Raw genomic sequence first — 72,089 nt, 5'->3', positions numbered from 1 at the left:
CACAGAATACAAACATTTCCATGCTGGCTTGTGCCGTGCAGATGTGCTTCTTCCTTATGTTGGGAACGGATGAGTGCTTTCTCCTGGCTGTGATGTCCTATGACCGCTATGTGGCCATCTGCAACCCTCTGCACTATCCTCTGGTCATGAACTCGAGAAAATGCACTCAGCTGGCCGCAGGCTCCTGGCTCAGTGGCATCCCAATCCAGATTGGCCAAACCTGTTGGATATTCTCTATGCATTTCTGCGATTCTAACCAAATAGACCATTTCTTCTGCGACATACCCCCCATTCTCAAGCTGGCCTGTGGGGACACTTCAGTGCACGAGCTGTCTGTCTATGTGGTTGTTATGGTGGTGGCTGCGCTCCCCTTCATACTGGTGCTTACATCATACAGCAAAATCATTGCCACCATCCTAAGGTTACCTACAGCCAAAGGGCGGGCAAAAGCTTTCTCCACATGCTCTTTCCATTTGCTGGTGGTGGTTCTGTTTTATGGATCTGGTACCATTACTTACTTGAGACCAAAATCCATGCATTCTCCAAAAACTGACAAACTGCTATCTCTGTTCTACACGATTGTGACTCCCATGTTCAATCCACTCATATACAGCCTTAGGAACAAGGAGGTGATTGCTGCACTGAGAAAGTTAAAACTGCAAAAGTAGGGCCATGTGTTAGCATCAGATTGTTGTATTTCCTTGAATTACTGGTAACTAACACATTTTGTAATGCTTCATCCTCATATTGAGAAGGAAAACACTTCCATTTTATAATGCAATTTTTAAACATATATTCTTATTCACTTTACTGTATTTAGATGTTCATTAGGCAAGTTTACCCATCCTCAGTAAACCATCTTAGAAAAAATATTTATTTTTAAAAGCAAAACTTTAATATTTCATATTTTTGTTTTAAGTATGCAGGTAGAATTCAAAATTTTACTTCCATACCTGAAAGTTAATAGATTCTTTAACATATTCATACGTATATTTTCCGACAGTCTTCTATGGTTCAGAAGCATATAGAAATAACTTCCAGTAGGAATAGAATAATGAATGCTTATTGAGTAAGTACGTAAGTGATGACTGAATTATCAGCAAGTCTTCCTGTTACTCTGAAAAGATCTGGAAAAAATTACAGTTGCTATTTGAGTTTATTTATTTAAGCGATTCTGCTCCAGTATGGAATAATTCCATCGCAATACCAAAAGAAAAGCTGAAACCCACATCCTTTCCCCTAATTAGTATGAGAACACTTTATGGTATAACAACACTGTGAACATACACAATATTTTTTCATTTATTTTCTCCTTTATTATAGTAACCCTAGATTACTTCACTTTGAAGTTCTGCTGTTGTTCTTGCTGCTGATGTTTTTCCTTTTTTTAAACTACAATTCACAGATCTACACCTTGGCCTCTCCATGTTTACCAAAATGGATTCCTTAAATTTAAATGTGAATGCAAGTACTTGAGTTATTTCAGGCTTTGCTGAAGTCTGAACAGTTATATGGTATCTGCAGATATGTGCTTTCATTCTTTTATCCCTGATTAGGGGGGTTGCTAAAATTATTCAGCCATTGAACAGCTTTGAATGGGAAAATTGAACATAGAGCAACATAACCATCCATTTTCATTTATCTCATCCCAGATTTGCAAATATGTACCTCGTTTTGAATCAGAGAAACTGTTTCAAAAATTATACATACATACATACATGCATACTTATGTGTGTGTCTATGCATGTATGTACACAAAATCATGAGTTTTGCATATGCCGAGGAGTCCATGTAAGTTCAAAATTGAGCAAACAAAATTAGTGTTACTGCTAAACTAAATTTACTCTCTAGGTCACAGTGAGTAAATACTAATGTATCTATGATAAATGATTAGAAACAAGAAATAAAAACCATCTAGAAAGCATGAAAACACCATTTTAATTCGGTTAATTAGCATCTTAAAGTCTAGTTTCTTGAGTTCTTTATATATTTTGGAGATCAGACATTTGTCTGATGCGGGGTTGGTGAAGATCTTCTCCCAATCCATAGGTTGTCTTAATGACAGTGTCCTTTCCTTTACAGAAGCTTCTCTGTTTCAGGAGGTCCCATTTATTCAATGTTGCCCTTATTGTCTGTGCTACTGGGGTTATATGTAGGAAGTGGTCTCCTGTGCCCATGTGTTGTAGACTACTTCCCACTTTCTCTTCTATCAGGTTCAGTGTGTTCAGATTAATATTGAAGTCTTTAATACATTTGTATTTGAGTTTTGTGCATGGTGATAGAAATGGATCTATATTCATTCTTCTTCAGGTTGACATCCAGTTATGCCAGCACCATTTGTTGAAGATGCTTTCTTTCTTCCATTGTATACTTTTAGCTCCTTTGTCGAAAATCAGGTGTTCATAGGTTTGTGGGTTAATATCTGGGTCTTCTATCGGACATTGAGCCTATAATTCGGGATCCTAGAGAAACTAAATAAGAAGGTGAACCCAAAGAAAAAATATATAGTTATCCTCCTGGAAATTGGAAGTAGACAAGATTGCCAGGCAAAATTTGGGAACTTGGAGGTGGGGTGGGGTGGAGGTAAGGGGATAGGGGGAGAGAGAAGGGAGAAGGGGAGGATGGGGAGAGCTTGGGGGAATGGAGGGGGGGGGGTGGGATGGAGGAAGGGAGAATATGAGAGCAGGGAAGTAGATATCTTAATTAAGAGCCATTTTAGAGTTGGCAAGAGACTTGACTCTAGAGGGGTTCCCAGGTGTCCAAGGAGATGTCCTCAACTTGTTCCTTGGGCAACTGAGGAAAGGGCTCCTGAACTGGCCCTATCCTATAGCCACACTGATGAATATCTTGCATATTACCATAGAACCTTCATCTGGCGATGGATGGAGATAGAGACAGAGACCCACACTGGAGCACTGGACTGAGCTCCCAAGGTCCAAATGTGGAGCAGAAGGAGGGAGAACATGAGCAAGGCAGTCAGGACCGCAAGGGGTGCCCCCACCCACTGAGAGGGTGGGGCTGATCTAATCTCTAATCCGAGCTCACCAAGGCCAGTTGGACTGGGACTGAAAATACAGGTGATCAAACCGGACTCTCTGAACGTGGCTGACAATGAGGGCTGCTGAGAAACCAAGGACAGTGGCACTGGGTTTTGATCCTACTGCATGTACTGGCTTTGTGGGAACCTAGTCTGTTTGGATGCTCACCTTCCTAGACCTGGATGGAGGAGCGGTGCGGGGTGGGGGTGGGGTGGGGTGGGGGAACCTTGGATTTCCCACAGGGCAGGGAACCCTGACTGCTTTTTGGACTGGAGAGGGAAGGGGAGGGATAGTGTTGGGAGGGGGAGGGAAATGGGAGGAAGGGAGGAGGTGGAAATTTTTAATAAAAAGAAAAAAAAGAATTCATGAAAACACCATTTGTCTAAAGGCTGATGCTGTGTTGTCTGAGCGAAAGATAATAACTACAATACTTCAGTATTACTAATTATGTCTTTATGTTTTGAAACTTTAAAAATGTTTAAATTATTTCAGTGCATTGTGTGTGTATATGTGTATCTGTGTCTCTTTGTCTGTATATGTGCTGTTTGTGTTTCCCTGTCTCTGTGTCCATGTCTGTATATGTATGGTGTGTGTGTCTCTGTCTGTGTGGTTTGTGTGTTTGTAAGGTAATTGTCTGTTTCAGAAACATTGAATTTTGCTTGGTTATAGCCCATGAAGCAGCTCCTAACCAGAAAAGAGCTTTTATGCTACCCATCAGTAAAAACTTAGCTTTAAGCTGGAACTTGTGAAATATAGCCAGATCATCATTTTCACTACTCTTCCGTCCATGCTAAAGGTCAGCCAGTCTCTTAACATTATATTAAATCCATAAAAACCCTAAATTCTACTAGGTTTCAAAATTTTATTGTTTTTCTAAACTTTTTTTATTTTAAAGACATTGTTTTCTACATATATAAATTTCTGTGAAAGGTATTTATACATTATTTTAAAGAACTGTACATAGTATTCAAATACGCAGGAGCTGTGGTGTCTTTTCCCAATAGCAAACAACACATTTTTGGAAATTACTTTTACAAAATGATGATAATGAACTACACAAAAATTAAAAATTGTGTTAATTATTTTAAAAAGATATAATATGTTGATGTTATCAAAGATCCCATTACTTGATAACAAAATTGTAGAAGCTGAAAATGAAATAGATTAGTTCATTTTTTACCATCATCACAGGAACTCTTTTTTGTAATAGATGCTAATTAATAAAGACTTCCGAAGATGGCAACATGCATAAAATAAGGGGATGTGGAATACTCAGCTAAGTGAGATACCTACATCACACCTACTCCTCTGAAGATTGTGCAGAAAATTGTAAACTAAAAAGTTGACCTCAGAAGCAAATCAGTCTCTTTTGAACATAACAGGTCTGTAGCATACATGAACTCCTGGCAAATGGGACTGGGTGCACAAGATTTGGAAAAGGTCAAGACAACTTAACTTTCACTATGGAACAGGAAAAGCTTCATGAAGCCGGAACCCTATCTGAGACATTGGTGCCAATTAAAGGCTGCTGGGGAATGAGACATGCATTTATGTTTCAGGGATATACCCAGTCAGACATCTCATAGACATATACAGAAATACCAACTTGACTCAGGGAAATAAGGGGGTTTGGATTTTGAGAACAAAAAGTGGTGGTTGGGCTGGGGAGGTTGGAGAAGAAGGATCTGATCAAAACACATAAGCATGCACATCATTCTTAAAAATAACCTCCCTGGATATTATTTTTGTTCTTGTACTCTTCTCTGTGAGTGACAAGGAGAATTAATATCTCAGTTAGAAGGTTGCATGGGAAAAGAGTTGATCCCCAGGGTAGCGAATTTTATTACTTAAATGATATAGTTAGTTTATACTGAGACATTTGAAAAGGCAGTGAGAAACTGTTTTAAATAAGTTTAATGAGCTGAAAACTATCTTTGCAAACAATAATGGTATGTATTATATTGTGTGTAGAATGAGATAGGTGAGTGTGAAATGAAATGGAATAAATACAAGGTTATGTGTACAGTGTAGAAACACCAGAAAACAATATTTAATTACAGAGAATAAGATAAAAATTTAATGCTTATATTTGAAACACTGGTTGAGTCAGACTTTGTACATTTCTAGATATAAATGCTAAGTAATCACATGAAAAAAATGGAAAGCACTCTATTGCAAATTAAACTTGTATAATAAATACTACGTCTTCACCAATATCTTCATTTAACTCTCAATATTTATTAATGAAATAATCTGCTTAAGAAATAATCAAATATTTTATGTATTTTAAATATAGAAATAAGATCTCCAAAAGGCGCAATTTTACATAACCATTAAGTAATTTAGGTAATGGGTATTATAAAATTGAATTATATCCTATCATGCTTATGTTAAAATGTTTCCTTTGTTTTCCATGTTAGTCTTTTCCTTAAATTGGAATGCGTCTCTGAGTGAAGAATGATTATAGTGGTGACAGGCAGATAGAGAAAGCAGAGTCTGAACTTGAAACCTTTGCTTAGCAACATCACCACTTACTTAAATTATAGATGCTCTACCAACTCAGTTACCATATCTCCTATGAAGTGATCTATTTATCACTTTCTTCATTCTTCTTTTTATTTTATCTGATTAGATAATCATATGAGTTCAAAGGAAGGAAATTCTGATATCATCATTTATATATTACTGTGATAAAATCAGGGTAAACTGTCAAACAAATATGCATATTTTCTTTATGATGACTATGTTTAAAAACAGATTTTGTCTCATGCATTATACAGCAGCACAATATAAAGTTTTAACTCTCTGTTGTGCAATAGAGGTTTAGATTTTTACTTTTTTTAAATATTTACTTATTTATTATGGATACAATATTCTGTTTGCATATATGCCTGCTAGAAGAGGACACCAGACCTCACAACAGATGGTTGTGAGCCACCATGTGGTTGCTGGGAATCGAACTCTGGTCCTTTGGAAGAGCACGCAATGCTCTTAACCGCTGAGCCATATCTCCAGCCCCTAGATTTTTATTTTTTATACACTAATGAAAGATTCACGTCCATTGTCATCTCCTTCCATCTTCCCATGTCTCCCCGTATCCTGGCTCCTGGCACTCTCTACTGCCACTATGGTGAGAATATATCTTAGGTTTTTCTCAATTTCTATCACCATATTCTAATAAAATTATAATAAAATTACAGGACACTGAAAATATTTTAACCAATTTATTATATTCTAAATTACTATAAAATAGAATTTATACCTAATATGTTTTTGAAGCTTGTTCCCTTTTCACTGACCACACTAACATTTTGGACAAATAGTGATGAGGATTCTCCTTATTGTGAGCTACTTAGTTTTATTTTCCTATATTTCACAAGATTATATGATAATAAAATAGCTCACAGTAAAGAAAAATTACATGATATACTAATTATACATGATTAAAGAGGAAGAAAATAATTCATCATATTCTTACTCCTATTATTTGATAATGAACAGAGATACATATGTAAGATTCCTTAATGTGCAACTGGCAGGGGTCAAAACTTTCACCATTAACAGTAGCTTGTTTTGTCGGACTCTTGATGTGAAATAAGTGCTTTATTGTGTTAATATTTTATCCAGTTGGTTAATAAATTAGCTTTGCAAAACAGTAAGCTATTTGTTACACATAATGTGTTGATAAAGCATAGTGAAAATTAACATTTTTAATCCATATTTATGCATAAAAATCAGAAAAATAGAAATAACATAAACACAAACACACATTAATGTGCACAAATACACACACAGACAAACACACACAAACAAATACACACATTGTGGCAATATTGAATGGAAAAAACATAAATATGATGATAGTGGAATTAGTGAAAATAATATTGCTAAAAAATTTAGATAAACACTAATGAACTTAAAAGTCTAAACAATATTTATGCCTGCTGATCCTATATAACTTGCACTTAAAGGATAACAACATTGAAAAGGTATTTAATGGCTTAATTCCATTTTGTTTTGTATTGAAATTCTACAGAACACAAGCCTAGAAAATATCTTGAAGAAACCACAGCAACATCATAGGGCTTTCAGATATTGCATTTACAAACGAATTATACAATTTAAATCATGTATCCTATCAATGCAAAAACATAATAAAATATATATCAGAAGATGAAAATACAAGTTCTGAATCATCATTTATAAATTATGAAAATATATTTGATTATACTTTTTAGAACAATGGAATCTTAACATTTTTTAATTATTAAAAAGAGACTTGTGCCTTCAGAAAAGTATACATGAAGCTAATTAGGCTGAAATCAGAAGTGATGTCTATTTGTGATTTAACATTTTCCATAGGTGAAATATGAGGGACTCAATGACATCGAAAATGTTTCAACAGTGATGCAATTTGTTCTGATAGGATTTTCAGACCTTCCCAATCTCCAAGGTTTTATATTAGCAGTGTTCTCTGCTGTTTATGTAATTATCCTGACTGGAAATTTCCTCATAATAGTAATAACCAGTATGGACCCTGCATTACAGAAACCCATGTATTTTTTCCTGGCAAATTTTTCCTCTCTGGAAATCTGTTACGTATCAGTTATTGTCCCAAGGATTCTGTTCAACATTGAGATGCAGGACAGAAGCATTTCAGTGATGTCCTGTGCCACTCAGTTGTGCTTCTTCCTTATATTTGGAACGACTGAAAGTTTCCTGCTGGCTGTAATGTCCTATGACCGCTATGTGGCCATCTGCAACCCTCTGCACTACATTCTGATCATGAGCCCAACGAAGTGCACTCAGCTGGCAGTGGGATCCTGGCTCGCTAGCATTCCAATCCAGATAGGACAGACATGTCAGATTTTCTCCCTGCATTTCTGCAATTCTAACAAAATAGAACACTTCTTCTGTGATATACCCCCGATTCTCAAGCTAGCGTGTGGGGATACTTCAGTGCACGAGCTGTCTGTCTATGTGGTTGTTATGGTGTTGGCTGCACTCCACGTCATACTGGTGCTTACATCATACAGCAAAATCATTGCCACCATTCTGAGGTTGCCAAAAGCCAAAGGGAGGGCCAAAGCCTTCTCCACGTGCTCTTCCCATTTGCTGGTGGTGGTTTTGTTTTATGGATCAGCTACAGTTACCTACTTGAGACCAAAGTCCATGCATTCTCCAGGAACTGACAAACTGCTGTCTGTATTCTACACAATTGTGACTCCCATGCTCAATCCACTGATATACAGCCTCAGGAACAAGGAGGTGATTGCAGCTCTGAAAAGGTTATTTCTTAAACCATAGTGTTATCCATGTACTCTAAATGATTTTGCCTTTTGTGTTTCAGGATTTAGAGAAACTTCTTAACGGTATTCAATCTTTGTTTGAAAAGGTAATCACTTAGGATTTATGTATATTTTGCACTTAAATATTAAAAAGTTTTACGTTTGTGTATGTACTATGCATATCATTATCTTCAATGTTCTATGTTTGAGAAAGTATTTTGTCAATAAAAAAGTTTAGTGTGCTTGCCATTTCTATGTACAGATAGAAACAAAATAGGGACAAATTTTGTTCATGGAATGAATTTATTGGAAAATTGCCTACTAAAAATCCATTCACATAGTTGCAGATATTCATCTTTTGTTCTGTGCTATATTGAACAGTAGTTATCAACTGTAAGTTATGGTAAAATACTTCTATATTTAAATGACTGTATAGATATGTTATTCAGCCATAAATTAGAGTCCAAGCAATCTCTATGGACATTCCAGAATGAAAAGGTATTGTGCTTTTATAATTTAACTGTCCACACTGATGTAGATTACATATATACTAATGTTGAAAGAGATGTTGACACACATTCTCTCTTTCTAGTAAATCCTCATGACACTAAACTAAATAACACAGCATTTCTACTGTTCAAATATTTTATCCCTGCTAGTACTTTGCCATATCTCAATACTTTTGATAATATTGTTTTCTTTATAGAATTCTTAATTACATTACAAATGCACATTTATATCTGTCTTAAATATTTTTAAATTATAGTATATATTGAACAGATTGTAATTGTGTATTTAGATATGTACACACACATGCACACATATACACACACAAACATTTGAACATTTAAAGTAAAAGATTCCCTGTATTTGCTAAAATAACAAGAAAAGTGGGGATTTTAGAAGGAAATAGGATTAAAGTATGGTATAATTATATTATAATTTCAAAAATAATTATTAAATGTCAAAGAATTTGGGTGCCAAGGCAGCAGTTTGAACTTTTTCATGATTTTCAGTTTCACCTCAATCTACACAGTTGTTTTCATTATTCGGCTTAAATAATTCTTAGATTTTTGTCATTCCTGAGATCACTAGCATCACTAAATCTTTGAAATAACATTTCAAGGAAAATGAACAGCAACTAATGTAACCATAAATTCTCATCAATAGTATATTGTCAAGGTATTAGTTCATTGAGAGGGAATTTTCAATTCACCTTAACTTTTCTTCTCTCTCTCTTTTGGTTTAGGTATGACTATACATTTAGTACAAAAGTAAAAGGTACTGCAATGCACATAGTCATTTTTCTCCTTTGCCAAGTTATTTGCATCTGACTATTAGTGTGATAGATTACTCTTATGAATTAAAGTCTGTTACTCCTGAAATTATATATGTATGTATCACTTGTTACTTTTTGTTTGATATGTTTCAATTATTTGTCATGCTATGTAAGAAAAAGATCATGTGAGTGAAAAATATAAAAATAAACATAATGATTATGGCAAAAATTTTTCTGTTCTTGGATTGTTTTCTGAGGTTTGTTAAAGGATAAAAATTTTATGAGTGTCCTTTCATTTCATGAGTTCATATAGGAGATTTTTCATATTTGAGTAAAGTGGTAAGTAGTCAGGTGCCTTTTTGATAACCTCTGAGAATGGAGGAATCTGAAAGCATGTTTCCTTTATTATTCCTGTGCATCTCACTTGAAACCATAAATAATAAACCAGGAAGAAAAGAATAATGCAAATTTGATTAGCAACATTCTTACTTGCTGGTTATATTTAGAAACATTTGTGAATGTTGTATTGGTTCTGTTTTTTTTTTATTCTTTTTTTATTAAAATTTCCACCTGCTCCCCGTTTCCCATTTCCCTCCCCTCCTCCCAAATATTGCCCCCTCCCCCCACTCCCCTCCCCCTACCCCCACTCCTCTTCTCCTCCCCCCACACCATTCCCCCTCCCTCTCGATACTGAAGAGCAGTCCAAATTCTCTGCCCTGCGGGAAGACGAAGGTCTTCTATCTACGTCCAGGAAGGTGAGCTTCTAAACAGGCTAAGCTCCCACAAAGCCAGTTCATGTATTAGGATTGAAACCTAGTGCCATTGTCCTTGGCTTCTCATCAATCTTCATTGACCGCCATGCTCAGAGAGTCCGGAATCAACCCATGCTTATTCAGTCCCAGACCAGCTGGCCTTGGTGGGCTCCTAATAAATCAGTTCCACTGTCACAGTGGGTGGGTGCATCCCTCGTGGTCCTGATTTTTTGCTCTTGTTCTCCCTCCTTCTGCTCCTCATTTGGACCTTAAGAGCTCAGACCGTTGCTCCAAATTGAGAATCTGTCTCTACCTCGATCCATCGCCAGATGAAGGTTCTAAGGTGATATGCAAGATATTCATCAGTATAGGATAGGGTCATTTCAGGTTCCCTCTCCTTAGTTGCCCAAGGTACCAGCTGGGGACATATTCCTGGACACCTGCGAACCCCTCTAGAGTCAAGTCTCTTGCCAACCCTAAGATGGCTCCCTTAGATAGGATATATACTTCGCTGCTCCCGTATCCATCCTTCCTATATCCCAACCATCCCAATCCCCCGAGCTCCTCCCATCCTCCCCTTCTCATATTTCTCATCCCATTTCCCCTTTGCCCCATGCCACCTCACCCGCAAGTTCCCAGTTTTTGCCCTGCAATCTTGTCTACTTCCCCCTCTCCATGCGGATGACTATATGATTTTCTTTGGGTTCACTTTCTTATTTAACTTCTATAGGATCACACATTATATGCTTAATGTCTTTTATTTAGGGCTAGAAACCGATTATGAGTGAGTACATCCCATGTTCCTCTTTTTGGGTCTGGGATACCTCACTCAGGATAGTGTTTTCTATTTCCATCCATTTGCACGCAAAATTCGAGAAGTCGTTGTTTTTTTCTGCTGAGTAGTACTCTAATATGTATATATTCCACACTTTCTTCATCCATTCCTCCATTGAAGGGCATCTAGGTTGTTTCCAGGTTTTGGCTATTACAAACAATGCTGCTATGAACATAGTTGAACAGATACTTTTGTCATTTGATGTGGCATCTCTTGGGTATATTCCCAATAGTGGTATTACTGGATCTTGGGGTAGGTTGATCCCAAATTTCCTGAGAAATCGCCACACTGATTTCCAAAGTGGTTGCACAAGTTTGCATTCCCACCAGCAATGAATGAGTGTGCCTCGTTCTCCACAACCTCTCCAGCAAAGGCTATCATTGGTGTTTTTGATTTTAGCCATTCTGACAGGGGTAAGATGGTATCTCAAAGTTGTTTGAATTTGCATTTCCCTTATCGCTAAAGAGGTTGAGCATGACCTTAGGTGTCTTTTGGCCATTTGAATTTCTTCTGTTGAGAATTCTCTGTTCAGATCAGTGCCCCATTTTTTTATTGGGTTCATTAGCATTTTAAAGTTTAGTTTCTTGAGTTCTTTATATATTTTGGTGATCAGACCTTTGTCTGTTGCAGGGTTGGTGAAGATCTTCTCCCAGTCAGTGGGTTGCCTTTTTGTCTTAGTGACAGTGTCCTTTGCTTTACAGAAGCTACTCAGTTTCAGGAGGTCCCATTTATTCAATGTTGCCCTTAATGTCTGTGCTGCTGGGGATAAACGTAGGAAGTGATCTCCTGTACCCATATGTTGTAGAGTACTTCCAACTTTTTCTTCTATCAGGTTCAGTGTGTTCAGACTAATATTGAGGTCTTTAATCCATTTGGACTTGAGTTTTGTGCATGGTGATAGATATGGATCTATTTTCATTCTTCTACACGTTGACAACCAGTTCTGCCAGCACCATTTGTTGAAGATGCTCTCTTTTTTCCATTGAATACTTTTAGCCCCTTTATCAAAAATTAGGTGTTCATAAGTTTGTGGGTTAAAATCAGGGTCTTCTACTCGGTTCCATTGATCGACTTCTCTGTTTTTATGCCAATACCAAGCTGTTTTCAATACTGAGGCTCTGTAATAGAGTTTGAGGTCAGGGATGGTAATGCCTCCAGACGATCCTTTATTATATAAGATTGTTTTGGCTATCCTGGGTTTTTTGTTTCTCCATATAAAGTTGATTATTGTCCTCTCAAGATCTGTGAAGAATTTTGATGGGATTTTGATGGGGATTGCATTGAATCTATAAATTGCCCTTGGTAGAATTGCCATTTTTACTATGTTGATCCTCCCTATCCAAGAGCAAGGGAGATCCTTCCATTTTCTGGTATCCTCCTCAATTTCTTTCTTCATTGACTTAAAGTTCTTGTCAAATAGATCCTTTACTTCCTTGGTTAGGGTTACCCCAAGATATTTTATGCTATTTGTGGCTATCGTGAAGGGTGATGCTTCTCTGATTTCCATCTCTGCTTCCTTATCCTTTGTGTATAGGAGGGCAACTGATTTTTTGGAATTGTTCTTGTATCCTGCAACGCTACTAAAGGTGTTTATCAGCTGAAGGAGTTCTTTGCTGGAATTTTTGGGGTCGCTTATGTACACTATCATATCGTCTGCAAATAATGAAAGTTTAACTTCTTCCTTTCCAATTTGAATCCCTTTGATCCCCTTATGTTGTCTTATTGCTATTGCTAGAATTTCAAGCACTATATTAAAGAGGTATGGAGAGAGTGGACAACCTTGTCGTGTTCCTGATTTTAGTGGAATAGCTTTGAGTTTCTCTCCATTTAATTTGATGTTAGCTGACGGCTTGCTATAAATAGCTTTTATTATAGTTAGGAACGACCCTTGTATTCCTAATCTCTCTAAGACCTTTATCATAAAGGGATGTTGAATTTTGTCAAATGCTTTTTCCGCATCTAATGAAATGATCATATGGTTTTTTTCTTTCAGATTATTTATATGATGGATTACATTGATAGATTTTCGTATGTTGAACCAGCCCTGCATCTCTGGGATGAAGCCTACTTGATCATAATGGATAATTTTTCTAATGTGTTCTTGGATTCGGTTTGCCAGTATTTTATTGAGTATTTTTGCGTCGATGTTCATGAGTGAGATTGGCCTGTAGTTCTCTTTCTTGGTTGTGTCTTTGTGTGGTTTTGGTATCAGAGTAACTTCAGCTTCATAAAAGGAAATTGGCAATGACTTCTCTGTTTCAATATTGTGAAATACATTAAGGAGTATAGGTATTAGGTCTTCTTGGAAGTTCTGGTAGAATTCTGCATTGAAACCATCTGGTCCTGGACTTTTTTTGGAAGGGAGGTTTTTGATAACCACTTCTAATTCTTCACGACTAACAGGTCTATTTAGGTTGTTCACCTGGTCCTGGTTTAACTTTGGTATATAGTACTTATCTAAAAAAGTGTCCATTTCTTTTACATTTTCCAATTTTGTGGCATACAGGTTTTTGTAGTAAGATCTAATGATTCTCTGAATTTCGTCTGTGTCTGTGGTTATGTCTCCCTTTTCGTTTCTGATTTTGTTAATTTGCGTATTCTCTCTCCGCCGTTTGATTAGTTTGGATAGGGGTTTATCAATCTTATTGATTTTCTCCAAGAACCAGCTTTTTGTTTCATTGATTCTTTGGATTGTTTTCTGTGTTTCTATTTTGTTGATTTCAGCCCTCAATTTGATTATTTCCAGTCTTCTACTTCTCCTAGGTGAGTCTGCTTCTTTTCTTTCTAAAGCTTTAAGGTGGGCTATTAGGTCTCCAATGTGTGCTTTCTCCGTTTTCTTTAAGTGGGCACTTAATGCTATGAACTTTCCTCTTAGCACTGCTTTCATAGTGTCCCATAGGTTTGAGTATGTTGAGTCTTCATTTTCATTGAATTCAAGAAAGACTTTAATTTCTTTCTTTATTTCTTCCTTGATCCAGGTGTGGTTCAGTAGTTGACTGTCCAATTTCCATGAGTTCATAGGCTTTCTGGGGATAGCATTGTTGTTGAATTCTAACTTTAATCCATGGTGATCTGATAAGACACAGGTGGTTACTGATATTTTTTTGTAACTGTGTAAGTTTGCTTTGTTACCGAGTATGTGGTCTATTTTCGAGAAGGTTCCATGAGCTGCAGAGAAGAAGGTATATTCTTTCTTATTTGAGTGGAATATTCTATAGATGTCTGTTAAGTCCATTTGATTCATTACCTCCCTTAATCCTCTTATTTCTCTGTTAGGTTTCTGTCTGATTGACCTGTCCATTGGTGAGAGAGGAGTGTTGAAATCTCCTACTATTAGTGTGTGTGGTTTGATGACTGCCTTGAGTTTTAGTAACGTTTCTTTTACATAAGTGGGTGCTTTTATATTAGGGGCATATATATTCAGGATTGAGACTTCATCCTGGTGAATTGTTCCTGTTATGAGTAAAAAATGTCCATCTCCATCTCTTTTGATTGATTTTAGTTTGAAGTCAACTTTCTTAGAAATTAGTATGGCCACACCTGCTTGTTTCTTAGGTCCGTTTGCTTGATAAACCTTTTCCAAGCCCTTTACTCTGAGTAGATGTCTGTCTTTGTGGTTGAGGTGTGTTTCTTGTAAGCAACAGAATGTTGGATCCTGTTTTCGTATCCAATCTCTTAGCCTGTGCCTCTTTATAGGTGAGTTGAGTCCATTGATATTAAGTGATATTAATGACCAGTGGTTGTTAACTCCGGTCATTTTTCCTTTCTTTCTTTCTTTCTTTTGGTAGTAGAGTTTGTGTGTTTCCCTTCTTCAAGTTGTGCTGGTGAAGGGTCATTAGATGTCTGAGTTATTGTGGGCATTGTTGGACTCCTTGGTTTGTGATTTTCCTTCAATTACTTTCTGAAGGGCTGGATTTGTGGCTACGTATTGTTTAAATTTGTTTTTATCCTGGAAAATTTTGTTTTCTCCATTTATAGTGAACGAAAGCTTGGCTGGGTATAGTAGTCTGGGCTTGCATCCATGGTCTCGTAGTTTCTGCAGTATATCTATCCAGGACCTTCTGGCTTTCATGGTTTCCATAGAGAAATCAGGTGTAAGTCTGATAGGTTTACCTTTATAGGTAACTTGACCTTTTTCCTTTGCAGCTCTTAGTATTCTTTCTTTATTCTGTATGTTTTGTGTTTTGATTATTATATGACGAGGAGATGTTTTTTTTTGATCCAGTCGATTTGGTGTTCTGTATGCTTCTTGGACCTTCAAAGGAATATCTTTCTTAAGGTTGGGAAAGTTTTCTTCTATAATTTTATTAAATATATTTTCTGGACCATTGAGCTGTACTTCTTCTCCTTCTTCTATCCCTATTATTCTTAGGTTTGGTCTTTTTATTGTGTCCCAGATTTCCTGAATGTTTTGTGATGAGAATTTGTTGGTTATGCTGTTTTCTTTGATGAGAGTGTTTATTTTCTCTATGGTATCTTCAGTGTCTGAGATTCTTTCTTCTATCTCTTGTAATCTGTTGGTGGTACTTGTCTCTGTAGTTCCTGTTCGTTTATTCAGATTTTCCATCTCCATCCTTCCCTCGGTTTGTGTTTTCTTTATTACTTCCACTTCATTCTTCAAGTCTTGAACCGTTTCCCTTACCTGTTTGATTACTTTTTCTTGTTTCTCTTGGTTTTCTTGGGTATCTTTGAGAGATTTATTCATTTCCTCTACCTTTTTGTTTGTAATCTCTAATTGGTTGTGGCAGTTTTTCACCTCCTGTTTAAGGTCCTCTATTATTTTCATAAAATTCACTTTTGAGTCGAATTCTTCTAATTATTGTGGATTAGGGTGTACACTTCTCATTTCGGGATTCCTGGATCCTGGTGATGTCACGTTGCCTTTCAAGTTGTTGGGGGAATTCTTGCATTGGCGCCTGCCCATCTTTTCCTTCAAATGGAGCCAGGAGAGGCCTGATGTCTTGGACCAGTCTTTGCTGTGACTAACTCTCTAGGTGTATCTCCTCAGTGTAGGGGCAGGAACCGTTCCCTTCCAGATGAACTCCTCAACACCAAAACATGGATGCGTGGTATTCCAATGACCCGCGTAAAGAAGGCCGAATGCAAGGGGTCGGGCGGGGTCGAGTAGAACACAGGCGACACTGCCATACAAGCTGGAGGTGCCTGCGCTCCCTTTCGGAGGTTGCTGAGGCCTGCCCGCTAGGCAGACACTCACTGCTCTGGTTGGGTAGCCTTAGTGTAGGGGCGTTTGTGCTCTCTACCGGGACCTTCCGCCCCAGGATAGTACACACTCACCCGTCCCGATGAAACTTCTCGGCACCTACACAGGAACTCCTGGATGCCCCAATGAGCCAGGGACTAAGGGAAGTAGGGCGCAGGCAGAGCAGGTCCAGGAGATCACAGCAGAGACTGCAGCCCCAGCAGCAGGGGCCCGCTTTCCCTGGCGGGGACCTTGAGGCCTGCCCTCTAGTCAGGCACTCACTGCTCTGGGCTGGTAGCCTTAGTGAAAGGGCAGGAAACTGTTCCACAGCTAAGGACCTTGCAGACAAGGCAGGCTTGGGGGTGGGGGTGGGGGCGGGTGTGTAGGAGAGAAAGCCCTGCAGCAGGAGCTGGGGGAGGGGCGTTTGTGCTCTCTACCGGACCGTCTGCCCCAGGATAGCACACACTCTCCAGTCCCGATGAAACTTCTCAGCACCTACACAGGAACTCCTGGATGCCCCAATGAGCCAGGGACAAAGGGAAGTAGGGCGCAGGCAGAGCAGGTCCAGGAGATCACAGCAGAGACTGCAGCCCCAGCAGAGGGGGCCGCTTTCCCTGGCGGGGACCTTGAGGCCTGCCCTCTATTCAGGCCCTCACTGCTCTGGGTTGGTAGCCTTAGTGAAAGGGCAGGAAACTGTTCCACAGTAAAGGACCTTGCAGACAAGGCAGGCTTGGGGGTGGGGGTGGGGGGCGGGTGTGTAGGAAAGAAAGCCTTGCAGCAGGAGCTGGGGGGGGAGGGGGCGTTTGCGCTCTCTACCGGTACAGTCCGCCCCAGGATAGCACACACTCACCCATCCAGATGTGACTTCTCAGCACCTATGCAGGGATTCCTGGTAGCCCCAATGAGCCAGGGACGAAGGGAAATAGGGGGCAGGGAGAGCAGGTCCAGGAGATCACAAGCAGAGACTGCAACCCCAGCAGCAGGGGCCTGCTTCCCCTGGTGGGGACCTTGAGGCCTGCCCTCTAGTCAGGCACTCACTGGTCTGGGTTGGTAGCCTTAGTGAAAGGGCAGGAAACTGTTCCACAGCTAAGGACCTTGCAGACAAGGTAGGCTTGGGGGTGGGGGCGCTGGGGGAGGGGCGTTTGTGCTCTCTACCGGGACAGTCTGCCCCAGGATAGCACACACTCACCCGTCCCGATGAAACTTCTCGGCACCTACACAGGAACTCCTGGATCTGGTTCTGTTTTTATGTTTAAATATTTTCAAAAAACATTGAATGATTATTGTAAAGGGAAGAGTCTATTATATTAAATTACCTTTCTTTTTTTCTTTTGTATATATTTATTTAAAATGTTTAAGACACATCTATAAAATGTATATGTTTGTACATATATCAAAATTATATTTACAACCAGGAAATAAAAACAATCTAGATGGTCCTCAACAGAATAAATAAAGAAAATATGGTATTTTTACATAATCGAGCATTATCTAGCTGTTAAAACTGACATCGTGAAATTTAGAGGCAAGTGAATGGAATTAAAAAGAAATTATTCTGAGTGACATAACCAAACATCAGAGAGACAAATATGGCTATGAAACTGCTTATTTGTGAATATTATCCATTAAATAAATGATGACCAAGGTACAATATTTAAAGCTAGGTAGGTTAAGTATAGAAAAAGCAGAGGAAGGAACTCAGAGGTATATATGGTACTCCCTTGAAGGAAGAAAAAGAATCCTTGAAGGAAGATGATATGTAAGGCAGGAGATAGACAAGATTGTTAGAAATAAGAGATATAAGTGGGGTTATATGGAAAGTAAAACTTCCTTTCAGAGTTCAATTAAAGACACCATGATAAGCTAAACAGGGCCTAAATGCTGAAGGTAAAGAAGTATATTCTCAACAGGATCCATCTGTTCATATTTCTTTGTTCTTCTCTCTGTTATTCTTAATCCCCATTGTTCTCCCTTGCTCTACCCATTACAGATGTTCCCTGTCATTTATACCCTTAAAAACAGCATTCTCCAGCCCTAGTGGATTCTAGGGCTGAAATTCTTTTGGCCCTTAAAAACGAGGTAAGAGTTTTCACACACACAGAGATCCCTGTATATCAGCTAATAGGTAGGAGTTGTTAGAGCATGACTGGTGAGAAAGTTAGTTAATAAAGAAATTAACCACATGTCCTTGTGGTATGATTGAGCGTCTTTTGGGTATATACCCAACAGAGGTGTTGCTGTGTCTAGAGGTAAATTGTTTTTTTAATTTTATGAGAAATAACCATACTGATTTCCAAAGCTGTACAACTTTGCACTCCCACCAGCAATATAGGAGCATCCTCCCTACCCCGCATCTTATCCAACATAAGCTGTCATCAGTGCCTTTGATATTGTCTATTCTGACAGGTATAAGATAAATCTCAAAGTTGATTTGATTTGCATTTCTCTGATGGCTAAGGATGCTGAGCATTTTTTGAGTGTCTTTCACTCTTTGAGAGTCATCTGTTGAAAGTTCTCTCTTTAGGTCTGTACCCCATTTTTCATTGGATTATTTATTCTTTTAATGTCAAGATGCTTGAGATTTTTGTATGTTTTGGAGATCAGCTCTCTGACCAATGTGGGGTTGGTAAAGATCTTTTCCAAAGTTGTAGGGGGCCATTTTGTCTTACTGAACACGTTCTTTTCTTTACATAAGATTCTCAGTTTCAATTAATTGTTGCTCTCAGTTGTCCAGGACAAGCCTTGACAAAAACACCTCTTACCAAGGTAAGGGAGTGAGAATTTAGAAATATAAGTAAAGAATACAGAGATGCATGATAAAAATAACAGAATAAAAACCATAGAACAATAGAGGAGGGCATTCCAATGATTGCTGAAATTTCCACCATTTATTTTTTCCATTGCTTTTATAGCCAATATAAATGAGAGGAGAAGGTAACAAAAGCCTTTATTAACATAGTACATAGGACAACTCAAATAGTCGATTGCTTTATCACTCTGCAACATCAAATCATTAGCATTCTACTAACAAAGCAGCCCCTCCCCAGGTGACATCATGGTTACAAAAGAAGGAGGGTACATTTGAATATTCTGATCACCTGTCAGGATGGCATGGTCCTACTTGAATAAGCTATTTTAATGTTAACAGAACCAAGCAATCACATCCTGAGTTGGGGCATGCAACTATGCTTGTTGATAATTTGAGCAACCTCCAAACTCTCTGACCATCAGACAAGGTGGAAATGGGCCTACATTTTTGGCCTCCATATCCATGTCTGTGCTACTATGTTCATAGCCACATTATTTGTAGTAGCCAGAACCTGGAAACAACCTAGATGCCCCTTAACTAAAGAATAGATAAAGAAAACATGGTACATTTACACAATAGAGTACTACACAGCGGAAAATTACTAATGATTACTTGAATTTGCATGCAAATAGATGGATCTAAAGAAAACCACATGAGTGAGGTGACCCAGACCCAGAAAGACGACTATAATATGCACTCACTCATAAGTGGCTGTTATACATAAAGCAAAGAAAAGCTGGCCTACAGGACAAAACACCAAAGAATATAGACAACAAAGCAGACCCTAAGAGAGACATGCAAGGATCTACATAAGAAGGTTAAAAGTACAAAATCTCCTGAGTAAATTGGGAGTGTGGGAGTCATGAAAGAGGGTAGAAGGGGAGAGGGTAAAAAGTGGGGGGAGTGGAAAAAACATACAGCCTAATAAAAGCAATGAAAACAGCAAGAAATTAAATCATCAGGGATTTCTATAGGGAAAGGTTAGTATTCTAGGCTACATTTTTAGGTAATTAGAAAGAGTAAAAAGTTTTATTTTCAGTAAAATTGTGGGTTTCTGGAGATTTTTCTGTTTGTATTTTGGGGGATAGAATTGTTTTCACTTTTGTTTTTCCTTTTTTTGAGATAGGCATTCTCTTTAGCTTTGGGGCTTGTCCTGTAACTGACTCTTATAGACCAAGCTGACCTCAAACTCACAGACCTGACTATACCTCCCAAGTGCTGGGAATAAAGGTGTGTGCCACCACTGTCAGGCTCAGTAAAATTATGATAGTTTAAAACAGATAGTTTTACAGCATCCTACTTCTTTTCTCCCAGCATGCATAGAATCTGGTAACCAAGAAAACTTTGTAAACAGTTAGAGAGAAGCTTGGCTCTTGATCAGATAGCTAATATACCAAATACTACAATTTCTATGAGTCTGTGTCTGGAGTTTTGCACTAGGTGGTAGAAAGAAAATAGGGACCCAGGCTTTTAAATTATCTGTTCCAGGTGATGCTCTTTAAAGCAGTTCTGGCCATGAGTTAAATCCAGAGCAGCAGCTTGGACAAGTAACAATTTTATGTCCTTGGATATCTGTGAATATCTTAAATGGAGTACTCTAAACACTGATCAAAGGCCTGCTGAAAAAGATAATTGCAGGAAGGTATATCTTTGCATTTTCCTAGGCAAGAGAAACAGAGGCCTATCATTGGGAAATTGCTTTCACATGTAGCTAGGAGGAAACAGTCCTGAACTGTGGGAATAAATTCCAAAATATGTAAAAGAAAGGGAGTTATCTACAGCGAAAATCTACAGAAAAAAGATAGTCACTTTATTCACAAAGAAATAATACTAAAAAGCCTTTCCTTTTGTTTAGTCTTTATCAGATCCCTTGGTTTTGATAAGTCACTCATGAAAAGATGGCTGAGTAATTACTATATAATGTTGCAACTTGTAGAAGGAAATCTAGTGAAATAAAAACTTCTTAAAATATCTAAAGTCAGTCCTAATGATAGCTCCAGAAAATGAGGGAATTAGTGTCAGAGCTGGTTGACTTTGTTGTCAAACATCAGAACTGGACTAGAATATATCTGACTAATTATTTGTCTAAAGGGTCATGTGTTATCCCTTAACAACCTAGACTGTTGCTATAACAATATGTTGCTCTCCACAAACTGACATCAAGGTACATTGGTGAAGACAACAGTGACTGAAAACAGAAAGTTCAAGTTGGTATCTACATAGACTCTTCACTCCTAAGTTCTAGTATCTTTGGTATAGTAAGGGACTCAGCAACCCAATTAAAGAGAAACATATACACTCACCCAGACATAAACCCTTTCATGTACAATTGTTTCTTGCCTAAAAGCTATGTTACAGTGTTAGGGTAATGATGACATACAAAGCTTGTGGGAATAACCATCTAATATCTGGTTTAACTTTAGGCCAACAACACATAATAAAATACATACCCAACACTTCTTTGGAAACAAAGAACCAGAGACTACATAGACCTGGCATATAGGGTAAAGCAAAATATTAATTGCCTTAAATAAAAAGTAGTGATAATATGACTCATAATTATATTCTGCTATAATCTTAATCAATGCCTTATTTAGCCATCATGAGAAAAGCTTCCAAGTTCAGGAGATGGGAAGGATTACAGAGACCTGCAACCAGACATTACTCAAAGAAGAAAAAAGACACAGAGAAACAGAGAGAGAAAGACACAAACAGACAGACAGACAGTTAGGCTTTGGAACGCTCAGTATTAAATGGGATATCTCTATCAAATCCTTTTCCTCAGATTTCTGGTATCCCATGCAAGAGAAGGGAAAAAGAGTGTAAGAGCCAGAAGTGCTAGAGGACACTGGGAGAACAAGAAACTCAAAATTCACTGAGCAAAGCTTATATGAAATTACAGAGTCAGAAATAGAAACCGCAGGGCCTTCATGGGTCTGTTCCAGGTCTTGTGCATATATTGTATGACTTTCAGTTTAGTATTTTTTGGGGGGACTTCTCAGTATGTCAACAAGTAGATTTTTTTTAAATATTCTTTTGCATCTCATGGGCTCTTTTTCATCTGTTAGTTTTCCTTCTCCAACCTTGATGTGATATTTTTGGTTTTGTCTTATTCTATTATATTTTGTTACTTTTATTTGTTGGTTTCTCTTTTCCTATTCTGTTGTTTTCTAATGAAAGGAAGGGAAAGATTGGAATGAACAGAGGGAGAAGAAGCTAATCAGACTATATTGTGAGAGAAAGAATCTATTTTCAATAAAATGAGGAAAAAAGCATCTTCCAATGTGCTAGTATTTACTTGCTAATATTTAATCAAAATTTTTGATTAAAATTTTACCATTCCTGACAGGCTGCTTCTTTCTTTTTTGTTTTTATTTTCCCTAATTTTATTTTTTATTTTCTTTTTAAGTATCTTTAATTAATTAAATTCAACTATGTAATTGATCCCCCATTTTCCTTTCAAATTCGTGGCATCATAGTCTGTCATTTACATATACAAATAATTTCATGTATTTACATGTGTGTGTGTTTGCAAATAAATATATGATTGAATTATTCATATTGCCTGAAGCCAATTTAGTATAGATTATATGTGTACTTTTCAGCATTGTCCACATCATATTGGATAAATATGTAGGGAGCTTATCTCTAGGGAAGTCTGACTCTCCTTCCCTCATTAATCCTCAATTGCCTATAAGTTCTTCCATTAGTTGAGGGGCCTAGAAATATTTCCTTTATTCACAGTGGTATACCCATTGGTGTTGGTATGATTCAGGTCATTTAAGTAACCATGTTGTTGTGACTGTATTTGCTATCTCTCCAGTCACATCTACAAGACACAGTCTTACAGTAGGATTCTGTTCATTTGGCTCATAATAGCATTCTTCTTCTCTTCTACTTTGTTCCTTGTCTTTAGGTGTTAGGATTGTGCTGTCGCTGTATCAGCTGGGCAGGGCACCACACAGTCAATTGTTTTCTGCATTTTGGCTATTTGGGGCTCTCTGTAACAGTCCGTGTGTTTTGGTACCAAAGCAGCTTCTTTGATAAGTAGAAAGAATTACACTTACCTCTTAGTATGAACATAAATATTGGGAAAATGTCATTAAGAGTTCCTCCCCTGAGATCTCTGATCTCACTAACCATTGGTAGTAGGCTAGGTTTCATTTTCATGCATGATTTCCATACTGCTGAGTTGACTTAAGTCCAATCTTACAGCCAAGACTTAAGGACCACTACTATACTGCTTTAGTGCTATGCTGGAAATTCCTGTGGTAAATAAGCATCTCAGTGAGGCAGAATTTTGACTTTTTTTCTTCCTTGGGAGTAGGCATAGCAGATTCTGCTAATATGAAATGTTGTTCCTAGGGAGGCTAATATGAAATGTTGTTCCTAGGGAGGAGGCTTTTAGGTCAGATCCAGCTAGAATCTTACAAGTTTAGGTAGACTTATCTCAACCTCTGAAGGAAATCCTAGGGTATAACCAACAGTCTACATTGCCTTGGGATCATTTTGGACTCTCCTAAACTATAATAACTCAAATGTCACTCCTCTACTAATTTGTTTTTTAACTATTTTCTATAAGGTTATGTTTACATAAAGATTTTGCACATGCATTCTGTAATTTATAATCATTACTAAATGATATTACCCAAGAGATGCCCAATCATACTACAAAAGCATTTGTTCAACTATGTTCATAGCAGCATTATTTGTAATAGCCAGAACCTGGAAACAACCTAGATGCCCCTCAATGGAAGAATGAATAAAGAAAGTGTGGCTTATATACACATTAGAGTACTACTCAGCGGGAAAAAAAAATACAATGGCATCCTGAATTTTGCATGAAAATGGATGGAAATAGAAAACACTATTCTGAGTGAGATAACCCAGACTGAAAAAGAGGAATATGGCATCGATTAGTGGGTTCTAGCCATAAACAAAGGACATTAAACCTATAGTTCACAATCCTAGAGAAGGTAAATAATAAGGTGAACCCAAAGAAAAACATATATAGATCCTCCTGGAAATTGGAGGCAGACAAGATCGCCATGCAAAAGTTGGGAGCATGGGGGGTGGGGTGCAGTAGGGGGAAGGGGAGAGGGGGAGAGAGAAGGGAGAGTTGGGGAGAGCTTGGGGGAGTGGGATGGGTGAGATAGAGGAAAACTTAAGCTCAAGCTATGCCTAAAATGTTATTCTTTGGGGAAAAATCTGAATGAGAAATGTAATTAATTAAATGGTTTCATAACACCAAAACCTTAGGGAAATAGCTTCAGAAATTTAAACCCGTAATTTTAACTGCATGAAAAAGCACACACTACCTAGTATTCATGTAAGATTGAACTGTTCACCTCAGGTAAGTTCCTGTATTTCCAACATTTAAAAACACAAAGTTAAAAATATTGATCATCTTTGGAAAACAGTGAGGGCTACATCAATTAATCAATTTCTCGCTGCTTATGTTAATGCCTTATGAAGTAAAATGATTAAATGACAGTTTTTTCTCAAAAGTAGATTTTGAACTTAATATGAGCATTTTACTCAATTTATCTAATTTGAATTCATAAACAACACTCTTATTATGTGACCATCATGACGATATGATAATTACAGTCTTTGCTAGTGTTCTCTCTTGATTGTTCCTTTAACAGATAATGGAGTACCACTTCATAAATAATAGCATGTGATAATTCAACTTTACTTCAACACCATATAAACCATAAGTAATACTTAGTGAACCAGCATAATGAAAACAGCATTCAGTGTGTATCCATCCCTGTTTCCTACTCACAAGATTTCATTTAAGAGTCCTACAAGTGCAAATCAATCACATATTAAAGAACACACAAAAAGAGCTCTGAAAATTTCATGTTTCCTTACACTGTTTTCATGTTTAAGACGTAATTCTTGACTTAAAAACTAAACACAAGAAAATATTAATGTTAAGTCACAGATTTTCCAGCTTTCTTGTAATATGCTTCTTCGAGTGCCCAGAGTCTAGATGTTTGTCTCTAGACAATTCTTTGGAAAAGACACAAAGACCAGTGAAAATAAAGTATATTATTACAAGAAAATCTGATTTATTTCTTTGTTATCACATACTATAAGATACATGGCATCAGAATACAATGATTTTAATTTTCATCAACCAGTGTTATAGACATCCATTGCTTTTAGAATTGGCAAATATTCTTTCAACCAGCCATGATTTTAGAGGATCTGAATATATGTAATTAATATTTCTGCTTAGGTAAATGTTTTTAAATGCAATAAATGTCTAACATTCTATTTTATAGCCTAAAATCTCTTTGAATTATGTTTTTGTCAACATATTTTGAAGATCATGTAAGATTTCAGGAAATCAAAACATGCTTGCAAAGGTAATGGCATAGAGGGTCAAAATATTGAAAATGTAATAAGTACATTTTGCACAATAATATATGGATGTTACATATCATGACAACAGAATCTTCAAGCTATCAGGTATGTTCTATTATGATTACTACCATAAAGATCTATCTACATAATAACTTATTGAACAGATTTCTGAACAAAATAAATCCAGAGAATGAATTATTTTCTTTTTTAGAGATAACTGAGAATGCACCTACTCAGTTTTTAAAATTATCTTTTAAAATTTACAAAATAAAGAAGAATGGATAGGGGAAATTGCTCTTCTGTGGATGAATTCATTTTCTTGGGAATTACCAATAATCCTGGCGTAAAAGTAGGTCTGTTCACCACATTCTTACTTGTTTATCTCATTACTCTTCTGGCTAATCTTGGAATGATCGTTTTAATTAGAGTGGACTCTCAGCTCCACACACCCATGTACTTTTTTCTTAGCAACCTCTCTTTCTGTGACCTCTGCTATTCCACAGCAATTGGACCCAAGATGCTGGTGGATCTCTTGGCTGAGGAGAAATCAATTCCCATTTTTGGTTGTGCTCTGCAGTTCTTAACATTCTGTGTCTTTGCAGATTCTGAGTGTCTACTGCTAGCAGTGATGGCCTTTGATAGGTACCAGGCCATCAGCAACCCCTTGCTCTATACAGTGAACATGTCCAGCATGGTGTGTTCCATGCTCATGGCTGGGGTTTACCTGGTAGCAGCAACAGATGGTTTAATACATACAACCTTGGCATTCCGCTTATGTTTTTGTGGGTCTAATGAGATCAATCACTTCTTTTGTGATTTGCCTCCACTTTACCTCCTCTCTTGCTCAGATATACAAGTCAATGAACTGGCTTTATTTACTGTTTTTGGCTTCATTGAACTGAGCACCATCTCAGGAGTTCTGGTCTCTTATTGTTACATCATTTTATCAGTCTTGAAGATCCATTCTGCTGAGGGGAGATTCAAAGCTTTCTCCACCTGCACCTCCCATCTGACCACAGTGGCCATTTTCCAGGGAACTATGCTTTTCATGTATTTTCGCCCCAGTTCTTCTTACTCTCTGGATCAAGACAAAATGACCTCATTGTTCTATACTCTTGTGATTCCCATGTTGAACCCTTTGATTTACAGCCTCAGGAACACGGATGTGAAAGAGGCTCTACAAAAACTGAAAATGAAAATGTGGTCCTAAACAACTCTATCACATGTGCCTGAACATTTATTTATAACACTTGGGAATTTTTTTTCTGGAAAATTGTAATGATGGCATAGATGGAAGTTGTAAATTGTAGTTTGAACCAGTAAAATATGTATTTGTTCTAACACCTAAGTACATTAATGTAGTAGATATGAAAATGTTGCAAGTTTGAATATATATATATATATAATGCTAATGCAAAATATTCATCACTATAAAATTCTCTTGATTACCATAATTGACGATGTATATGTATTTTTATTTGCTTTTTCTAATATTCTTCTCTCATACATTACATCTTGATCACAGTTTCCCCTCTGTGCCCCCCCCACTCTCCTATATCCCCCAGATCCACTTCTTTGTTTCCCTTCAATAAAACAGCAGGCTTCCCTGGGCAGGGTTAAGTTAGGGTTAGGATTTATTTATTTTATCTCAGTTATCTCATTTTTTTTATTGAATTCTTGGATTTTTTGATCATTTGGATTAGAATGGATCACCAGCTTCACATGCCAATATATTTCTTCCGGAGCCACCTCTCTTTCTCTGATGACTGCTGTTCTACTGAAGTTTGCCCTAAGATGTTATCGGACTTGCTTGCCAGGAGCAGCAATTCAGTTCCTTTTCTTGGGGGTGTTATGCAGTTCTTCATCTTCTGCATCATTACAGATGTGGAGTGTATGCTTCTGGCAATGATGGCATTTGATCGGTAGAAGGCAATAAGCAACCCCTTGTTGTATGCAGGAGATATGTCCAGCAAAATGTGCTACCAACTCCTAGCTGTGGTTTACATGGTAGGTATTGTAGATGCTGTGAAATACACAACATTGACATTTCGCTTGTGTTTCTGTGTGTCCAGTGAAATCAACCATTTCTTCTGTGATTTACCTCCGCTTTACTTCCTCTCCTGCTCTGACATACAAGTTAATGAACTGAACTTATTTATCGTTTTTGGTTTTATTGAACTGAGCACAAAATCAGGAGTCCTTTTCTCTTACTGTTACTTCATCAGTCTTGAAGATCCACTCTACTGAGGGAAGGTTCAAAGCTTTCTCTACCTGCACCTCACATTTAACAGCAGTTGCAAGGTCCAGTGAGGAAAAGGACTGTCATAATATATTAAAAACAGAGGGCAAAAATGAATAAATAAAATGTGATACTGGCTAACATAACATTGCTTGAGAAAGTACCATGTGGATAAAATTATACAAGTGTGGGAAGTCACAAACCCAAATGAACACACAGAGAGAGAGAGAGAGAGAGAGAGAGAGAGAGAGAGAGAGAGAGAGAGAGAGACAAACACATTAAGACACACACACAGAGACATCCACACAAAATCTCTTTTAAGAAACAGGGCCGAGCGATGGTGGCACACGCCTTTAATCCCAGCACTCGGGAGGCAGAGGCGGGCGGATCTCTGTGAGTTCGAGACCAGCCTGGTCTACAGAGCAAGTTCCAGGACAGGCTCCAAAGCCACAGAGAAACCCTGTCTCGAAAAAAAAAAAAAAAAAAAAAAATATATATATATATATATAATAAAAAAAATAATAAAAACATTCCTAGGGCTGAGGATCTAATTCAATGGTGAAGCACCCTTTAAAAAGCCGGGTGTGGTGGCGCACGCCTTTAATCCCAGCACTTGGGAGGCAGAGGCAGGCGGATCTCTGTGAGTTCGAGACCAGCCTCGTCTACAAGAGCTAGTTCCAGGACAGGCTCCAAAACCACAGAGAAACCCTGTCTCGAAAAATCAAAAAAAAAAAAAAAAAAAAGAAACAAATATCAGTCATGAATTTCCTTGTATGATAGTCTCAAAGAATTAAAATGCCCAGTCTCATGGAGTACTCATCACTTTAAGGAAAAGTTAAAAGAGAGAGAATATAAAACGAAAAAAATACTAATTTCAACTGAAAAAAATCTGAAGAAGTAGAAACCTTTGGATCAGAAGCTCAAGGTGTAGATGACATAGACTTCAATCTATTGCTTACATTTTCTTATAAGAATTCAAGGAAAAGGAACAATTAATAGAATTCAATGGTTAAAGTGCTTGTTGTTCAATGATAAGGACCCAACTTTGGATTACTAGCATCCATGAAACAAATAAACAAACAAACAAATGAAAGTATATAAAATATTTGTGAATACCCAAATGAAAAGTGATTTACTATCTTTTAACTTTTTTATTTTTTGACAATTTCATGTGGACTTATAAGTATAATATACATGGACCGTAGTCAACTCTCATTGCCTTCTCTCCCTCCATAAACAAATTTTTCTTCCCCCATTCCCCCCAAAAATCCCTTCCTCCTCCCAGGCTCTTTTCTTGTGATTTTTCTGACTTTAATTAGAGCTTAATGAATGACTATTGGCAGAAGTTTGTTTGATAGAGCATAAGAAACAAAGCATCATCTCTATCAGTGGAGAATATGACCCCATGTCCCCCAGATTCTATTAAATAACAACAGTTCCTCTGGAATTGGAGAAATCTTGTAGAGATATTTCATTTGTATTTTAATGAATAAAGCTATCCTGAAGATCAGAATGTAAAACAGCCATGCTGGTCAGCCTTACAGACAAGGCAGTGGTGACACACACCTTTAATCCCAGTAGTTCAACATAGAAACTAGGCAATAGTGGTGCATGCCTTTAATCACAGCACTAGAAAGAAATAGAAGATGGGACGAGGCAGGTCTCAGCTGAGTCTCATTCTGAGGATTTGTGGAGGCAGGATACCCATTTTGATCTGAAGTAGAGGTAGGAGCCAGTGGCTGGCTGCTTTGCTTTTCTGATCTTTAGGTTTAACCCCGATATCTGTCTCTGGGTTTTTATTATTTATGCTATAAAACCTCACTTTGCCCACAAAGAAATGTTGACAGGCCCAGGTAATCACACTTTATATCTAGAACAAATCATTTCCCTACACTTCTTCCCATCCTGTGACTCATACTTTTTCCTGTGATATTTCCTAAAACTCTGGGCTCAGTTTTTGCCTGAGCACTCAACATTCCTCCTTCCTCACCTATTTATCCACAGATGATTTTGTGGACTAATCATTGCCAACTACAATAAAAGTTTCCCAACCGAGACTGTGAGTAGCATAAATCCATTCATATAAATGTAATGATTTACAAAACAGCTTGAGAGCATGTCCATGCAACCAAATAACAGTAGTTGACTCTCCCAGAGAGACTGTAATTAAAGTATTAAATTTCCATGCGTTGCCCTGTGTTTTTCTCTTATAATGATTGAAGACTGTTTTGATGGTCATATAAACTGATATGTTTAAATGAAATGGGTATGAACTAAGTGGAAAGAATCCAAAGTTCTACAAACTGAGGAGAAAAACTGTTAGGCTTTCACTATGTCCTATTGTATCTTGTTTTGTCTGTTTGGTTGTGGTCTGCTCTTCTGAAGAGAAAATGGTGAGGGGAAGTGGATTTGTGGGGAAAGAGAAGACTAGGGTAGCTAGGACAAGCAGAGGGAGGGAAAACTGTGGTTGGGATGTATTATCTGAGGGAAGAATCTACTGTCAATTTAAAAAAAAATTAAAGAATAACACCTGTTGTCTATTTTAAATTGAATTTATGTGTTCTTTGTATATTCTGGAAACATTTTTCTGATGATAGTATGCTTTGTTTCTTTCTTCAGAGTGTAACTAATCTTTTCAGATTCTTTGTATATTTTTCTCATGTCATGTATCATATCTTTTAATAAAACACAATTTACCTTGTCTCAAAAAAGTGTAGTATAAAAGGATCAAATTGTAAGTGTTATTTTCCTGAATTTATGGGTTGATATTTTTTGATATTGCATTGTGTGGAGTTATTTGAAAATATTTATGACTGAAATATAAACTGAGAAAAAGGATAGACTTGTGTATGAATCAATGTTCTTCTTTTACATACTTTAATGTTCAAATAAAAATCCTCATCAGTTCTCCAGTTATAATATCTCTAAATTACATATTATCTTTACCACTGTTTTAAGGCAAGCATATTTGAATACTGTAGCAGTGATTACTGTGTTGAAAGCTTTAGTGATATAATTTTTGTCTTTATCTTAAACCACATAAATGTCCTTGTTACTGGAATATCCAAATAGAAGAATGAAAAGGAGTTAGCATATCATTTGGCTATATATAATACACATCTACTTCTATATCTTACTGTGAAAGTAAATTTAATATAGATATGTATACATGTGCTATATTTTTCACTATGGATTATTATTGTAATACCCATTAAAGTATAGATCATTTTGAAATATGTACATTTTTGTCTTTGTTAAAACGAATGGTGTTGCTTGATAACCTTTTTTTGAGCTGAAGTAGGGAAATCAATAATGCCAGTTAAGTCATACAGTACTTGTAAAAATGTGTAATTTCAACTTTACTGAAGTTGCCACAGTATCCCTTGGGGAAAAGATCATCAAGGAATTTAATTAGCCATTAATGAATAAAAGAGTGTACCCCAAGAAGAGTTTTGTCTCCAGTAGCATTCGAGTGAAAATAACAGGTCATCTACATAAAGTTCATGCATCACTGTTGAAAACAGAAAGACTCAACTCGGGTATGTTAGTTTCTTTGTTCCATCCATCCTTCCTTCTTTCTTATTCATTCAGTAATTATTTATTTATATTTAATCATTTTTTATATTGAAATAATTCAGTTTTCTTTGAGAAACTGAGGTATTGGTATTGGGTAATGTGTAAGTGAATAACTCATGAAGTTAAACATAATATACAATCTAGATGACAATGATATCTTCTGGTTTGTACTATGTATTATTAAATTACTTCACTTGCTATTTGTATGAACATTTTAAATAGGATTTATTTGTTCATATTTATTCTGAAGTCATCGGTAAACCATTACATTGCAAATCATTTTACAGAAGCAATATGCATGTAATCTATATTGTGTTTTACTAAATAATAAGACAATTAATAATACAAATCATCATGCATATATTTCAGTTTATATGAAAGAATAGAGTAAGTGAAACTACAGTTGAGTATAAAAAGTAATAATCAGACTTCCATCTACATTACAATATTTCTACATCAAAAGACAGACTCATGTTAGGGCTCTGACATACATATACACACATAAATGCAAATATAAAGGAGATGACAAGACATGTATAACTTCAGAAATTGTTAGGCATCTTTCCACTTATTTTGTAACAACCCTTCTAAGCTAAGAACTAGTGAGAAGCCACTGTACTTAGTAGAATATTCTATCTTGCTTGATGTCATGTCTTCTCATGATCCAAATATTTTATCATTTATAATTTGGAATTTGGTAAATGTAATAAATGGATTATAAATATTTTGAGAAAGCAGCAAAGGTAACGTGTAGAACATGTCCTCAAAACATAATTAATTATTCAACAAAACCTTCACACTAAATTAACAGAATAATTTCCATTTATTAATGTCTATGCAACAAAATTAATAGTGTTAATGCTGTTAAACTCAAATATATTTCTTTTTTAATCTTTTTTCCCTTTTGTTCAAAATATATTCTTTTATTTTTATTTATTTATTTATTTATTTCAAAACAAAACAAACGATCTTCTTTGATTTTACTTACCAATTCCAGTTCCTACTCCCTTTCCTTCCCTTCTCCTAATCTCATATTCAACCTCTCACTCACTCCTCAGACAGGGTAAGGCACATTGCTTCGGGGAAGGTCCAAGGCCCTCCCTACTATATCTAGGCTGAGCAAGGAATTTCAAATATATTTCTTCAGCAACAAATGTGCTCATTTTTATCAAACAAATGAATTTGCTGCCTTTTACCTTCTGACTTATCCTTCTTTGATTTTATATTATTTTTAATATGGAGTCAATATTTAATTTATTCAAATATATTGTCAAAGTGTGTGTCTCAATCATCACATGAACTATTTATTAATGAACAACTTACATAGACTTTTATAATAATATTTATTTAAAATAATATCTGCCTATGTTTTTTTCTGAGAAAACATACACTAATTTAAAGAAAAAAATATTGAGCCAGGCTTTTGTGCACATCTTTAATCCCAGCATTAAAGAGCCAGAGACATAAGGATCTCTGTGAGTTTAAGGTCATCACAGTCTGCAGAGCAAGTCCCAGGACAGTCAAAGCTATACAGAAAAACCATGTATTGAAAAAAATACCTATTATATATAATTTATAATAACAGTATATAATATAATAACAATATTTTAGACACAAAACATTCCCTAACTTATCCTTTTATTTGGAAACAGCTCATCAAACAAAGAAGAATGGAGGTTGGGAACTGCTCAGCCACGGAGTTTCTTCTCTTGGGAATTACCAATAACCCTGTAATCAAGGTGATTTTATTTACTACTTTTCTAATTGTTTATCTCGTTATTCTCATTGAAAATCTTGGAATGATCACATTGATCAGAATAGAGCCCCAGCTTCACACACCAATGTACTTTTTCCTCAGCCACCTCTCTTTCTCTGACATCTGCTATTCTACTGCAGTTGGACCAAAAATGCTGATGAGTCTTGTGGCCAAAAGCAATTCAATTCCATTTGTTGGTTGCGCTCTGCAGTTTTTCATATTCTGCATTTTTACAGATGCTGAGTGTGTGCTTCTGGCAGTGATGGCTTTTGATAGGTACAAGGCTATTAGTAACCCCTTGCTGTATGCAGTAGACATGTCCAGAAAGGTGTGCTATCAGCTTCTGGCTGTAGTTTATCTGGTTGGAATGGTAGATGCTTTGACACACACGACACTGACATTTCGCTTGTGTTACTGTGAGTCCAGTGAGATCAATCATTTCTTCTGTGATGTCCCTCCTCTCCTATTACTATCTTGCTCAGGTACAGAGGTCAATGAACTAGTCATATTCACCCTATTTGGGTTTATTGAACTGAGCACCATCTCAGGAGTCCTTGTTTCTTACTGCTACATCATCTTATCAGTCTTGAAGATTCGCTCCGCTGAGGGGAGATTCAAAGCTTTCTCCACGTGTACTTCCCATCTGACTGTTGTTGCAATTTTTCAGGGAACAATGCTCTTCATGTATTTCAGGCCAAGTTCTGCCTATTCCCTGGATCAAGACAAAATGACCTCATTGTTTTATACTCTTGTGATCCCCATGCTCAATCCATTGATTTACAGCCTGAGGAACAAGGATGTAAAATCAAGTGTAAAAAAATACTTGCGAGGTAGAGTTGCCTTTAATTAAATAGATATTTCTCAATATGCATACATATTTTAATATAAATTTATAAGCAGATGATCTTGATACTTTAAATCAGATATAATAAAAGATAAGCCTCATGTAACTATTTATTATTATTTATTGTTTATTATAATATATATTTTAGTAACTGCTATGTACAAACCTCATGTAGTTTTAAAAAATACTCTGTATTTCACTATATCATATTTGTTTGTGTGGTTTTTTGTAAAAAAACAGTTTTGACAAGTATACCATTTACCAGTGTAGAGGCATGGGGATTAGAAAAATAAGTAAAAACAATGAAGACATGAAGAATAATAAACAGAAGCATAGGATAATATAGGGAGGAAGTTACAGTGAATGCTGAAATTCACCTGTGTTTAATTTTGCAAACACTTTTATGCCTCAATACATAAGGCAGGAAGAAGGCGAAACACCATGTTAACATCATGCAAAGGACAACTAGAACAATTACATGCTTCAAGCTTGAGATATCAAGTCATTAATTCTTGAGAAAGGCATTCAGTGGTTTAGGCAGTGAACCCACCCTAGACCAGGAGTCAGGAAGGGAGCCACTCTCAAGGTCAAACCTCTTAATCCAAAAGAAGGAGAAGCAGCTAGAATTATCTGACCTTTAGTTAGAGTGGAGTGGATTTACCTGTTTAGGCCTTCTTAAAGCAAAACATCAAGTAACCACCCTCTAGGTCAGGGTGTGTAGGCATACTTGTTGTTAACAACTTTGAGCAGGTTGAAACTCTCTGAACTTCAGACAAAGTGGAAAGAGGCTTGTATTTTTGGGCCTTCACATTTTTCATTATACTTTTTTAATACTATCAATTTGAAAGGCAGGGAAGGTAAAAAAAGTTCTTTATATCTATATACCCAAGAAGAAAGGACTCTTAAATATGCACCTTAACTTCTGGAGATATCTAGGTAGGATGATGGAATTCAGATGCATAAGCTGGAATCAGAGATGCTGAGCTGGCCAGATAAGTAAAGGTGTACAAGGTAGAAGTCAGAAATGGGGCAAATAAGCAGCAGAGTGTCTATAACTTTCACTTCCTGGGACATACTGATGTTTTTGACAATTTTATGTCCTCTGATGAAAAGATCTACTTAAATATTTATGTACTCATTACTCATATTTTTTGTTTGCTTTTTTTTGCTTTCTTTTCTTTTTTTATTATTTTTTTAATTAAAAATTTCCGCCTCCTCCCCGCCTCCCTTTTCCTTCCCCCTCCCCCCACTTCCTACGCCCCACTTCCCTCCCCCTCCCTCTCCAGTCCAAAGAGTAGTCAGGGTTCCCTGCCCTGTGGGCAGTCCAAGGTCCTCCCCCCTCCATCCAGGTCTAGGAAGGTGAGCATCCAAACAGGCTAGGCTTCCACAAAGCCAGTACATGCAGTAGGATCAAAACTCAGTGCCATTGTCCTTGGCTTCTCAGCAGCCCTCATTGTCCACCATATTCAGTGAGTCCGTTTTATCTCATGCATTTTCAGTCCCAGTCCAGCTGGCCTTGGTGATCCCACCGTCTCAGTGGGTGGGTGCCCCCATTGTGGTCTTGACTTCCTTGCTCATGTTCTCCCTCCTTCTGTTCCTCATTGGGACCTTGGGAGCTCAGTCCATTGCTCCAATGTGTGTCTCTGTCTATATCTTAATTAAGGGAGCCGTTTTAGGGTTGACAAGAGCCTTGACTCTAGAGGGGTTCCCAGGGGTTCAGAGAGATGTACCCAACTAGGTCCTTGGGCAGCTGAGGAGAGAGAGCCTGAAATGGCCTGATCCTATAGCCATACTAACGAATATCTTGCATATCACCATAGAACCTTCATCTGGCAGTGGATGGAGATAGAGACAGAGACCCTCATTACTCATATTTTATGCTTAATTTTTTGAATGGAAAAGGTTGAATAAACTTGACTTTGTAGTACAAATTAGTCTGACTAAAGTCAACTATCCTATTCTATCTAATTCAAAATGAGAGATTATTTCTATCATTGAACCATACAGAAATCATAAATATTCTAGGTAATTAATATGACAACTGTGATAATTTGATTGTTACATAATGTTCATGTACCTCTTGACATTACATTGCACCCCATAAATTTGTATACTATTGGATCAACTAAAAATAAGACATTAAATAATTAAAACATTAAAAGCAAGAAGCACTGGTATTGTCCAACCAGGGCAAAACTCTCTCTACTCTGCCACTCATTCAGTTTGTCAATATCTTTTTCCTCTCCCAGCCCTGATTAAAAACATTTATAATAATTTTTTGCAAATGACATTCTTCCTTCCTGTATATTTTTCCCTTCTATTAAATAGTGACCCATGACAAATTACATTGTGGAACTTTCCAGCTGTCTTATTTATTCTCAGTATGTCCATGACTTCTACTGACCGGTAATCCCACACTAATCCTGAGAATGCTTTTAAAAAGATGAGGCTATAATAATGCCAAGGAACTACTTCTTTGAACAAAAACTATGCTATTTCAATACTGATCTGCTCCACAATGAAACTGATAATGACCTCCATGGAAATCTGCTTCTGAAAAAGCCTCACCAGCTATCCTTCCGATAACACTTAGTCTTTGTCACACCTATCACAGAAACTAAATAACACACCTTTCAGGGCAACAAAGTTAACATATAACAGCACTTCTGTGACTCTTCTAAAGATGTAGAACACTCAGCTATTACTTCAGCACCAATCCTTTCTGAATCTCATAATGTTCCTGCCATTATGGACTGATACTGTGAACAGTGAGCAAGCTGCCACAATAAAATATTTCATTTATAAGAGTTGCTCTGATCATTGTGTTTCTTCACAGCAGCAATAAACACTAAGACGCATGCCTTACTAAATGACTTTACCACGTAAATTTATGTTCAGCAGATTTTTATTGGTTGGTTATAAAAAAAACCAAGTTGAAATTGTAAGACATCTGTACATATATTAGGTTACCGAATTGGGAAACTGGAGAAAGGGAATGGTGAATGACCAAGATGCACTATACTTATATGTGAGATTAAAAAGCATTTAAAATTTGTCAGCCAGTGGAAATCCTATACTATATTCATGTCACTGAAATACACTCCTGTAGATCAGAGTTGTTCCCAGATTTCAGACACAATTTTTCTTGTGTTCATGTCTAGATAGTGTAGTAGTAGCTGTGGGCCTCTTCCCACAGTCCGGCTCATGGCTCCCTAGCTAGCTTATGCCCCAAAATAATGACACACAAACTGTATTCTTTTAAACACTGCTTGGCCTATTTTTATTCATGTGTGTAGCACCCCAAGGAGTGCTTACCGGGAAGATTCTAGCCTACGTCCATCCTGGGTCGGAGCTTCATCGCGTCTGCCGGGGAGAGGGGAGCATGGCGTCTGCTCCAGAGAACAGAGCTGTTGAGTCTGAGCTCACTTCCTCTTCCTCCCAGCATTCTGTTCTGTTTACTCCACCCACCTATGTTTTAACCTATGAGGGCCAAGCAGTTTCTTTATTACTTAACCAATGAAATCAACAGATTGATATGACACTCCCACATCAAGATAGATTAATGATTCTGATTTTCCTTGGTACCAGGAGCATCCTTTGACCTTACTTGACAGTAATCATTGACTCAGTGCCACACAAATATTTTTGTGAAGTGAGAAGTTTAAAAGTAGACATAGTCTATGACTAATATACCTAGAAGTATATTTTATAATTTCATAAGTATATTTTATTGGCATCCAATATCATAAGTTTATCTTTAGTTGGCATCTTAGTTCATTGTTTTTGATATTCTAAAATTATACCCTAAATGTTTTACCACAGGATGAAAAAGCACATTCTCTATTAAAATTCAAGTATCTTTCAGAAATTCTTTGAACCAATCAGTTTTAATCATGTGTTCTTCCCATGCTCTGTCTTGATATTGGCATGGAATTGGCATGACATGGGATGATAGCTTCTTAGAAAGTGAGTTTAGATGCTGTCAGAGTAGACTGCAGCCTGTAGAAGGATGTATCCCTAAAGAAAGGGAAGCATGGAAGAGGAGTTCAATAAAAATCAGAACTGTCCCAGGATGACTACAAACATTCTACACACACACCAAACAATTAACAAAGCTCTAGGGTAGCATGCTTTATGATTAACATGATGAGAAAATATAGGTAGTTACATCTCATTGGACATTGCCTCATTATTTCCTACAGGAATGCATTGAATATTTTAGTGTAACAATCATCACACCAAAATATAGTAGATAACTTTAAAACTGTCATATAAGTCAGTTACAAAACCACATAAGCTTAGAATTTTCTATTATACATATGCTAGCCCTTTAGAGAGCTAAAGAAAACCTCCAAATCAGCAAAAACATAATAACCAGAGAGTCAACAGGGTTTCAGAGGAAACATGAAACTTCCTAGAATATTATGTTACCTGTATTCTTTTATACCTTGAACATCCTTTCTTTTGCATACATCCTTTACGTATAGGATTTGTAGCAAATGACACAGTAAGACTGACAAGATGGAGCTAATATACATAATAACTGAATACTTTTTCAAAATGTAAATCAAAACAGACAACTAAAATTAGCTCTTCACACCACACCTATTTTCTACCCATACAGTGTGGCAATTGTTCATTTTTGACCCCATTTCAAAGACCAGTTTTTGGTGGCTGTATTTTAGGGAGAATATTTTTTCATGCTTTCCTTTGTAAATGTGTGGATATATATCAGCTTGGGTTTTTTATATGATTAGAATGTTTGCCTCTTTTCTGAAGAATTTACTCTTGTTAATTAAATATAACAATTGGCAACACAAAGCAAGATACAGATAGATTTTTTTCTGTTGGGAATTAGTCATGGCTTTGGTCATGTTAAGCTGGTGCCCTAATATTGAGCTATAAACCTGAACTAAAAACAAGCAACTTTTCTAAATAAAAAAAGTTTTTGTTTTTCAATTTCTCTACAAGTATGAAATTCAAGATGGTGAAACATATGATTATAAAGTTTTATTTGTGAAAGACTAATTTGTAAGAATCTGAGACCAGAAACAGGAACACGGTTACTATTATTCATGGTGTATCAGTACAAGTTCTGAACCCTTAGGCAAACAGAGATTCTTCCATGAAGACATCAATCATCTATACATATTAACAGGACTCTACCATTTTTATTGATAATTTCATTTGCATTTCAGCAAAATGTTACATAAAGGAAAGGAAATTATTTTAAGACCGATATGGATTCAAATCTGTATTTACCATTTACATAGTAAGTTTTTGATCATAGTCAATTCACATAGATTTCAACTCTTAAACAAGGAGTTAATGCCAACATTATGTAATATAATATGGGATAGTATTCACAAGTGTATCTACTACCATACTAAAACAAATATGAGGAACTAAGTCCTTAGTGCATACAGAAGAGATGGCATTACTGTTATCATCATATCATGAAATGCAGACTTGAATCTCAAACACTGTCCTCTTTAGAATTCATTCCTCCAGTTGGCCATAACCAACCCATGACTTCTAGCCTCAGGCCTATGTGCAAATCTGTACAACATCCAATTATGGTTTTCCTTTTGCCACCTTCATTCCAGGGTAGAGCTGTGTATAGGAGTTCATGCAGTCCATACAAACCATCTTATATCCTTCCTTAGTTGCTTCAACTACCTTGTCATATTCCAAAGCACACTTGAGTAAAGAAGCCTAAAGCAATGCATTTTACACTATCTTATAAAATCTTTGTCTGAGGGGAAGGTTGGAATGCCACAATTATTTACAAAGAATGATCTATCGGACAAGTAAAAGCATATTTCCTTTTTGCTATTCAAGTTGAATTATTTACTGTATTCAATATTATGGTGCAAATCTTTCTTCAGTTTTTAAAGCCAATGTTGGACAAGTCTTATTTAATTTCATATATATATATATATATATATATATATATATATATATATATATATATGGGGGGGTGGGTGGGTGTGGGTGTGGTGTGTGTGTGTATGGAAAATATTCTTTATAAAATATTACATGCTGCAGTGAATAAGCGCTGGTTTAGAATCAAAAATTACTATACATTTTTAATATCATGAGCCTTTCCTTTGAATTTATCCTCTATATTTAACCATAAGTTTGTCTTGTTTGTTTTCTGTTATTTCTGCAATAATTTTCTTATTTGTTCTGGAGAACAGGCAAATAAGCCATCACCTACCACTCATAGGTTCCATTTCCTGTCTGTGCCCTCATTACCAAAATCCCCCTTGACAATTTTACCACCATAATTAGAGATCAAGACATTTAAAGATCACTCAATCATTAAAAATATGCATTTCAATCACTGGAAAAAGTACATTTTTTTTTTTTACATATTGTATGCTCTTTTCTGAGGAGCCAACAACCTGTTTGGTAATATCTTACAAAATATAAGAGTAGAAATGTCCACTCTTAGCAGTTAAGTCAAAACACTACAAGAGGAAAATTCACCTTTTTAAATATCAGAGTTATACAAACAAACTAAATCAGTGAATAGTGAACTGATATTTATTCCATTTAAAATGAAACCACTCAGTTTTTACACTAAGGAAGGCACTGTAATTGACATAATGGTATTAATTAGTGATTAGGAATGACTGACTCTGGGAGAACTACAGAACACAATAAAACTACAAAGCAGGTAGAAAAGGTAAACCATATGAGTATTCAAAAGAGGAATAAAATCACATCCACCGTTCAATTAAAATTTAAAATACAAATTATTATTTTTTGAATTGAAAGTGTATTCAAAAAAGTAGAGGTTAATATTTGAGTAATTAAAGAATTAGTTCTATTTGAACAAGTAAGCTACAGTGGGTACATGTTATTTGTGCATCGAAATGAAAGAAAAAATACAAATCAAATTTATTTTTTATATTAATATAATCTTTTTGACACATGAAACACAATGTTCCAGTGGAAGATCACAGATATTATGAGTGAGAAATAAGAAACACACAAAGCTGACTGTATAGTGAAGTGGGATGGAACACAGAATTAAAGGAGAGCGTAAATCTAGTGCAAACACATTATACTGCATTTTCAAAGAACTAATAAAAGATTCAGTGACTACTGGAAATTTTAGCTATGTCCCCATTTTTATTTATGATTTTGTTAATTTGGATATTCTCTCTCTTCCTTTTGGTTAATTTGGATAAGGGATTGGTTATCTTTTTGATTTTCTCAAAGAACCAAGGTTTTTGTTTCGCTGATTCTTTATATTGCTCTCTTTGTTCCTATTTTATTGATTTCAATCCTCATTTTTTATTAATTTCGTTTTTCTTTATTTTTGATGTTTTTATTACTATTATTTCCTGGCATCTACTCCTCCTGGGTGAGTTTGCTTCTTTTTGTCTTAGAGGTTTCACGTGTGCTATTAGTTCCCTAATAGTGTGATTTCTCCACCGCCTTTGTGTAGTCATTGAACTGGCCTTTTCCTGTAATCAGATTGGTGAATATCCCAATTGTCATCATAGAGCCTTCATCCAGTCATTGGTGGAACCAGATGCAGAGATCCACAACCAAGCCCCAGGCCAAGCTCCAGGAATCCATTGAAAGAGTGGGAGCAGGTAATATATGAACAAGGGAGGACAAGATCATGAAGGGGAAATCTACAGAGAGAGCTCAACCAAGTTCGTACAAACTCGTGAACTCTAGACCGATATTTGTGGAGCCTCCATGAGACCAAATTAGGCCCTCTGCCTGTGAGAGATGTTGTGTACCTTGGTCTGAGGGCTCCCCGGCAGTAGGACCAGAATCTATCCCTGGTGCCTGAGTTAGCTTTTTGGAGACCATTCCCTATGATAAGACCATGCTCAGCCCTAATGCAGAGTGGGGAGGCCAGGAATGAGAGGGAGAACCGGGGTTGGAATATAATAAAATTTAAAAAATAAATAAATACATAAAAAGAAAAGAAAATAGTAGAGAGAAGATAGCATTAGTGTCAATGAAGTTAAGTGTAAAGTCAAGCTTACGTGAAACAAATACTAAATATGGAAACTTTAAAAAAGTAAAGTGATAAAGATAAGTGGGATAAGGAAGATCCTAGTTTCAGAATTAGGTTCAGCACTTTCTGGTTGGAACCTCATTTTTTTTCATACAATTGTGGAGCTAAATTATTCAATGATTTTTCCAAATATTAAAAGAAAAATATGAAAGTAATTGCTAAAATCGTGAGGTTTATTTTCATTTACCTAAGACAATATTTTTTTGCCAATAATTTTTCTAAAAGCAATTTTGACATCTTTGTTTCTGAGACTATATATCAAAGGGTTAAGCATGGGTATAATCAATGTATAGAACACAGAGGTCATTTTGTCAATATCCATTGAATGTTCTGTACTAGGGCGCAAATAAATGAAAATCAGGGTACCATGATAAATAGTGACCACTATCAGGTGAGAAGCACAAGTAGAGAACCCTTTCCTTCTTCCCTCTGAAGAACCTGTTTTAAGGATGGCTGCTATAATACACACATATGAGAGGAGAACTGCAAGGAGACAGATAGCTTCCACCAAACTTGCAAAGACAACTAAAATGATGTCATGTGTGTAGGTATCAAAGCAGGACAGAGAGAAGAGTGGAGAGATATCACAAAAGAAGTGATTAATTTCTTTGGAGCAGAATGACAACTGGAAAGTATTAGTGGTGTGGATTATGGAACTCATAGTTCCACCCATTAATGCTCCAACTGCAAGCTGACCACACACCCTCTTCGACATAATTACAGTATAAAGCAAGGGGTTACAAATTGCAATATACCTGTCATAAGCCATGGCAGCCAAGAGGAAAGATTCTGTATCAACCAGAGAGCAGAAAAAATACAACTGTGTAGCACAGCCATTGTAAGAAATTGTCTTCTTCTCAGAAATTAGATCCACAAGTAACTTGGGGGCAATAACAGAAGAGTAACATGCATCTATGAAGGACAGCATACAGAGGAAAAAGTACATGGGAATGTGTAAGTTAGAACTGGCTGTAATCAGTAAGATCATCCCAAGATTCCCCATTAGAGTAACAGAGTAGATGAAGAAAAACACAGCAAACAGAAGACTCTGGAGCTCTGGATGATCACTGAATCCTAGGAGAAAGAATTCAGTCTTCACAGTACTGTTCCCCAGACTCATTATTTGTAGGAATTTTGGTTTCTGTAGCCAAGATAGAATAGAAACAGAAAATAAATAAATTTCAAAATCAATAGCAGAGTTATTTGCAATCTACTTCAAGCTCGTAGAGTAAGAATAACAGCATATTTACTTAATAATTTTTCAATCATATAATTGACGTTATATGTTGAATTTATAATATGTCATAAGTTTTCATGTCTCATATTCACTATCAAGTTGGTTGTGGCTCTTAACATGGATGACACATTACCTTTAATTTTGTAAGCACTCTCTATCATCAGTGTCAAAAGGTTACTCTAAATAGTGTGTAGTTTTATGACTATGAATAAATTTGTCTGTTTTCCTCTGTCTCTGTCATCAATTGCTATAGTAAAGAACAATGTCTCAGTTCCAGAAGAATCTTTGTCAACAGAGGTGTAGAAAGACTGTTTTTCACTTTGAGGTGTGTTCCCCACATAAAGAACAAAGAATGTCCTCAGAAATTTTTCAACTGCCATGGATAACAAAAAACAAAAACTAGGACTCATTCTTCAGTGATCCTCAGTTCTGTAGATTGGCACCAAGGAAATGACCAGCAAGGCAAATATCCACCAAGATTGAGGCATATCATCCATAATCTGAAAATGATAGTTCATTTCTTAAAATCTTACAATACACAAATGGATTCCTTCCCCAGCCTCTTCAAATTCTCATTCGCAAGAAAGTAATTCTTAATGATTTTACAATGTGTTTAAATATATAGTTCAAATTATAAAAACAATTGATCAAAAGATTCAAAGTCAACAAAATACCATATAGGATCCAGACTCTCTGTGTATTTTCCATCTTTACATGGATTATCTTTTTTTGTTTTTGTTTTTGTTTTGTTTTTGTTTATTTATTTATTAAAGATTTCTGCCTTCTCCCCACCACCACCTCCCATTTCCCTCCCCCTCCCCCATCAAGTCCCCCTCCCTCATCATCCCTAAGAGTAATCCGGGTTCCCTGTCCTGTGGGAAGTCCAAGGACCACCCACCTCCACCCAGGTCTAGTAAGGTGAGCATCCAAACTGCCTAGGCTCCCACAAAGCCAGTATGTGCAGTAGGATCAAAAACTTTGAATCTTTTTAATGCTGATGAGTGAATGGTAGCTATTGAGAGACATGGGATTGTAAAAGGAATTGCTGAATTAAACCTGAATTAAGCCTAAATACTTTAGGGATGTTGCTGGAGAAGGCCACTTGTTGGTTCCCAGCTGCCCTGCTAGCTTAAACCTGAAATAATCACACAGAAACTGTATTAATTAAATCACTGCTTGGTCCATTAAAAAAAAAAACAATAGATCATATTTATAAATTATTTGCATTCAGCTCAGTCCTGCCTATAAAATATATTAAGGATTGTTATCTTGTTCTTAGTGGGTATTTTAAAAACTGAAGCATATATATTTTTGTCTATTCTCTGATTCATTTCTCTCAGTGACCTTGGTAAGGCTACAGATCTGTATAGACCATCATAATACATATGAAACACATTAATGTGGATAGACAAAGTATTGCTTCATACTACTACATAAAAGAAAGGTTTTCATTTGGGTTTAAATAAATAGGCATTTCTATTTCTGTGATTTGGAATATTTCATTTGTAGTTTTATTTTCTTATATTCAACTTAAACATTATAGCAGTATTTGTCTACAGTACTATGGGGACATATAAAGTGTTTTCAGACCCACATTTTATATTCCAAACATTTAGTAAGTATTCATTGTCAACATACTAAAAACCAAAATAAGTTGATCTCTTTAGATATCAATATTGTCTTATTTTAACCCATGATCTATATGATTATGCAAAAATTTTTTATACAGGTTAAAAATTCAAGCTAAATAATTTCACATAAAATTAGTAGTTGAAGTCAATTGGAGAAAGAAAATACTATTTGGCTAGTAACCAACTATTTTTTATATATGTGTGTGTTATATGTTATATGCATATTTATATTCCTAAAATATAAGTGGATTACTTACAAGAAATGCCAAATTTCATGAAATGACAAAATGACAGTACTTTCATTTATAACTATACACACAAGATTTCAACCTAACTAAACCTGGAGCAAGGGCATTGGCTGAGACAGCGAGGGAAAGGCAAAGTTACATAAAGTATCAAGTAACTGTGCTTGAATACAAGGACTTACCTGTATTTAGACACTTCCTTTATATTTGTCATTTGAAGAACAACCTCAAAAAGGAGGCTCAAAATTATATGCAAAAGTAAATGTCATAGTGTTCTGAATAGTTATGAAAAATTGTTTTCCTTGCCAATGGAACAGTTTACCAGAGACTACCACTTCTAATCAATGAATTATAGGTGACAGAAAATCAATTTTATTGGAATGATTAATTTTGATAGTCTTGCAATGTTGTTTCATGTGTCAAGATTTAATAATAAAATGAAAAGTAAAATTAAACTTGGAACAAAATTGAATAAAGGGAAATAAAATATTAAATGTAGCCAAAGTACAAATGAGTCATAAAAGAAGAAAATAAAACATGTTCTAGAAAAAATGTAGACAAGAATAAGGTATTTCTGACAGAGACCAATAAATCTGCATGTAATTATTCAGAGTTCCACATACTAAATTCTAATGCTTCTTTCACAGATTTTTTTGGATGCTATGATGACTCCAGTGGGCTTCTTACATGTTTGTCTATAAGGTATGATATCATTAAGCTAACATAAGAGGAAACCATTTTTTTTTTTTTTTACAAATTAAATTCACTTCAACAGAAATCTAAATCTCTGATCCTTTGTTTGGTATTGTTTGGAGGCTGGGTCTCACTATGCAGGCTTGGTTGGCCAGGAGCTCACTGCTAGACCAGGCAAGTCTCACCTCTAACTCACAGAAATCTACCTATTTTAGTCACCCAAATATTAGCATTAAAGGTGTGTTCCTACTTTTTCTGCTGTGTTTAATTTATTAACAAATCCCTCACAATGATAAATGTGTTCTTATTTTGATGTCACCTCGGGGTCTAATAATATGGACTGATGTCTTAAGAATATCATGCTTTAAGTGTACTTGGATGTATTGCTGGCTTTTTGGTTTAAATAACTTCAATGGCTGCAGTTTTGTTCAAAATCATCAGCTTTCTAGATAGTGATTATGAGAACCGAACCATTGCAATCCTATGTAGTATCAGTATCTGAGCATTTTAATTAGAACACTTACCAGACAAATGCCAGTTCTTTCATTCACCTCCTCCCTCACTGTTATGAACCACAGTTCAGTTTCAACTAGACAACATGTGTAATACTTAAACAAAAAATATAAATTCATTGTAGAATTTGTTCATTTTGGACACACTTTCAGTGTGTTTTGAAAAAAAAATACCTCTCTTATGATTCTTTGAAAAAGCAGGTGTGTTTTTATTTCTTTAATTCCTATTGAGGTTCTAAGAGTCCATGCAATAGTATCTAAATTCTCATGAGAAAATAAGTGAGCAATTAAATAGTTTCACCAAGGAATTGATTAATCACAAATAGAGTGATGAAACAAATGATTGTCTTGGCAATTTCCTCAAAGGTTTCCAAATTGTGGACTATGCAGAAAATTTAATTGTATTTATTAGGCCCCTAATTTAAATAACTCTAACAGTTTTTCAATTGCACTCAAAATATTACGTGCAAAAAAGTAGTGGAATGAATTGAAATACCGTATCTATTTATAGAAAATACATTAGTAAATATAATTGCAAGAAATCAGTATTAGCTTTCACAGTTTCCCTCACTATGCTACTGCTGTATTAAGACTTCAGTCATTAATCATTGGAGTTCTGGTAAACTATTAATCAAGTTCTAGTAAACACTGACTATTCTTATCAGAGCCACAAGCTCAAGATTTTAAATTTTCTTTAGATGTCTTCTAAGTATATAGGCAGAAGTGCTTCTCACTGTGATAAAAACTTTTGTTTAATCTATACACATCCAATTTTTTTGCTTTCTTAAACAAAGTCTAACTCTTATTCTAACATTTTATAGATAATAGAATTGATGTTTTTATATTTTTGATTGTGAGCCTAGCTTTAATAACTGAGCCATTTCTCCAGCAAAGAGGTTAAGACCATGATCGGGACACCCTTTGAAACAGTTTACCCGAGTTCACCAACTCTATCTCAAGAGGGAAGAAACTAGCATCAAACCAAACTAGACCTTCTGAGTGTGGGTGACAGTTGTATGGCTAGAGAAGACTGCAGAGCTACCGACAGTAACACCAGGATTATCCCTACTACTTGTACTGGCTTTTGGGGAACCCATTCTCTTTGGATAAATACCTTGTTCAGCCTACATTTAGGAGGGAGGGCCTTAGACCTTCCCCAAAGCAATGTGTGTTACTCTCTCTGAGGAGTGGATGAGGATTGAGGGGTAGGTGGAGTGAATAGGAGGAGAGGAGAGAGTGGGAACTGGCATTGGTATGTAAAATGAAAAAAGAAAGTTTATTTTCTTTTTAAAAATAAATAAATAGATAGATAAATAAATAAATAAATAAATAAATAAATAAATAAATAAATAAATAAATGGTTCACATGAGCAAGTAAACATGAGGTGGAAATCCATATAAATCATCCTGGATTGTAGTAGTGAATCATGAATCAAGTCTGCCTGAAGCAACATTGATTAGGTAGTTGTAAAGAGTGGCAAACGAATATTTTATTAAAGTCAACTACATATGCAAAGAACTAACAGAGACTGGAAATGCACATAGAAGTAAGTATATGCTTCACTCTCACTAGATTCAAGATACAGTAGAAAAAGTCAGTGATAAGTCATAAATACAGACATTGATGAGACAGGTCAATGATTGTAAAGTCCAGTACAGAGAAACACAAAGGCAAAATAACACAAAGGACATAAACAAAAATAGATCCAAAGCTTCTTGAATTATAACAGGCAATTAATATTTCCTGGATTCTTGTAAATAAATGTTATTTTTAAATACTTTTTAAAAAAGATATTAAATGAAGTTCTAAAATCATACAGTGATTTGAATATCAAAGAGTACAGGAAACACCAAAAGGCCTAATATATATATGATATATGCTATTGTATAAAGTCCAGGTACTTGTGTATAAATTGCTTGACAAAGTTTGTTATTCATTGTAAAATATCAAGAAGTCATTTTTAAATGGATCATATATTCCTTAAATTATGCTGTAATAAAGGTTTGCAATATTTAAAAAATAGTTCTTGTATTTTCTTATAACTTATATTGGCTTGAAATGCTACAAAATAAAGAACAGTCAAAATACAACCATTATAAACCCTCATTCCTACTTTTAGAAATAGAGATTCAAAAAGATATGTGAATGCTAAGGGTTATTAATAAATATTCTTGCATAATATTTTTCTATGCTCCATATTCAACTAATATATTTGTCACTACATGGGACTTCAATATAGATCCTTAAGCTTTGTGAAATAAAAATTCTAGGAGAGAATTCTTTTTAGAAACTAACACTTTTCTGAGAGCTTCTTTCACATCCTTATTCCTCAGACTGTAGATTAGGGGATTCAGCATGGGAATGACCACAGTATAGAAAACTGTAGTTACTTTATCAACATCTACACTATTGCCAGACCTTGGCTGACAATAAATAAAGAGGATTGTTCCATGGAAGACAATGATGACCGTGAGGTGGGAGGCACAGGTAGAAAAGGCTTTGCGTCTCCCCTCTGCAGAGCGCATCTTCAGGATGGTGACAAGAATTAACAAATATGAGATGAAGATGATTACAATGGTGAGAATCTCATTGAAGTTGACAATGACAAACAGGAATAACTCATTCTTGGTAACATCAGAGCAAGCAAGACTTAAGAGAGGAGGCAGATCACAGAAGTGGTTGATCACATTTGACTTAAATGATGGGATGTCAAGGGCTAAGCAGAGGTGAATCAGAGAACAAACTGACACATAGAGGTAAGCAGCCAGACACCAGTACCATACGAAGCTTTGGGGACATGAAGACCATGTACAGTAGTGGGTTACAAATTGCCACGAAGCGGTCATAGGCCATCACAGCCAATAGAAAGACCTCAGTGACAGCAAAAGCACAAAATAAATAAAATTGCACCATGCATTTCAGGTAAGAAATAACTTTTTCCCTGTTAATGATGTTAGTGAACACCTTTGGCACAATGATGGAGGAGTAGCAGAAATCCACAAAGGACAGGTGGCTGAGGAAAAAATACATAGGTGTGTGAAGTTGAGAGCTGACCTGAATCAGCACAGTCATGCCCAAATTTGCTATGACTGTCACTCCGTAAATGAGAAGAAATACCAGAAACAGAAAGAATGCCAGCTCCGGCACATCAGAAAAGCCAAGGAGAATGAACTCTGCCACAGAGGTGCAGTTTTCCTCATCCATGACTGCCATATGCCAGTTTAGGAAAAACCCGTGCTACTTCTGGGAAGAGAAAAAGAGAGAGAGAAAAAAAAAAAGCTGGAGCAGGAAAGGAACTCTTGTCCAGGAAAGATCTCGTCAATTGGCTGCGTGGTGCCAAACCCCCAGCCTGGAAAAAATATACACGAGTAACTCTATATGGGCAGAACAGGTTATGCTTAGGAATATAAATATATGCATGTGTATATATGTGTGTAATGATAATTAGTGAAAATAGAGGCTATGGAAGGAGAGCTGGAAGAAGTATATGAGAGGGTATAAAGGGAGAATTGTAATTAAATTATAATCCCCCAAACAAAACAAAAATAATTTAAACACATTCATTAAATATGTAGAACAAATAGGAAAAATGTGGTACATTTACACAAAGGAGTATTACACAGCAGAAAAAAATGAAGATATCTTGAGATTTTCAGGCAAATGGATGGATCTACAAAACATATTGAGGTAACCCAGGCCCAGAAAGACAAATATCATATGTACTCACACATAAGTGGCTTTTAAACATAAACCAAAGAAAACCAGCCTACAATTCATAGTTCCAGAGAACCTTGACAACAATGAGGACCCTAAGAGAGACATACGTTGATCTAATCTATATGGTGGTAGAAAAAGTCAAGATCTCCTGAATAAATGGGAGCATGGGGACATGTGAGAGGGTAGAAGGGGAGAAGAGAGGTAGGGAGGAGAACAGAGAAAATGTATAACTCAATAAAATCAGTAATAAAAAAAGATAATAGGAAAGAAGAAAAAAATTCTTTTTATTGTTTATTTATATTTTATTATTATTATTATTATTTGATTTTTTTCAATACAGGGTTTCTCTGTTGCTTTGGAGCCTGTCCTGAAACTAGCTCTTGTAGACCAGGCTTGCCTCAACTCACAATCATCTACCTTCCTCTGCCTGGCCTGAAAAAAATTTCTTGATAAGATTGAAAAATCTTAGAAATCATGTTTGTGATTTTTTTCTGCTGATAATATAAAGTTATCTTATGATAAATTCAAATTAAATTGTTCACAAAATATTTATCAGTTTCCAAGCAAAGTTCACAAGACCTAACTGCATAACTAGTTTATAGAGACAGTTCAGCATCCTGATTTGCATTTCCTATGGCAAAAAGAAGCTCATTCTTTGGCAGAAGTTATAGATTTCATGAAATAAGTTGGTAAAAGCGAAAAAAAGAGAGTAAAACACACACACACACACAAAGAAAGAGAGAAAGAAACAGAGAGATAAAGAAAAACAGAGATAGGAAAACAGAGAGAGACTGACAAAGACAAAAGGCTTTCTTACATTTCTGTAGTCTGAAACTTTTCATGCTTGCTATTAGTAGAATCAATTCTCATTTATCATCAACTGTCTCTCCATAAAACACCAAGTGTCTTTCCCCTGTCAGTTATAAAGCTGAAGCATTCTCATGTGCAATCTGCATTAGAACATAGGAAAGGAAGACACATTTTAAAATGAAAATTTCAATAAGATGTATCCATTTCCATATTCAGGTAACTAGAGCCTTCTGCTTTTGAACAAACCTGAGACATTTCTCCCCAGCACGGGAGATTTTAAGCATTTCTCATAAGCAGAGTGTTTATTCTGTAAATTAAACTCCAGGGAAAAGGATCCATTATGTAAAGCAAAGACTAACTTCTGTGCCATAACAGAGGTAATAAAGCTGAACTAAAGATGTATGTCCTGGAAGACTAAAAATTATTCTCTGTAGAATCACCCAGGTTTAGGGAGCTATAGCACAACGAAGGCAATAAAATAAGATAAAGTGTATTAAAAAGAAAGCATCGTTTGAACTGAATTTTACCATTATAAAGATTAAATAACATCCCTTAACTGGAGATATTTTCAAATAAAGTGTTAAAATATTAATGAGCTGTTCTTGTGTCTAAGTCTATTAACCCTTACTTGTTTCCTAGATAAAAATTTATTGGAAATTTCTGGAAATCTCATAAACAAAACACTGAAGTTTTACATAGAAAGAAAATATTTAATTTTAAGAACAACCCAAGGGGCCTAGATATTTATCTTTAAACAGTAAGCCTATCCAATGGCTATTATTACTAGAAGTATAATCAAATCTATGTTTCCATAAGAAGGATTTGCAATGTAATTTCAGAAGCCACATAAATTCTTATAAAGACACTTGACAGAGACATTCTCTTGAATGCACCCACAGTTAGGTGTGGTTTATTTATTGTCTGAATAATAAATAAATTACAACTCTACTTCATACTGATCATTAGACAATTCTTTTCTGCAGGGAAGTAAAGACTCCCAGCATTATCTGAGAGATCACTGCAAAGGTATCTTAGGCAGCTACAGAGAGCAGTGTGACTCTTTGACTTCTGCCTCACTGCTGTGGCTAAGAATCAAAGCTCAGTGTTCTCACTATAAAACAAACTTGAATTGTATGCAGAACAGGTGGATTGCTCTGACTTAATAATTAAATAATTTATGTGTGCAATCAAAACATCATAATTGCCCAAAATATGTATAACTATTATGGGTATATCAAACAAAAAATAAAATGTCTAACTGTCACATATTTTAAAATATACAAAGTGATCAGTCCTGGAAACATACAAACTGCATTAAATTAAATGGGCTCAGTATGTAGTGTGTGTGTGTGTGTGTGTGTGTGTGTGTGTATAATTCACATTGCATGAGTATTTCTCATAAAGTTCTCCTTTATCATATTGTTAGGAAATATTTTAACACACAGCTGGGACCACATGCTGTTGAGTAGAAGTGGATAATAATAATACACACTCAGATTCTTCTAAAATTTGTATAAATACTATTTCATTTAAACTTCATCATAGTCAACCAAAATATAGTGCAGTCTTTGTACTACCTAGACTTACAAAGGAAAAACAGTGAGAAATCATTGAGAAAATCAAAATAATTTGCTAGAAATGGCAAAATTTTGGCTTCTGAAATCTCCATCTGCTTGACTCTATGGACAAAGGTATAAACTCAAAAAGATGTCACACTGTGTTATGACTTGTAGATGGAAAGCTGTATGTCATCAGATGTGACCATGCACATCTTCTGCTCTACCTGGGTGCTCTTCTGGCTTTAAAATGTCAATCTAAGCCTCGATGCTGTACTGTTAAATGGATGTAATGCTTTTCAAGATGTCCATGTGCAAAACGTCATGTCAAGCAATGTAATTTTTAAGTCAAATGCATTGCAAAAACACATCTTAAAGAGACTTTTGAATATCTACCAAGATGTTATATGGTGAATTATGTCCAACTATAAATGCTGATGGTGATAACAAGGGATTTTTTTTAAGTATCAGCATTGTTGTCAGGAATGTTTTAAACTTTAAACTCAATAAATAATGCTGTGGATGCTAGCATTTATATTGGAAATGTTCATTTGATGATTACCTCATAAATATCAAATTAAAATTTATAAGAGAACAGGAAACAGTAGCAGTAATTTGAATTGTGAATACGAAAAGCACGAATATTTTATATGAAACTTGAATGGAACAAGGATGAATGTAGTCACAGAACTCTGGTTTCCCATATCAAGCATCATGGTCCTTTATTGAGGAGAATAGAAAGAAAAAAAACACAATTTAAAGCAGCAAACTGGGAAACTGTGATTTGGTAGAATTTTAGCGAGGCCCATTGAAAACAGGAGGTTGTCCATTCTAATTCATGATAATTTTACTTCAGTTTAAATCTTTCTTGCATTGATTTCTGATTATTTTCATTGATATCAAACTTCAGTCATATAGGATTTTTTTAAATCTAGAATTTAAAAAGAAATATCTGATAAAATTATATCTATAAATTTTATATACATAAAGTCTTACAATGTTATCTATTAAAGTAAAATTTTAAGACCCAAAGCACACATCAAAGACAAAAAGCATTAAACAGGATTTTTTAGTCATACAATCATGTCAGAAGAATCCTTCAGACATAATGCTTTTATCACATATATTCAAATGCAATGATAAAGTTACTAGATTTGATCGGTCAAGCCATGTGTCATATCTCCACAGCACTGTTTTTATCCATTCTATGAATGTTACATTGTTACCTATTTTTAAATCATATACATTTTATAATTTTAAGTGGTCTTTAAAGTATATTGATAACATTGTTGTTGAATTTAGGTTCCATCTTCTGATAGGTTAGAAAATTCAAGGATCTCAGCAGCAGCAAATAAATTTTTTTAAACATGGAATTTAACTTGTTTGACCAAGTGTAGTACATATCCCATCAAACAGAAAAACAAACACCTATTTACTAGGAACAAAACACAAGTAAACATTTGGGGAAGAAAAAAAATTCTCTCATATTAAAGAAACTAAAATCCTTTTTTATGTAAACAGAGAAAATAAAACATATGTGATTTGTTAATAAGGATTAAGCTTTTTGTGTGTTTCCGTTTCTTTGTTTATTTTGTGTTTCTTTGTTTTGTTTTTGTTTATTCTTTAGTTATCCATAAAGAGTTAAAGAATTAAGTGTTTATATGATCATACCTGAGGGTTGATTCAGGGAGGAAAGATGGAAATTATATAAATACAATTGAGCATCATGAATGGAAGAGAAAACCAAAGTTTTCTATTACATCATTTTATAGTTTAAATGAACTACATAACTTACCTCAGTCAGGTAGTAATTAACGTTACCGTCTCTTACAGTAGAAATCCCGCACCACTTGAGACTTTTGTTGACTCATCATACTCTATGAAGATTTAGACATGCCATATCTTTGTTTGTAGGTCAATGAAATCAATTTAAAGCCTCTTTAACTTGGTGTGAAAAAAATAATTCCTGAAACGGTCATATTATACTGTCATAAACATTTTGTGAACTTCTCCTTAATCCTTCATTTTATACTATGTTTTTATATCAAAACTCTCCTCACTTCTAACAGTCTTTCTTCAGTACTCATCACTAAAATAAGCTGCATATTACTTTTATTAGCATAATTAATAACCAAATGCTAATGTAGAGCATGACAGGTATAGGGGACCATCAGAGATTTGATTATAAAATATATGGAAATGTGTATGTTAAAGCAGTTCCAAAGAAGAGTCAATTTGGAAACATTTTTCCACTCAGTACTGCATCAAGTAGAAATAGAAAATCTGAACAAGTCAAAATCAAGGAATAAGACTGACTTATCGCTAAGGAGGTTGAGCATGACCTTAAGTGTCTTTTGACCATTTGAATTTCTTCTGTTGAGAATTCTCTGTTCAGTTCAGTGCCCTATTTTTTAATTGGGTTAATTATCATTTTAAAGTCTAGTTTCTTGAGTTCTTTATATATTTTGGAGATCAGACCTTTGTCCGTTGCAGGGTTGGTGAAGATCTTCTCCCAGTCAGTGGGTTGCCTTTTTGTCTTAGTGACAGTGTTCTTTGCTTTACAAAAGCTTCTCAGTTTCAGGCGGTCCCATTTATTCAATGTTGTCCTTAATGTCTGTGCTGCTGGGGATATACGTAGGAAGTGATCTCCTGTGAGCATATGTTGTAGAGTACTTCCCACTTTTTCTTCTATCAGATTCAGTGTTTTCAGACTGATATTGAGGTCTTTAATCCATTTGGACTTGAGTTTTGTGCATGGCGATAGATATGGATCTATTTTCATTCTTCTACAGGTTGACAACCAGTTCTGCCAGCACCATTTGTAGAAGATGCTTTTTTTCTTCCATTGAATACTTTTAGCTCCTTTATCAAAAATCAGGTGCTCATATGTTTGTGGGTTAAAATCAGGGTCTTCTAGTCAGTTCCATTGATCGACTTCTCTGTTTTTATGCCAATACCAAGCTGTTTTCAATACTGAAGCTTTGTAATAGAGTTTGAAGTCAGGGATGGTAATGCCTCCAGACGATCCTTTATTATATAAGATTGTTTTGGCTATCCTCGGTTTTTTGTTTTTCCGTATAAAGTTGATTATTGTCCTCTCAAGATCTGTGAAGAATTTTGATGGGATTTTAATGGGGATTGCATTGAATCTATAAATTGCCCTTGGTAGAATTGCCATTTTTACTATGTTGATCCTCCCAATCCAAGACCAAGGGAGATCCTTCCATTTTCTGGTATCCTCCTCAATTTCTTTCTTCAAAGACTTAAAGTTCTTGTCAAATAGATCCTTCACTTCCTTGGTTAGAGTTACCCCAAGATATTTTATGCTATTTGTGGCTATCATGAAGGGTGATGCTTCTCTGATTTCCCTCTCTGCTTCCTTATCCTTTGTGTATAGGAGGGCAACTGATTTTTTGGAATTGATCTTGTATCCTGCCATGCTACTAAAGGTGTGTATCAGCTGTAGGAGTTCTTTGCTGGAGTTTTTGGCATCGCTTATGTATACTATCCTATCATCTGCAAATAATGAAAGTTTAACTTCTTCCTTTCCAATTTGAATCCCTTTGATCCCCTTATGTTGCTTACTGCTATCACTTTGAGCACTATATTGAAGAGGTATGGAGAGAGTGGACAGCCTTGTCGTGCTCCTGATTTTAGTGAGATGGCTTTGAGTTTCTCTCCTTTTAATTTGATGTTAGTTGTCGGCTTGCTATAAATAGCTTTTATTATTTTGAGGTATGTCCCTTGTATCCTCTCAGAATGGCTAAAATCAAAAACCCCAATGATAGCCTTTGCTGGAGAGCTTGTGGAGTAAGGGACACACTCATCCATTGCTGGTGGGAATGCAAACTTGAGCAACCGCTTTGGAAATCAGTGTGGCGATTTCTCAGGAAATTTGAGATCAACCTACCCCAAGATCCAGTAATACCACTCTTGGGAATATACCCAAGAGATGCCCTATCATATGACAAAGGTATCTGTTCAACTATGTTCATAGCAGCATTGTTTGTAATAGCCAGAGAAACAACCTAGATGCCCTTCAATGGAAGAATGGATGAAGAATGTGTGGAATATATACATATATGAGTACTACGCAGCAGTAAAAAACAATGACATCGTGAATTTTGCATGCAAATGGATGGAAATAGAAAACACTATCCTGAGTGAGGTATCCCAGACCCAAAAAGAGGAACATGGGATGTACTCACTCATAATTGGTTTCTAGCCATAAATAAAGGACATTGAGCATAGAATTTGTGATCCTAGAGAAGCTAAATAAGAAAGTGAACCCAAAGAAAAATGTATAGTCATCTGCCTGGGAACTTGCGGGTAAGGTGGCATGGGGCTAAGGGGAAATGGGTTGAGAAACGTGAGAAGGGGAGGATGGGGCACCTTGGGGGAATGGGATGGTTGGGATAAAGGAAGGGTGGATATGGGAGCAGAGAAATATATATCCTAATTAAGGGAGCCATTTTAGGGTTGGCAAGAGACTTGACTCTAGAGGGGCTCGCAGGTGTCCAGGGAGATGTCCCCAGCTGAAACCTTGGGCAACGAGGAGAGGGAACCTGAAATGATCCTATCCTATACTGATGAATATCTTGCATATCACCTTAGAACCTTCATCTGGCGATGGATCGAGATAGAGACAGAGACTCAATTTGGAGCAATGGACTGAGCTCTTAAGGTCCAAATGAGGAGCAGAAGGAGGGAAAACATGAGCAAGGAAGTCAGGACCACGAGGGGTCTACCCACCCACTGTGACAGTGGAACTGATCTATTGGGAGCCCACCAAGGCCAGCTGGACTGGGACTGAAAAAGCATGGGATGAAACCGGACTATCTGAACATGGTGGACAATAAAGGCTGATGAGAAGCCAAGGACAATGGCACTAGGTTTCGATCCTAATACATGAACTGGCTTTGTGGGAGCCTAGCCTGTTTGTATACTCACCTTCCTGGACCTAGATAGAAGTGGGAGGACCTTGATCTTCCCTCAGGGCAGGGAATTTGGACTGCTCTTCAGTATCCTAAGGGAGCAGGAATGGAGTTGGGGGAGGAGAAGAGGAGTGGGGATGGGGGAGGGGAATGGGGGAGGGGGCAATATGTGGGAGGAGGGGGAGGGAAATGGGAAACGAGGAGGAGGCAGAAATTTTAATTAAAAAATAATAAAATAAAATAAAGACTGACTTAGTCATAACTGATCACTCATCAAGGAATGATCAAAGGAGATGCCTCTACTGAGTTCTTCTAAACACTTAAAGAAAAAATCAATTCTCCTTGCATTATTATAGGTTGTTGAGACTAAGGAACTATTTCCTACCTCAGCTCATTTGATCAGCACTCAAAGCATTATTCACAAGTCAGATGCTAGTTCAACAGGAAGACTCTATGAGATAACATATTTTGTAAATGTAGATGAGATATTCTTATTGAAATGTTTGCAAGTTAAATTCTAAACTACACTGAGTATATCACTATGCAAGTGATACTCATGTCAGATTAAAGCAAGATTTGGTGTTCAATTGAAAAACAAAAAGCAACACAACACATAATAAGAATATCTCACAATGCTGATTCATACAGATATGTATCTAATAAAATTTATTATCCTTTCATATTTGAAAGTACGAAAGAAATAAATTTACATATGCAATGAATATTCCTTACCATATATAACATTTTGTATAATATGAATAATTAACAGCTATCATCACATAAAACATTTAAAAATTCAATAATCCCTTTGAGACAGAACAAGGAAAATGTGCTAAGATTGACAACGTTTATTCAACATTGTACTAGAAGCCTTAGCCAGAAAAAGTAGGAGAAAGAAAAACCACAGTGAAAAAGCCACATTTTGCCAATTATATTGTACTATATTATATAATTTTGTTGTTCACTAAAAATCACTAGCAGTCAATAGTCAATATTTTATATAAAATATAATGAATTAAAATCAGCATGCAACTTTAAATATTTTTCCAAAAGCTAATATCCACTTGTATGATATAGGAATGAAGAAAACAATTTTACTCATAATTCATGAAAGTAAAACATACAGATAATTGCAAATGAAAAAATGAAGTAACTTTTTCCAACATGAAGAATTACAGAAGGCAAAAAAAATGGAAAATTTTTCATTGTTTATAGATTCATAGTATCAACATTAGCAAAATGCCTTTCCTACATAGGATAATATACAGATTCAGTGATCATCCTTTCAGAGCATGAATGACAACATTTCTATAACTGAATATTAAAGCTAACACACAGAAATAGGGAAGGGACCTATATTTTTCAAATAATATTGAGTAGAATGGTAAAGCTAGAGGCAAACTCCATGATTTTCAAATAATACTGTAAAATTCCAGTCATCACACAACATAGACACCTCACAAAGCAAAGCAAGTAATGAAACAAATTACATCACTTGAAATAAAACATTGATAGTAAAATAATTTATTTCAAATTTCTATGAATATGAATGGAATAAGATATGCCAGGCCAATAAATGATGATGGAAAAATAATTGAATTATATCTCTGTCTCTTTAACTATAAAATTAATCTAAACAGACAAATAACTAAATGTAAGATGAGGCACAACAAATTTTATATACAAAACACTATTGAAGGTAAATACTAGGACATTGGATAGAGGAAGGCACCTGAATTATTCTAAGGCAATGGACAAAAGGGAAAAAGAGCACTAAATGAAAATAGCCTTGCAAGAGGAAAGAAATAAAACCAGGGTGAAAGAAAGAGTTATGGAGTGAATAACACTTCATAATATAATGTAAGTTAGTGTCTATAATACATAAGGAACTGAAATAACTCAACTGAGAAATCAGAAAGTAGATCTGAAAGCAAACAACCTGTGTATATTAGACATTTCTAAAGGTAGTATAAAGACATGCACAAGGGGCAGAGGAAAACTTTCCAACATTGTTAATAACCAAGGAAATTTTAATATAAATTGTATAATATAGGTTTCACTGCTATAATAATGAATACTATAAAAATGAAAACAGAGGAAAATGTTGGCAATGGTATGATGAAAGGAAAAGTCTTTCCCATTGATCCTGTAATGAGAGCAGATACTATATGACTCAGCAGTCATGAATATCATACAACCTAGTATTCAAACTCCTAAGTTTATCAAAAAAGAAATGAAACCAGCCTGCCAAATAGATTCTGTATGCTGATATTTACTGTAGCACCATTCACAACAGCCAAAATTTTTAAACAAATTAATTATTTGGCCTTATTGGGTGGGTTCTGCAAAATATGTAATACAAGTGATACATTTTTGTTTGGCCACAAGAAGAATGAATGTTATCATTGACAATGATAAGACTAGAATTGGGCTTTACATTATTTTTTCACATTACTAAATGAAATGTCATTATCTTCATAGGAAAAATATGTGATAGTTTGTTTTGAATGGTAGAATAAAACACATTTTTAACTCAAAGTATTTGACAATGCAACGGAAGTGACTGGGAGCATAAACTAAGGAAGGAGATATGATGAGATACCAATTTATACTGAGAGAGAAGTGATGGTTACTTGCCTGATGGTACACAGTGGGGTTATTGTGGATAATAAAAACATGCAGTTTATTTTCAAAATTCAACTGATACATTTTAAAGTATTCATGATAAGTAACAGCTATTTAAAAAATGGCATGTATAGATTATTTAGAATATATAACAGAAAATGAACTATTACATAATACCATATCATTATGCAGAGTTTTATGTATAAGTTAACGAATGAGTAAAAACTAATAAAATCATAAATGAAGTAAATGGTCTTCCCTCCCACTTCATCTCTAAATTGCCATCGGTGCCTATAGAACAGCAACCATTATAATTGGATAAATTTCTAACACATGATTTTAACCAAGATAACTTTACAAAGAACATGTCACTAAAATTTAAATTTCCACTAATATTATTCATTATTAGAGATTTAAAATCATTGCTGATTGTGACACTTTGTTAAATATTTATTACATAGTCTTACATCTCCACTTTCCTCTTATAGAGACAGTCCATGAAAAAGAGTAATTTTAATTAGTCTAGGAGTGAAGAGTTCATTTCCCATCACCCACAGAGCATCTCATAACTACCTGTAACTTTAGCTTCATGAGATCTGCCCCCTTTCTCTGATGTCTGTGTGGCACTGACACACAAGTCATATGCACATGAGCATGGCACACACACACGGGGGGGGGGAGAGAAAGAAAGAGAGAGGGAGGGAGGGAGGGAGGGAGGGAGGGAGGGAGGGAAGGAAGAAGGAAGGAAGGAAGGGAGAGAGAGAAGAGATTAATAAAAAGAAAATAATTTGTCTTCAATGCTGTAAGGGTATACCATATGTTCAATATAAGTCTGTTTATTGCTTTCAGGGTTCCACTGCAATGTAAAAGGGTTAAGGGGAACTTAGAGATATTTATTGTCTGATCATTGGGCAATTGTTTTGAGTGGTGGCACATGCCTTTAATTCCAGCACTCAGAAGGCAGAAGCAGGTGGATCTTTGTGAGTTCAAGGCCAAGCTGGTCTGCAGAGCAAGTTCCAGGACAACCGGGCTTGTTACACAGAGAAATCCTGTGTTAAAAATTCTTTCTGCATATATGAGTTTACAAAAAGAATGATGGTATATTGGAACTATAAGAAAAGTGAATTCAGTAATTACTAAAGTAAAACATTAAAAACTTTATGTTGTGTGGTGCTCTTTGCTATCACATGGGTTAAGGAGCTGAGTGGAAACCTTGAGTAAACCAGTAAAACTATACGAGGATTCATCATAATTGCTTAGCACAAAAGCACAGACATTTATTCAAGTAAGCAGTTGTTACTTTCTCATTTATTATTAGATTTTCATTCCAAAATACTATAAATTCAAAATTGTTGGATAATGAAATCAAAATACATTCCCAATACTAAGTATTTACCTAAAGAAAGACTTTCCTATTGCAAATTTTAGATTATTCCCTTGTTAATCATTAAAAACAGTGGCCACAACATTGCTCACCATTAATAAGGTCCTACATGTTAAGTAAGTCATTCTGTTAAAGACAATTGTAAATTCTTGCAAGTAATTCAATAAGGATATTGTTTTCAAAGTAGCAATGGTTTCCACTATGCAATGGTGCTCTTAATGGGGCCTTGAAATGATATTTTATGCACATGTCATATAATAAACTAACTGCTCTACTTCAGGGATTCAGGCCCAGGAGAATCCTGAAAGTTTGCTATCACTAACTGACACAAACACAATTAGAAGGAACTCCCTCATCTCTTATTAAGAACATAATATCTTCAAAATCATTACTGTACTGATATTATGTTTAAAAATACCAAAAATAGACAGCTCAGTGTGATTCTCTTTTATTTTTGGAGAGAAAAAAAAGGAGTTGGGTGAATGATGATTTGGCGAAGACCAGGTAAAAGTTTGGAGAAAGAAAACCATAATCAAAATATTTCGTATGAAAAAAATTACTTTCAATCACATGTTAAAAGATAATGTAAACAATCTGCCTATTCATAGAGGTTGTACTTCAAGAGAAAACACAATAAAATACATATTGTTATATCAACAGTGTAACAAGCTTATCTTTGCAAAAGGATAGCTATTGATTTCACCATTTTTTTTCCCAATTTTTGTGTTGCATAGGCCACATTCCTTAGTATAGAGGTACATACACTAAAAGAAACAAAAAGATTTTAGACTCCTACATGAAAGAGAAAACTCCACCATTTTCTATTTTTGAAAAAAATTCACAAAGAATGGTACAATGCTAAATTAACATTTTACAAATGTAATGGCGTAAATGAAGGCAGACAGAAATTATAAGAATATATTCAACTTTAATTAGGGAATGGCTCACAGAACCCGTCGTTCCAGCAGAGAACAAGAAAGCAGAAGGGGCGGGGGAGAGCACATCAGCAATATTTATTAGTAAAAGAATATCCTCAGGCGACCCCGCCCTACAAGCAAGGTGATTGGCTGGGGCTACCCCTACATACAAAAGTTTGCAGAATTACATGAAGGTCTAGGTTAGTCGGTTCTATATTGTGACGACAATTTCTCCAAAACTGTCAGTTTATTTAACTTAAACTGAAATATTCCAAAAAAAATTTGGTATGTTTTATATATAAAACCTCAGATTATGTGTATTTCAAAGGAGAACAGAGAAGAAATTCAGAAGAAAATGGTATTGTATTAAAAACATTTTTACAAAGGAAAGCAGGACAGAAATCAAAAGAATCACTCTATAGATCCATTTCAATATGTATATTTTTATGGATGGAGAAAATGCTGGGAGACATGATTGGAATTGAGGGACATTTCTAAGGTGAGGTAGAAACCTAGTGCAATGGAAACTCACAGGAATCTGCATGGGTGACTCTAGTCTACACTCTTAGAAATGGGGCATTGTGGTGATAGTTTATTTGCATCTAACAAATAAAGCTTTCCTAAAGATCAGAGTGTGGAATTAGTCACTAGAGACCATGTTGTAATAAGAGTGGCGGGGCTGCGTCCCCGGCACCCGGCTGCCCGCATGACTTTACCCAAAATAATTACACGGAAACTGTATATTTTTAAACACTGCTTGGCCCATTAGCTCCAGCCTCTTATTGGCTAGCTCTTACATATTGATCTAACCCATTTTTAATATTTTGTGTAGCACCACGAGCTGGCTTACCAGGAAAGATCTTAACCTGCGTCAGTCTGGAGTGGGAGAATCATGGCGACTGTCTGACTCAGCTTCTTTCTCCCAGAATTCTGTTCTGTTTACTCCACCCACCTAAGGGTTGGCCTATCAAATGGGCCAAAGCAGTTTCTTTATTAACTAACCAATGAAAGCAACAGATAGAAAGATGACCCATTTTGATTCTCTCAGTTAATATTTCAATTCCTACTGAAAGGGACTGAAGCTTACAACTCAAATCAGCTGTTCCCTCTTCCATAGTAATGAATTTCTCCTTAACATCAGCCTGTACCTCTTCTAAATTTTGTTTAGTTTGTCGAATTGTGTTAAACAAAGATCTGTTTTCTGTCTGGAGAACTTTAAACTGATTTTTGAGAAGATTGTTGTTATTCTCAATTGTTTTTAAGAGTTCAACTGCATCTCGTAAAGACTTTATCATATTTCTATTATCAAACCATATAGTACCAAGGAAAACTACGAATCCCAGAAAGATCCATATCTGTGGGCTGTCAGACATTTCTTGTAAAATCTCCCACACGGTACAATTGAAAAGGCTGTAAATGTCTTGAATGGTAATGTTTTTAGACATTTTTTTTTATTTATAAAAGAAAATTATTTACCTGTAATGATTTTTTCTGCCAGTGGTGGCGAAAGAAATGCACCTGAGTCCACATGGTCTAAGCCAGAGCCGGTCTGAAACAATTAACTCAAAACAAAAATTATTGTACTGCCTGAGAAGTTAGACTGGTCGTGGAAGGGGTCACTTTGTTGCTGTGGTGGCTTTTGCTTCAAAACCGCAGGTGCTTCCGTTAATTTAGGCAGTGTGGCTTAGCCAAGCCAAGCAGGGAGCAGTTAACTGCTCTGGCCTGAGTAAGTCTGAAAGAAGGGGCAGGCCCACTGGCTAAGTGGTTAAGCATAAGGGGCCGAGTGGGGGTCGCCGCTCTGCGACTGTATCGTGGCCTGGAGTGGGGGAAGGGAAAGCACACTGTGAAAACTAGCAGGCTATGCTCACCCAATCACACTTCCTGAGCTCCGTTAACTAACTTGCTCGCAAAGGCTGGGAAAGATGGAGCTTGCGACCCCCGCCCCCCGTGCTGGGGAGGGGGCAAAATAGCCCCACGTTGGGCGCCAAAATGTATCGACGTAAATGAATACAGACAGATTATAAAAATACATACAGCTTTAATGAGGAAATAGATTTACAGGACCACAGGTTCCCGTGGAGAACAGGAAAGCAGAGAAAAGGGCTGCTGGGATCATGCCCAGCAGATTTATCAGTAAACATTAGCCCGAGGCGAACACGCCCCCAATGGGTGGGGCTTATCCCTACAAGACCAGGCAGTGGTCACATGCAGTTTTAATCCCAAGACTTGGGAGGCAGAGGCAGATGGATCTCTGTGAGTTCAATGCCTTCCTTGGCTACAAGAAATAGATCCAGTCTAAAAGAGAAACAGCGGCAGATAGTGTTGTATTGCATCTTTAATTTCAGTACTTGGGAGACACATGCATTTAATCCCAACACAAGGGAAGTGGAGACAGGAAGGGATATGGCTGGGCATATAAAAGTATTTACCCCTTTATCTGACTCAGGATTTTTATTATTAAAACTAATTAGAATTCACAATACAAAGCATATAGAGCTTGAACCAACCATCTCCTGTAACAAGGCAAGACCTTGTAGAGATTGTATAGGGATTGGGACACCAAACCAGTCACAAAACTTCCTCTTAAAATTTATGCTTCCTGCAGGATGTGCTGGGTTAAAGGTGGAACAAAAATTGGAATAACAAACCAATTACTGACCCATCTTGAGACCCATGACACTATAGAGAGCCCACAACTTACATTTTCTGTAGCTCTGGGACTCAAAAACTAGAGAGCCAGAGACCTAGGATAAAACAGGCATGACTGGCAATTAAGTAGTCACAGCTAATTCAACCCATCTCCAAGATGATGAGGAGATGATCTTGATATATCTGGAGAGAAAAGAGGTTATGTTACAACACACCTGTACCACAGGTATTGGTTATTCATAAGATACCTGGGAAAGTGTACTAAAGGAAGGAAGGCTTTGCTTTAGTTCATACTTCAAGGTTAAGTCTATCATGCCGAATTAGAAAGAATAAATGCTGTGCTCAGATAGTTTTCTTGTAAAGTTTAGGACAATATCCCAGGAAATGGTGCTACTCATCTCAATTAACCCATAGAGACAATCCGTCACATAACATAGTCAGAGGCTAATTTAATCTATGTAATGAGTTACAAGTGTGTAGGGAGACTTGTTTTCTCAGTAATTTAAAATGCTATCTATGTAATGTAATAATATTGAGCATTATTCCATGATTACTGACTTGTGACTTTATCATTCACCACACTCCTTCATTTGGGGCTTAGCCATAGGACTTTATTTAACACATAACATGCAGACAAATAAAACCTAGCCTTTTCAAAGATGATTTTAACATTGTCAAAATTCTATTAATATAACTGCCTGCAGGAGACAGATGCCTCCACAGGAGCCCAACAGATTCTTGCCAATAAGCCACAGACACATGGTGATACACAGATTAATAGAAATGGGTTAATTTAAGATATAAGAGTTAGCCAGAAATACACTCAAGCTATTGGCCAAACAGTATTGTAATAAATATAGTTTCTGTGTGATCATTTTAAGTCAGGGTGGTCAGGAAATAATTGGCAACAACATGGGTGACTCCATTCATAAAATCTGAAAGAGCGTTGTTTTTTAGATGGACTCTGTTTGCTGGCAGCAAGTAGGAGCACCATGGCTTCTTTTTGAGAGGTCTTCCTGATTCATTGGTAGGAAGAAAACAACTTTTGAAATGGCAAATTTCTAGTTCATGCTGCCAGCACAAACTCATGCTCTTTTAGGAGGTTGAGCACTTGAATGGTGTTTGTTGGCAGCAGGCTACAAGTTACTTGCTGGCAACATGGGTCAAGTGATTAGCAGAGTTGGAGTGGTGAACATGGCTCGCACCCCATAGTCTCAGAGGCAGTGAACAGACATCTTCAGTGTTGGACTGGGTGGAGCCTTAGTTCTAGCATTTTAAGAAGTGGTTCTGATCAGAAAAGGATTACAGATATGTGAAAAAAAGATAGATTCAGATTTTAAAAAAGACCTCTAAATGGGTCACAGTGTTGGATAAATGTACATAGGTATGAGAGAAGGAAGAAAAAGAACACCAACAGTTATAAAAAGAAGTAAATATGTTTAAAATTAAAACAAAGTCTTTAAAGGGACGGAGAACAGATGGTAATACATTAAAAGGGTAAATAAAAAATAAATTATATAAAGATGGAAAACACACAGATAATCTGTATTATGCATATTATTGTGTTTTTTTTTAATTTTTTGGCTGTGAATGAGTTAAGTACAGAGAGACATTTTATTGTACAGGTTGCTAAGCTAAACTATCATATATATTTTTAAAGTATCTTGACTTCAAAATTTGGGTCTAAGAATTTGTTGCTTTGGAAAAGAGGTTCATGTTTTCTTTCCACAGAGGATGAGAACTACTTATTTCCTTCATCCAGGCTAATGTGGTTTAATAGACCAAGATTCTTAGAAAGGTTGAACACTTTCAATAATTACTTTGCCCAACAAAAGGCAAGAAACAGTTTGGAGAGGACTACATCCTAATTCCCAAATATTGTTTTTAAATGTTTGTTTAGATTTGAAAGAAGTTATGCTATAGAGATTTGCATTGATATGGATCTTGGTTTATTGATGTAAATTATATATATATATATATATATGCTCTTGATGAGGGCATTGTACTTTTGCATCTCATTTAAAAAGGTAATTTATAATTAAGAAATATAGGTTAATAGAGATTTTCTATAATAGTAAAGTTTGTATTCATGTTAGATTTTCTAAATGCTTAGAGATGTATTTCTGATGGATAGATATTCTTCAGATCTTTCAAAGAGTTTGGAACAGGTATTTTATATTTTTTTCTGTGTTTCTCAAATTATTGATTTGACATTTTTCTCTTTCTCTAGAATTCATTGTTTTTTTCTCACTGCATATTGATCATGTACTATACTTATACTAAATAGAGAAAATAAATGTCTGTAGTCTGCCTGCACTTAGAAAATAATACTACATTGTCTCTCTCTCTCTCTGTGTCTGTCTCTCTGTGTGTATGTATGTGTGTGTATCTCTCTCTGTCTCTCTCTAAGTCTCCATCTCTGTCTCTCTTTTTCTCTCTTTCACACACACACACACACACAAACACACACTCACAATTATGTCAAGTGAGAGTGCAGTTTGGAGCTCATAAGTCTCCTGACTGTCTCTTTCACATCTTTATTCCTAAGGTTGTAGATAAGGGGATTCAGCATGGGTATCATGACTGTATAAAGAGCAGTGGCCACTTTGACAAAGAGCCGTGAGCTGTTTGAGTTGGGAACACAATATAGGAGGAGCAAGATTCCATGGAAGATTGTGATGGCCGTCAGATGGGAAGTGCAGGTGGAGAAAGCTTTTCGTAGTCCTCCTTTGGAAGGCATCCTAATAATAGTGACAACTATGAACACATATGAGGCTAATGTGATAAGAACACTAGTAGACTCGCTTAATATAGAAATGACTAAGCATACCATCTGACTAAAGGAGGAGTCAGAGCAGGATACAGAGATGACAGCAGAGTACTCACAGCCAAAGTGATTAATAATGCCATAGTCCCAATAAGAGAGTTGTAAAAGAGTATATATGATTATTCCTGCACACAGGCCACCTACCATGTAAGTCCCAGCTACTAGTAGAGCACAGAACTTATGAATCATTACAACTGTGTAGAGTAAGGGTTACAAACAGCCACAAACCTGTCATAGGCCATCACTGCTAACATGAACATCTCTGTAATCACAAATGTACAAATGAAGAAAATTGTGTCATGCATCCTCTGAAAGAAATTGTTCTGTCTTCCATCACCAAGATCTGCAACAGTTTGGGTGTAAATACACTAGAATAACATATATCCAAAAATAAAAGATGGCTGAGAAAAAAGTACATGGGTGTGTGAAGTCTGGGACTGATCCTGATAACCACAATTATGCCCAGGTTCCCCATCAAAGTCACTGAGTAAATGGTCAAGAACAGGAGGAAGAGAGGTATTTGAAGCTGTGGATATTCTGAGAAGCCCACTAAGATGAATGTGGTCACAGAGCTCTGGTTCATCAGTTCACGTGACATCATCTGTCAGATTATAAAAGAGGAAGAGGAATGAAATGAAAGTGAATGGAACTTGAGAGAGTGGAGTGGTAGAAACTTAGTTGGCGCTCATCATAAAACGTAAAATCAGACATGAGCATTTTAAATTTGGAAGCTTTATGCTTCAATTTTGTTCTTGTGTGGCTGATCAGTGAATAGCATTTTGAAGCAGTGTCCTTTATTCTTCACTCCTGTGTTTTCCAGATCTGGAATTAAAATGTAAACTCATCAGTATCACTCTATGTGAGCTACAACTATATTTTTTATAAGAATATGTATAATATATTTATATTTGTTTGATGCTAGAATATTTACAATAAAATATCATTATATGATGTTAAATACATATATTAAAGTTATTCAAGCACTAAGAAGATTGCAGTGTCCATAAGTTCAAGTCTGAGAAGGTCTGTGCAAACTAAACACATCACATATGGCTCCAAATGCAAAACATGTGACACAAATTGGAAGGATTTTAGAGTAGTCTTCAAATGTTCACATTTCATATCCTTTGCTCCTTATTCACTCACATGTTCATACCACATTATATTAAAAAGGACATGGCCAGCTTTTTTCAGCAGTTAGAATAAAAATAAACCACAAAACTTGGCACTAAATATATAAGAATCTATTTTCAAAGAAATAAAAATAATATTTAATCTGAACCATCTGCAAACTAAGAGCATGTCCTGAGGGAAAAGGAATCTAATTCAATTGCAAATGATTTACTTGATCTATTTTTCTATTCCCCCAAACTATTAGATAATAATTGCAATTGTTAATGTTGAATATGTCAAGAACTGGTATAACTCTTTATTTTGTCTATAACAAATATTTCAAATAATGCCAGTAGCTATGATTTCCAAGAGTAGACCATTATCTATATCATCATACTCTCCATGGCACACTGTATTATCAGAACTCTGTGAAAGTTATTCTGCCAGTCACATGTGTTGATAAGCATCTTTTCCATGAGCAAGTATTTGTCTATGCTCTAGATGAATATTTCAGTCATTGAATTTTCTAGAGCCAAGAAAAGCAAAAAAAAAAAATATAACAAAAATAAGAAAAGGGCAACCAAAAGTTCTAAAACAATCACGTTGAAATAAAGTAATATGGTAAATTTTAAAGCAACTGAGATATTCAATAGAAGTTGATTACAATAGATTGAAAAACTTTGGTACATTACTATAGGGAATAAATCATAACAATGATACAGCATTTAAAAATGAAAGGAAAGAAGAGCTGTACAGCTATATCTTGTCTGCTTTTAGGTTAAGGATTAAGATTTACTTTTGGAACTTTATGTACATTGTTGCGTCTCTTGGTAGTGTTAGGTTACCAATTTTTTTCTTTGATTTTCCACTGCTCTACTGATGAATATAATGTACCTTCTGGTTTTCTTCTTCTTTTCCTTCTCTGTCATTCTAAATAACATATTTTGATTGAGGGTACCTTGCTCACTTGTTATGAAATAATCTAACTTTTACTAAATAATAAGGACATTATTTTTCTCAATTTAGACATAATTTTTAAAATGCACACATTAATTTTCTTTTACATAGACTCCCATGAATCCCAAAAGAAACATGTGAGCAAATTACTTTGTTAATTCTTACAGTATTGTTTTAAACATGGTCTCACTATGTAGAGCTGCATGGTCTGCAACTCACAATGTAGCCCAGGCTTTCCCTAAACTTGAGAATATAAGCCTGCCTCTGCTTTCCAAGTGTTTGGATGAAAGGTATGCATAAATAATATAAAAAGAGGCTGTGATTTGAAAATAGCATGGAGGAGTTTAAGAGATTTCTTAGAGAGAGGAAGGAGAAAAAATAAAATAAAATAAAATAATGTAAAAATTGAAAGTTTTTTTAAAGGATCTTTTTAAGATGATTTAATTTATGTAATCTGTGAAAAACATTTAGTGCTTTGTGTGATGCTTCTTGACAACTTTCTAAGAAAACTGCTTTATTTTATCAATTCCAGTATTTTCACTCATGTTCCATTTTTTGCAACTATTTCATTGCCTTTTATATAACAACTCTTACATTTTGGGCTATTTTAAGTGGAAATGTTTAATTGCTATATTTTGTTCATTTGCATCCATTAAAATTATAAGGATAAACTTATAGGTAACTATTGGATTAAAACTTCTGGAGAATGCCTGATTGTAGTGTTACATGCCTTTAATAACAGCATTTGGAAGGCAGAGAGAGGCAGATACCTATCAGTTCAGTGCTATCTTGGTCTCCAGAGAAAGTTCCAGGACATCCAATAATACACAGAGAAACCTTCTGTCAAAACAACCCACTGAACAAACAAACAAAGAATAACAACAACAGCAACAAAATCTGAAGAGTTACTTAGCAATAAGAAGCCAGATTTAAATTCAGTACAGTGGTGAAAGGAACAATAAAATTTAAGTTCAGCACCCTAATAAGTTCTGTTAAATAACGTAAAAGTGTACCTCTCTTTCTCATTTCAATTATGTTTAACCTCCCCACTGATGTGTGGATTCCATACATATTCCATAAAATTGAAAATATACACAATTTTTGTTGTAGTAAGAGCTGCGGGGCACCCGGCCGCCTGCACGGCTAGCTTTATACCCAAAATAATTACATGGAAACTGTATTCTTTTAAACACTGCCTGGCCCATTAGTTCCAGCCTCTTATTGGCTAGCTCTTACATATTGATCTAACCCATTTTTAATATTCTGTGTAGCACAACGAGCTGGCTTACCAGGAAAGATCTTAACCTGCATCTGTCTGGAGTGGGAGAATCATGGCGACTGCCTGACTCGGCTTCTTTCTCTCAGCATTCTGTTCTGTTTACTCCGCCTATCTTAATTCTATCCTATCAGAGGCCAAGCAGTTTGTTTATTAATTAACCAATGAAAGCAACAGATAGAAAGATGACCCTCCTCCATCATTTCCCCTTTTTCTGTTTAAACAAAAAGGAAGGCTTTCATTTTAACATAGTAAAATTACATATAACAAAAACAGTTATCAAGTAAGAATTACAGTTAATATTTATATCTATTTTTTATTATAACTAAGGAAAACTATAATTATTTATCCATTCTTTAACTCCCTCAAAGACTCCAGAAGGATATAATATTACCTAAGTAAACAAGAAATAAGAAACTTCAAACTCTAGAAATGACAGAGACATATCGTTGCCTGGACAGTCACCCAAAGTTCTTTTGTACCGTTGGGGCATCCATCTTCGACCTTCAAGCCCATAATATCCAGCAGACTCTTCCATGAAGCAGGAAATTTTAAAGACAGCTCAGTCATTTTCTGCTGTGTCCTGCAGAATGTCTCTCAGACTCTTTCATGAGTCAGGAACCCCGAAAGACCATCTCACCTTTAGGCAAGTTCAGAAGTCCTCTCTCTGCGGGTTCTTTGTATCCAGTTTATGCAACAGCCCAGGCAAGTGCAGTTTCTTGCCCAAATGGCTATCAAACTCCATAAGGAGCCTCTTCGATGCCCATCTTCCTCTTGAAGTAGATTGGTGCTGCCAGGAGCAGACGTGTCTCATTGTCATGAAAAGTCCTAAGTTATTAAAACATTTAAATGCCATATTCTGCAGTCTTTGAAAGATATGAAGAATGCCTATCTAACTGAAATATATCTCTATATATCAAGAAAATCTAACTATCATGACTACAAATTTGACTATTATTGATGATTA

General features: G+C 35.9%; 5 protein-coding genes and 3 pseudogenes across 6 annotated transcripts in view; 5 read left to right on the top strand and 3 right to left on the bottom strand.

Moving 5' to 3' along the window:
• Nucleotides 1-668, top strand: part of LOC130870028 (olfactory receptor 10AG1-like) — a 3,140-nt gene extending 2,472 nt beyond the window's left edge. For both annotated transcript variants that reach the window (XM_057762599.1, XM_057762600.1), the window contains one exon: nt 1-668. This exon is cut by the window's left edge. In XM_057762599.1, coding sequence (XP_057618582.1) covers nt 1-668 — 668 coding nt within the window.
• A 6,738-nt stretch (nt 669-7,406) lies between these two features.
• Nucleotides 7,407-8,345, top strand: LOC130862794 (olfactory receptor 10AG1-like). Its single transcript, XM_057752607.1, has one exon. The coding sequence runs from the start codon at nt 7,446-7,448 to the stop codon at nt 8,343-8,345; it is 900 nt and encodes a 299-aa protein (XP_057608590.1). The 5' UTR covers nt 7,407-7,445.
• Nucleotides 8,346-25,835: 17,490 nt separating this feature from the next.
• LOC130862785 (olfactory receptor 5W2-like) lies at nt 25,836-26,786 on the top strand. The gene has a single exon (XM_057752596.1). The coding sequence runs from the start codon at nt 25,854-25,856 to the stop codon at nt 26,784-26,786; it is 933 nt and encodes a 310-aa protein (XP_057608579.1). The 5' UTR covers nt 25,836-25,853.
• Nucleotides 26,787-27,036: 250 nt separating this feature from the next.
• On the top strand, nt 27,037-30,445 carry LOC130862776 (olfactory receptor 5W2-like; annotated as a pseudogene).
• A 2,607-nt stretch (nt 30,446-33,052) lies between these two features.
• LOC130869959 (olfactory receptor 5W2-like) lies at nt 33,053-33,997 on the top strand. The gene has a single exon (XM_057762494.1). It carries the CDS (start codon nt 33,062-33,064, stop codon nt 33,995-33,997), a length of 936 nt encoding a protein of 311 aa, XP_057618477.1. The 5' UTR covers nt 33,053-33,061.
• An 8,228-nt stretch (nt 33,998-42,225) lies between these two features.
• On the bottom strand, nt 42,226-43,179 carry LOC130870321 (olfactory receptor 1020-like). The gene has a single exon (XM_057762990.1). It carries the CDS (start codon nt 43,156-43,158, stop codon nt 42,226-42,228), a length of 933 nt encoding a protein of 310 aa, XP_057618973.1. The 5' UTR covers nt 43,159-43,179.
• Nucleotides 43,180-48,600: 5,421 nt separating this feature from the next.
• LOC130862768 (olfactory receptor 5L1-like) lies at nt 48,601-49,561 on the bottom strand (annotated as a pseudogene).
• A 17,864-nt stretch (nt 49,562-67,425) lies between these two features.
• On the bottom strand, nt 67,426-68,374 carry LOC130869976 (olfactory receptor 1165-like; annotated as a pseudogene).
• Between the last annotated feature and the right edge of the window lie 3,715 nt (nt 68,375-72,089).

This window comes from Chionomys nivalis, chromosome 2, assembly GCF_950005125.1.
Source record: "Chionomys nivalis chromosome 2, mChiNiv1.1, whole genome shotgun sequence".
Lineage (NCBI taxonomy): Eukaryota > Metazoa > Chordata > Mammalia > Rodentia > Cricetidae > Chionomys > Chionomys nivalis.
This window is presented reverse-complemented; position numbering and strand designations above follow the sequence as displayed.

Excerpts from the sequence above, each read along its gene's own strand:
- LOC130862794 (XM_057752607.1), top strand. The coding sequence starts at position 7,446 with ATGCAATTTGTTCTGATAGGATTTTCAGACCTTCCCAATCTCCAAGGT.
- LOC130870321 (XM_057762990.1), bottom strand. The coding sequence starts at position 43,158 with ATGAGTCTGGGGAACAGTACTGTGAAGACTGAATTCTTTCTCCTAGGA.
- LOC130869959 (XM_057762494.1), top strand. The coding sequence starts at position 33,062 with ATGGAGGTTGGGAACTGCTCAGCCACGGAGTTTCTTCTCTTGGGAATT.
- LOC130862785 (XM_057752596.1), top strand. The coding sequence starts at position 25,854 with ATGGATAGGGGAAATTGCTCTTCTGTGGATGAATTCATTTTCTTGGGA.